This window comes from Pipistrellus kuhlii, unplaced genomic scaffold (genome assembly GCF_014108245.1).
Source record: "Pipistrellus kuhlii isolate mPipKuh1 unplaced genomic scaffold, mPipKuh1.p scaffold_m20_p_18, whole genome shotgun sequence".
In the NCBI taxonomy this organism is placed as follows: domain Eukaryota; kingdom Metazoa; phylum Chordata; class Mammalia; order Chiroptera; family Vespertilionidae; genus Pipistrellus; species Pipistrellus kuhlii.
The window spans coordinates 22014613-22086701 of record NW_023425493.1 but is presented as its reverse complement, the minus strand read 5'-3'; the positions used below and the strand labels follow the sequence as shown (position 1 = coordinate 22086701).

At 40.3% G+C, this 72089-nt stretch overlaps 1 protein-coding gene across 2 annotated transcripts; it reads right to left on the bottom strand.

Moving 5' to 3' along the window:
• Positions 1-33488: 33488 nt before the first annotated feature.
• TNFSF4 (TNF superfamily member 4) lies at positions 33489-71695 on the bottom strand. Of its 2 annotated transcripts, XM_045583222.1 has the most exons (5): positions 71652-71695; positions 70540-70643; positions 49987-50211; positions 36545-36593; positions 33489-34879 (listed from the first exon to the last, which is right to left on the bottom strand). In XM_045583222.1, exons 3-5 carry the CDS (start codon positions 50137-50139, stop codon positions 34527-34529), a joined length of 555 nt encoding a protein of 184 aa, XP_045439178.1. In that variant the 5' UTR covers positions 50140-50211; positions 70540-70643; positions 71652-71695; the 3' UTR covers positions 33489-34526. The 2 variants fall into 2 exon arrangements, with proteins under 2 accessions (XP_045439178.1, XP_036298339.1); XM_036442446.2 differs by lacking the exons at positions 70540-70643; positions 71652-71695 and having other exon boundaries at positions 49987-50532.
• Between the last annotated feature and the right edge of the window lie 394 nt (positions 71696-72089).

The window sequence follows — 72089 nt, the reverse complement described above, 5'->3', positions numbered from 1 at the left end:
GAATTTTTGGAGAGGTTGTTCTAGGTTTTTGAAATATGCTGTTGGTATTTTAATGGGAAGTACATTGAATCTATAGGTTGCTTTGGGTAGTAGGGACATTTTAATGATATTGATTCTACCAATCCATGAACATGGTATGTTTTTCCATCTGTTTATGTTTTCCTCTAACTCTTTTTTCAGTGTCGTGTAGTTTTCCATGTATAGGTGTTTTACCTCCTTAGTTAAGTTTATTCCTAGGTATCTTAATTTTTTGGTGCGATGGTAAATGGGATTTCTTTTTTAGTCTCTGTTTCTGTAAGTTCACTATTGGTGTATAGAAATGCCATAGATTTCTTTGTGTTAATTTTGTATCCTGCTACATTGCCAAATTCATTTTTTAAACCTAATAATTTTTTATGGAGTCTTTAGGGTTTTCTATGTACAGTACATGTCATCTGCAAATAAGGACAGTTTTACTTCTTCTTTTCCAATTTGGATGCCTTTTATTTCTGATAGCAATGGCTACTACTTCCAGAATTATGTTGAACAGTAGTGGTGAGAGTGGGCATCCTTGACTTGTTCCTGTTCTTGGGGGAAATGGTTTTAGTTTTTGCCCATTGAGTATGATGTTGGCTGTGGGTATGTCATATATGGCTTTTATTATGTTGAGATATGATCCTTCTATTCCCACCTTGCTGAGAGTTTTTACCAAAAATAGGAATTGGACTTTGTCAAATGCTTTTTCTGCATCCATTGATATGACCATATGTTTTTTATCTCTCAATTTGTTTATGTGATTTTATCTCGTTTATTGATTTGCAGATATTGTATCAGCCTTGCATCCCCAGAATAAATCCTACTTGGTCATGATGTATGATTTTTCTGATGTACTGCTGGATCCGATTTGCTATTATTTTGTTGAGGATTTTGGCATCTATGTTCATGATGTAATTCTCTTTCATTGTGTTGTCTTTATCTGGTTTTGGTATTAGGGTGATGCTAGCTTCATAGAAGGAACTTTGAAGTGTTCCTTCTTCATAAATTTTTTGGAATTGTCTAAGGAGGTTAGGTTTTAGTTCTTCCTTGAATGTTTAGTAAAACTCCCCTGTGAAGCTATCTGGCCCCTGGGTTTTTGTTTGCTGGAAGCTTTTTGATGACTGCTTCAATTTCTTCCATAGTTATCAACCTATTGAGATTTTTAGACTCTTTCTGAGTAAGCTTGGGAAGGTTGTATTTTTCTAGGAATATGTCCCTTTTCTCCGGGTTGTCTAGTTTGTTAGAATAGAGTTGTTCATAGTATTTGTTAACAATTCTTTGTATTTCAGTGGGGTCTGTTGTTATTTCTCCTCTTTAATTTCTGATTTTGTTTATTTGGATCCTCTCTCTTTGTTTCTTGGTGAGCCTGACTAGAGGTTCATCAATCTTGTTTATCCTTTCAAAAAACCAACTCTTGGTTTCATTGACCTATTGTATTATTTTGTTGTTGTTTTGGGGGGTGGTCTCTATGTCATTTATTTCTGCTCTGATCTTTATTATCTCCTTCCTTCTACTCACTCTAGGCTTTTCTTATTGCTCTCTTCCTAATTATTTGAGTTGTGGTGTTAAATGATTTATTACCATTTTTTCTTGGATTTTTTGAGGTACGCCTGTAACACTATAAACTTCCTTCATGGGACTGCTCTCATTTGTGTTTCATGGATTTTGGATTATTGTGTTTTTATTGTTATTAGTTTCCAGGATGTTTTTAATTTCTTCTTTGATCTCTTTGGTAACCCAATCACTATTTAATAGCAGGCCATTCATCTTCCGTGTGTTTTATTTTTGGGGGATGTTTTTATTGTAGTTTATTTTTAATATTATGCCATTATGGTCTGAGAAAATGCTTGTTATTAGTTCAATCTTCCCAAATTTGGGGAGACTTTGCTTGTGACCTAATATGTGGTCTTATTTCTGAAAATGTCCCATGTGTACTTGAGAAGAACATATATTCCATGGCTTTGGAATGAAATGTTTTGAAGATGTCAATTAAGTCCATCTGATCTAGTGAGTCATTCAGGATTGCTGTTTATTTGCTGATTTTTTTCTCAAGAGGATTTATCCAGTGATGTCAGTGGTATATTAAAATCTCTTACAATGATTGTATTATTGTCAATCTCTCCCTTGATATCTTCTAGGAGTTTGTTGTTGTTGTTTTGTTTCTTTGTTTGTTTGTTTTTATGTATTTGGATGTTCCTGCATTGGGTGCATATTTGTTTATCAGTATTATATCCTCTTGTTGTATCAATCCCTTTAGTATTATGAAATGGCCTTCCATATCTCTTGTTATTTCCTTCACTTTGAGGGCTATTTTGTCAAATATAAGTATTGCTACCCCAGCTTTTTTTTTTCATTTCCATTTGCCTGGAAGATACTTTTCCATCCCTTCACTTTCAATCTGTGTGAGTTACTTGTTCTGAGGTGGATCTCTTGTATGGGTCATTTTTTTTATCCATTCACCCACTTGATGTCTTTTTTTTTTTTTTTTTTTTTTTTTTAAAGAGATTTTTTTTTTTAAATATATTTTATTGATTTTGTACAGAGAGGAAGGGAGAGAGATAGAGAGTTAGAAACATCGATGAGAGAGAGTCATCGATCAGCTGCCTCTTGCACACCCCCCACTGGGGATGTGCCCGCAACCAAGGTACATGCCCTTGACCGGAATCGAACCCGGGACTCTCAGTCCCCAAGCCGACGCTCTATCCATTGAGCCAAACCGGTCCCGGCCACTTGATGTCTTTTGATTGAAGCATTTAGTCCATTTATGTTTAAAGTTATTATTGATAGGTAATTGTTTGTAGACATGTTTATTTTTTGTGCCTGTGTTCTTTCTTATCTTTTTTATTTTTTATTTTTTATTTTTTACACCAGCCCCTTTAGCATTTTTTGCATTGCTGGCTTGGTAGTGATAAATTCCCTTAGCCTTTTTTTGTCAGTGAAGCTCCTTATTTCCCCTTCAATTTTGAATGATAGCCTTCCTGGATAGAGTATTTTCAGATTCAGTCCCTTGCTTTGTATCACTTTGTAAAAGAATTCCATTCTTTTCTGGCCTAATATGTTATCTGTTAAGAAATCATTTGATAATATAATGGGAGCTCCCTTGTATATAACTTTCTGTCTCTCTCTTGAAGCCTTTAAGATTCTCTCTTTATCCTGAACATTTGCCATCATAATTATGATGTGTCTTGGTATGGGTCTTTTCAGGTTCATCTTGTTTGGGACTCTCTCTACCTGTGTGACTTTTTTCCTTCACATCAGGGAAGTTTTCTGACCTTATTTTTTCAAATAGGTTTTCTAACCCTGTTCCTCTTCCTATTGTTCTGGCACCCCTATTATTCATATCTTACTTCATTTCATGTTGTCCCAAAGCTCGCTTAGGCTCTCCTCTTGTCTTTTCATTTTTTTCTCCAATTGCAGTTCAGTTTGGGTATGTTTTGCTTTCCTGTCTTCTAGTTTGCTAATTCGATCCTCTGCTTCTTCTAGTCTACTGTTGAACTTTTCCATAGTGTTTTTTATTGCAAATTTATCATTCTTCATTTCTTCTTGATTCTTACATAAGTTATTGATTTTTTTCATCCATTTCTTCTAGATTCTTATATAAGTTGATTTTTTCCCTCCATCTGGTTTATTACCAGTATGACCCTTATTCTGAATTCTTTTTCTGACATATTGCTTGCCTCTGTTTCACTTAGCCACTTTTCTGGTGATTCCTCCTTTTCTTTCCTTTGGGGGTTTCTTTGTCTACCCATTTTTGGTCTCACTGACTGATCTAAATGTCAAGTCGTGCAGGAGCTGCTCCTTGGGTGACAGTGGCTCCTCAGGCTGCAATTGCCTGAACTGAAGTGGCTGCTCTTCAGTTGGCAGTGGCTCCTCTGGTGAGGGCTGTTCACAACAGTAGTGTCTCCTCTGGCTGGTGCGGGATGCTACTCGCAGAGCTGCTGTTCCTTGGACAGGACTACTATGTGGCTGCTGCTCCTCAGACAGGGGCAGACTGCGCATGTAGCTGCTGCTCCTAGGATCAGGGCTGTCTGCATGCTGCCGCTGTTCCTCAGATGGGGTGGGCTGGTCTTAAGGCTGCCGCTTCTTGGACAGGGGCAGGTTGCTTGCCAGGCTGGTGCTCCTTGTACAGGTGCAAGCTCCTCATGCAGCTGCTGCTCCTTGGATGGGGGATGGGCTGCTTGTGTGTCTGCTGCTCCTTAGGCAGGAGTGAGCTGCACATGTGGCTGCCGCTCCTCAGACAGGGGTGGGCCACTCAGCCAGCTTTTATTCATTGGACAGGTGCAAGCTGCATGTGACTGCTGCTCCTTGGTCGGGATTGGGGGTGCTGCTCAGGCAGCTGCTGCTCCTCGAATGTGGGCAGGCTGCTTGTGGAGCTGCTATTCCTCATACAGGAGCAGGCTGCTCACACAGCTGCTGCTCCTCTGATGGGGGCATACTGCTTGTGCAGCTGCTGCTCCTTGGACAGGTGCAGGTTGCAGACTGTGCACAGCTGCTACTCCTTGGATTGGGGCAGGCTGCATGGGGCTGCTGCTCCTCAGATGAAGCGAGCTGCTTGCATTGTTGCTGCTCCTCAGATGAGGGAGTGGGCCACTTATACAGCTACTGCTTCTTGGACAGGGGCAGGCCATGTGAGGCTGCTGCTCTTAGGCCTCAGGTGGTCTGCTCATGGGACTGCTGCTCCTTGGACAGGAGCAGGCTGCTCACTGTCTGCTGCTTGCATGGTTGCAGTGCCCTGGGCTCAGCCACGGGTAAGTGTCTGTATCTTTAAGGTCCTGTGAACAAGGCTCAGTGCAGAAAGGCTCAGGCTACAGAGAGGGGAAAGACTGGGTCTCTGTGTGCTCCTCTCCTGCCAGTGCTGCACGGTCTGGCCAACCCTTCAAGCTGCACCCTCTGTGTCCAGCCTTTTGTAACTGTGGACATAGTTCTAGAATCCCCTGCAGTCCAGCAGTCCTATGGCCCTTTTTTCCACAGTCAGACATTGTGCCTGTGCCCAGGGATGCGGCTTGGTGCTGTGCAGGTTCCTTCTGACCCTCTAGGCTCAGAGGTCTGGCAGACTCTTCTTCCCGGATCCTTGATTTTACCTTTATCCAGGGACCTCCTACCCTTTTCGGCTGCAAACTATCTCACTAGCTGAGTCTCCTTTGCCAATTCAGGTTGGATGTTATTCATTTCAGCTGTTCATTCTATCTGCTCAGAACAAGGCTCGGGACATATCTCTGCTTTAATTCTTTAATTCAAATAGAAAGAAGGAAACAAATACTAGTTGAATGATTAGACTAATAAATTATCTTTATGTCTTGGTCTTCCTAAAACCTGTTGAGTTGTGCCCAATTTTAATAGCATCACTATGTTAGCTACTAAAGTTTGTTAGGCTCCTAATAGCATTTTACCCTTTGACCTCCTTACCATACCAGGAAAATCTAAAGAGCTATTTATAGCAAATGAGCACTCTGTCAGTACATATCTCTATAAAAATATAATTGCTTGCCCTGACCAGGTGGCTCAGTTTTTCCACACACCAAAAGGTTGTGCCTGGTTAGGGCACATACCTAGGTTACAGTTCTATCCCAGGTTGGTGGTGCACAGGAGAAACAACAAACAGATGTTTTATTGCTCTCTTTCTCTCTCTCCTCCCTTCCTCTTTCCCTCTTCCTCTCTCTTTCTCCTTTCCCTTCCTCTCTATCTAAAATCAATAAACATATCCTTGGGTGAGGATAACATATACATATAATTACAAGGTGAAAAGAAGCCATAACTCTAAGATTCCTTGTAGGCTGTGGGTGCTTATTTGCAGGACTGTATTTGAGTCACTGCCCAGAAGCCAGGTTTGAGAAACATTGATGGGAAGGAATGGAAAAGGCAAAGAACCAGAAATCATGTTACTGGTGTCAGCAGTTCCTCACTTGATAACACTTGCATCATGTCTGTAGGGGAATTTGAGACTATGAGTTATTTTTATAATTTTCTTTTCCATATTCTGACAAGAACTCTTCCCTTTTCTTTTTTTCTCAGGGGTGTTTTTGTTGTTGTTTTCTTCTTCTTCTTTTAAGACGTCAATGGTTTTGAGTGGAAACTGCCCTAAAGCACGAAAAGGAGGAAGGAAGCTTCAAAAAAATGTCAGGAATTAAAATTGGAGTTCCAGTTTCTACAGGAACCATGTCTGGCTTTACACATGTGTGTCCATGTGTTTTTGAATTAGAGATAGAAAAAAAGAGTGGGTGGAATGCACCCTTTCCTAAAGAAAGACTTTATCCTTCTCTACTAATTCTTAACCCACTCAGGCTAGGGGAACACTTCAAAAAGGACCTAAGGAAAAATGCCAGATACAAGCTCAGGCCAGATTTGAAAAGCTACCCTGTTTCCCCGAAAATAAGACAGTGTCTTATATTAATTTTTTCTCCCAAAGTTGCGCTAGGTCTTATTTTCAGGGGATGTCTTATCTTTCCATGCACTAGGTCTTATTTTCGGAGAATGTCTTATTTTCGGGGAAACACTGTATATAAGACTACAACTCCCTTGCCTTAAACCAGAAAGAGAGTAAAGATTAGCTAGTAGTCAGGTTTGAAAGCTTTCTCTATCCACCTGGACTTCATAACAGAAACTTCATTAGACATTTATTCAGAAAGAAGATAAGCATTATATTGGAATGGAGTTGGGGGTGATGGTAGAATCCTCTCAGCATGTCTCCTCCTAACATTCTAAGGTCCAGGTGTAAAAAAAATAAGTAGAGACCCACATAACATATTCTAAATATTTGAAATATCTAAGAGGCTGATCTAAGAGGCTGCTAAATTAAATATATTCTGTCACCTTGCATAAATTATAATAGTTTGGAAGACCAAGTTCAATTTTAGAATTTGCTGGCTCTACTCAGAGTTCTCTGCTCAAATGTGATAGCATAGTGAGCTGATCCCAGCCCCTTGCCCAAAGTCTGTTTCCCCTTTCCATCTTTGCCTCTATCTCAGAGTGTTCTGAGCCATGCACATGTGTGGGGACACTCTAGCCTACCCACACCAAAGGTATGATCCAGGAAAGAGTTGATAAACTGGACTTCATTGAAAGATACTGTTAAGAGAATGGAAAGATAAGTTATAGACTGGGAGAAAATACTTGCAAAAGACACATTGAGAATGAAATGTTATCCAAAATATATAAGGAAGGTAGTTACACTCTTTAGTATTTACTCACTGGAGCTGAAAACATATATCCAACACAAAAACCTACAAATGGTTATTTATGGTAGCTTTACTTACAATTGCCAAAACTTGGAAGCACTAGTTGTCCTTCAGTAGGTGAATGGATAAAGTTGTTATACATCCAAACAATGGAATTTCATTCAGCATTAAAAAGGAATGAGCAATCAAGCCTTGGAGGGGCCTTAAATGCATATTTATAAGTGAAAGAAGCCAATCTGAAAAGACTACTTACTGTATGATTCCAAATAGTATATAAAAGTTTAGAAAAGGCAAAATTATAGAGACAGAAAACAGACCCATGGGTTACCAGGACTTTGAGGAAGGAGGGATAAATAGATGGAGCACAGAGCATATAAGGGCAATGAAAATACTCTTTGTTGTCCTGCCGGCATGACTCAGTGGTTGAACGTTGACCTGTTATATAAATCAGGAGATCAGGGTTTGACTCCCGGTCAGGGAGCATGCCCGGGTGAGGGTGTGAAGTAGGCAGCCAATCAATGATTCTCATCATTGATGTTTCTATCACTCTCTCTCTCTCTCCCTCTGCCTTCCTCTCTGAAATCAATAAAAAAAAAATTTTAAGAAAATAAGTGGGTGGGGGGGAAGAGGAGATAAGGACACATATGTAATACCTTAATCAATAAAGAAAAGTACTCTGTGATACTATAATGATGGATGCATGTCATTATACATTTGTCCATAAAATATACAATACCAGGAATAACTTTAATGTATACAGTGGTTTGGGATGATAATGATGTGTCAATGCAGACTCATTAATTGTGGCAAATGCACCACTCTGGTGAGGGATGATGATGAGGGCAGAGGCTATACATATCTGGGGGCAGGGAGTCTGTGGGAAATATCTGTATCTTCCTCTCAATTTTGTTATAAACCTAAAACTTCTCTAACAGTAAAATCTATTTTTATTTATATTGATCATAAAAAATGTGGGTTTATTTCTGTGCTCTCTATTTTGTTCCAATGACCTATATGCCTGTTTTTGTGCCAGTGGCTTTGTGGTGTAGTTTGATGTCAAGTAATGTGATACCTCCTACTTTGTTTTCTTTTTCAAGATTGCTGAGGCTATTTTAGTTTTTTTGTGGTTCCATATACATTTTTGGAGTATTTTGTTCTACATCTCTGAGATATGCCATTAGGCAGGCACATACAAAAAAAGAAAATGAAAATAGTCCACAAACTTACACCATAAACAAGAATAAGCTCAACATGAGTTAAAGACTTAAACATAAATCGTGAAACCATAAAAATCCAAGAAGACATAGGCAACAGAATTTCAGACCTTTTCGTAGCAATATTTTTGCCAATATATCTGACAAAGAAAGAATAAACAAATGGAACTACATCAAACTAAAAAGCTTTTGCACAGCAAAGGCAACCATCAACAATATGAAGAAGGGAACCCACTGAAAGGAAGAACAAAACAAAACACAGTTGTTACCCAACCCACTCCTACCAGTTTCTATATAAAAATTTTTAATCATTTTTAGCATTCACTATGTTACAAATACTTGCTTGATATAGATTGTTTTATGCAATCTTCTTTATTTCCATTTCAGAGATAGGGCCTGAAGAGTTGTGGCCAGTACTTGGTGGGCCCAGAACTTGAACCCAGGTATCTGGTTCTGTCGAACACACTCTTAAGTACTAGCCCTTACAATCTTCCCAGATCTTCACTAGGCATAGAAAGAAAAGGCTGCATCCTTATCCTAGCTACAAGTCCTGCAACTGCTGCTGATATATTTAACTTCTCTGTCCTTATTTGTAAAATAGAGAAAATGCTTTGTTCTCCCAAGAAGTGGACCAAGCCAAGGGCTAGAGGAAATAGCTACCGTATTTTTCGGACCATAAGACGCACTTTTTTTCCCCCAGAAGTGGGGGGAAAAAGTCCCTGCGTCTTATGGTCCAAATATAGCCTACACATATACTTTTAAAAAAAAGTTTTTTTACTTGCCCGGCTCTGTGTGGTCTCTGTGTGCTTGCCCGGCTCTAAAATGGTTCTAAATGCTGCTGTTTACTTTACAGGGTTGATTACATGTGTTTATGACTGTGATGTTGGGTTTTAATGCACATAAAATATTTTAGGACACTATTTGTTTCAGAATCTTTTTTTCTTCATTTCCCTTCTCTAAAAACTGGTGTGTCTTATGGTCCGGAGCGTCTTATGGTCCGAAAAATATGGTATGTAAAGTGCCTAAGCATAATGCTGGGTGTTCAGTAAGTGTTGGTTCCTCCTTCCCTTCTTCTTTTATTTTTTTTATTTTTTATTTTTTTTTATTAAGGTATTATATGTGTACAAATCTTACCAATGCTCCCGAACTCCCATAAATGCCCTCACCCCCCCAGTGTTTTGTGTCCTTTGGTTATGCTTATATGCATGCATACAAATCCTTCAATTGGTCTTTTATCTCCCCCACATCTCCCTAACCTCCCCATTGTAATTTGACAATCTGTTTGATGTTTTACTGCCTCTGTATCTATCTTTTTGTTCATTAGTTTATAATGTTCTTTATTATCCACAAATGAGTGAGATCATTTGGTATTTTTCTTTCATTGACTGGCTTATTTCACTTAGCATAATACTCTCTGGTTCCATCCAGGTGGCTGCAAATGGTAAGAATTCCTTCTTTTTTATGGCAGCATAATGTTTCATTGTGTAGATGTACAATAGTTTTATGATCTAATCATCTGCTGACAGGCACCTAAGCTGTTTCCAAATCTTAGCTATTGTAAATTGTGCTGCTATGAACATAGGGGTGCATATATCCTTTCAGTTGGTGTTTCTAGTTTCTTAGGATATATTCCTAGTGGGATTACTGAGTCAAATGGGAGTTCCATTTTCAGTTTTTTGAGGAAACTTCATACTGTTCTCCACAGTGGCTGCACCAGTCTGCATTCCGACCAGCAGTGCACAAGGTTTCCTTTTTCTCCACATCCTCGCCAACATTTCTCGTTTGTTGATTTGTTGATGATAGCTATTTTGACTGGTGTGAGATGGTACCGCATTGTCGTTTTAATTTGTATCTCTCAGATAATTAGTGACTTTGAGCATATTTTCATGTGTCTATTGGCCTTCCTTCTGTCTTCTTTCAAAAAGATTATATGTAGATCTGTTGCCCTTTTTTTTTTATTGGATCATTTATCTTCCTTTTATTAAGTTGGATAAGCTGCCTGTAGATGTTGGAGATTAAACCTTTATCAGTGATAACATTTGCAATGTGTTCTCCCATACAGTGGACTTTCCTGTTTTGTTGATGGTTTCTTTTGCTGTGAAAAAGCTTTTTATTTTGCTGTAGTCCCATTTGTTTATTTTCTCTTTAGTTTCCATTGCCCTAGGAGCAGTATCAGTGAAGTTCTTTTGGCATATGTCTGAGATTTTGCTGCATGTAGATTCCTCTCATATTTTTATGGTTTCCCGTCTTATGTTTAAGTCCTGTATCCATTTTAAGTTTAATTTTGTGTATGATGTAAGTTGGTGGTCTAGTTTCATTTTTTTGCATGTACCTGTCCAATTTTCCCAACACCATCTCCCTCCCTTCTTTCTTTGATACTTGGCTGTTTTCTTTGACTCACATTTTTGTTTGTTTTTTTGTGGTACTTGAATGTGCAATTCAGAGTAATGTTATGGAAAAGGGGACCTGGCCCCCAGGGGTCTGCCTATGGCCTGCAGGTGATTTCTTGACTTCCTGCAGGAAATATTTTCACAACAGGAGTCCATCTGAATTTTGGAGAATGTTTATTAAAGCTGGAGACTGTGAAACAAGGAAGGGCTCAGGAAATTAGCTTAGGCTGGGCTGCGTTGGCTTACTAAGAAGTCAGAGAAAAGGGAGCCTTGGAAATAAGTTCAGGGGTAAACGCCGGATGAACTACCACCACCCATTGTTGCCCTGGTTGCAAGCCTCATGGTGTCCTTTAGAGTTTAGGAGATGCATGCCTGTGGAGGAAGAAAGAAGAGGGAGTGGAGGGCTCCAGCATGTGCCTGAGAGGAAGAGTATGCACCTGGGAGGAAGAGCATGCAAGGACCTTCTTTTTGAGGAGTCTTAGGGGAGGATCTCAATAAACTATTCATCAGCTTCATGCTCATGTACCAAAATGAGGTTTATTCTCTTAACTTCATCTGTCCTTGAATGTGGTTGACAAATGGCACTAACTGAATTTCTTCTATCTGTCTCTCTGAGTTATAATATTTACCCTCTGGTTGAGGAGAAGTGCGAACCACTTAATTTTACTCGTCCTTGGTGTAGGGAAGATAGGATTTTCTAGATGGGTTGCAAACTGCTGTTTAACTATGTCAGTTTCCCTATGTTGCCTGTCCTGGCTTACTGGCCTGTCTCAGTAATAACAGGGATTTTCTTTCTGGCACATTTACTAACCAGAAATTTCCCTCTAACTGTCTTGAATCTTCCATTTCTATTATAACCACATGATTTCTCACTGAGTTGTTTTTTTAATAGCCACCACAAATCCTAGTTTTTATGGGAAGGAGAAGAAGGCAGGGTGTAACTTTCAAATGAAATACAAGGCTCTGTCAGCATGGAACTCTGTCATCACTTCTGGAAGTGGTCTTGTGAAGCATAAGCTGTTTTTTCCAAGTCATCAGTTCTGTTCTGACACAGAAGGACTAAGTAATGTCCCGAGGAACTCTGTCCAGTTCCTGCTCATGCCATGGAAGGGCTGGCATGCATTTATTCTGGGCTGCCACCTACTTTCTGTAACTGAGCCTCTTGTGACCTGGCAGCTTCCTGATTTTAGAGGTGCATCACGAACATGTTGTGAGAAATAAGGTGCTGAACTAGAGGATCCATTGCTTTTCCTAAGAACAAGCTATTTTATTCTTTGCTTAAAGTAGTCAAAAGCAAGACCCTTCCTTACAGGGAAGGGAGTGTAGATCTTAAATTCAGAGGAGCAGAGTGATTAGGAACAGAGAGTCCACCTCCTGAAGCTATGTCTCCATTCCAAGAGTGGACCAAGAAAGCAAAAAGTCTGAGCTGCTCCTCCCACAGGCCAGAAATGCCAATTTTAATCCTAACCCCGAAAGTCCCCTGTGACTGTTCCACCCGCCCACCAGAGATTCCTCCTGGGCTGGTCCCAGCCATTTACATCACCCTTCTGGCCTGGTTGCATCACAGAGGAGTGGAAGCCCTAGAGGGATCTGATCTCTGCCAGTTTCTCTGGGTTGTTGTTACTGTTCAAAGTGATCACTAGAGGGAAAGGGGTGGGAAGGAGGCAGAAAAGGATAAAGGGAGGATAAATTGCTGGGGTTCTTGTCCCAGCATTAAGAAGGGTTCAGCAATCTGGAGCAAGGCTGTGCATAGATTAATTAAGAGTCCAGAGACAAAAAATAATTTTGGAAGGCATTGGGGGTCAAAGGAACTTCAGCTAAAGGAACTAAATTTCCAAGTTCTTCATTTCCCTTGTCTCAGGACCCCAATTTGTCTTAAGGCACAGAGGAGATAATACACTTCAAAGGGAAGGATTTATAGAAGCATTGTCATTTTGGGGAATAGCCTACAGGTGTTTAACCAGAAGGAGGCAATAACATGTAATTTAAGATGCCCTTAGCTGTCTGGCAGCAAACATCCTATTCAGGTTTGGGGGGAGTGCCTTTTAGCTATTTCAACAGGTGATTACATATGTGACTCAGCCTTTGTTGAGCCCCCAAGTTTCATTAACCTTTTGATGAAACTCTTATAATTATGACATGTTGGAATTGGCTTCCGGCAATAAATGGTGATGGAGGGAGACTTAACTTTGGGTGGAAACACATAATGCAATATACAGAGGATGTGTTGTAGAATTGGGCATCTGAATCCCATATAATTTTATTAACTGATGTTAGTTATTCTAATAGATTTAATGAAATTATATATAGAGCGAGAAATATGAAATCAGCCATCTGCTTCCTTCACTAGGCACATTCCTGAGGACCTGCAACTACTTGCAGGATTAGCCAAGCAAAGGAGAGAGGCTTGGGCTCCGAAGTGATGATTGGCTTCTCATTTCTGGATTGAGAACCCAGACCCACCCTCAATGCTTTGTTAACCTGCTTTTAGTTCCCCAACTTCAGGCTGTTTAGTATCCCCATGAGGTCACACCTCTCTAATACCCAAATAAGGAGATGGGACTACTCTTGGAGAAACTGAGGGGCCCTGAGGTTCAATGTCAAGGTGACCTGAGCACTCAAGTGTAGGCAATTAGACATGAGCAGAGCAAGGACAATGGGCCAGGTACAGAAGGTCACCAGGACAGAAAGTCTCTGGTGCTGAGCAAAGGACAACTGTAGAGTGGGACCTCACAACAAAGTGACCTTTCCTCCCCTAACATATCACCTGCTGACCTTTCCTCCCTAGAGATAACATCTATGCCTCAGTTGCATTTCAGCTCCAGGCACAGAAAAGTAGCAAACCAGACAAGCAGCCCGATGGCTGCCCTCAGGACCAGCTGCATTGGATAATGAACCCCTTCCCTGACACCAATCAATCAATCAATCAATGAAGACCTAGACCCTGAAAAGACACAACTGGAAAGCTGATGAATATGCTATTGAGATCTTCCCCTGGGGCCTCCCCTAAAATCTCCACCCTTAAAACCATAGGATAGCCGAAACCGGTTTGGCTCAGTGGATAGAGCATCGGCCTGAGGACTGAAAGGTCCCAGGTTTGATTCCAATCAAGGGCATGTACCTTGGTTGCAGGCACATCCCCAGTAGGGAGTGTGCAGGAGGCAGCTGATCAATGTTTCTCTCTCTTTGATGTTTCTAACTCTCTATCCCTCTTTCTTCCTCTCTGTAAAAAAAAAAAAAAAAAAAAAAAAAAAAAATCAAAAAAATATATTTTTTTTTAAAAAAACAACGCTTAGGACAGGGGACCCAGTGCACTCTCCCTCCAGGAGCACTCGTGCATCTTTCTCTTACCTTCCTCTCTTCCCCTCCCCCCAGGCACATTATCATTAGCTTCATCACTTCCAAGCTCCAAGTGCCCTTCCTTTACCTCTACGGCTTGTTTTGTAAGCCCATTTCTTCTAAAATTACTCATTCTACCTCTGCAATTTTCCAAATAAATTTTCTCTTATAGTTGAGTTTTGGGTCTGAATTCTTTCCTGGCCAGAACTCAAATACCAAAGTTGCTGAACCCAGGTCCAGTCTGACCCCATGAGTCTAACACCTACCTGGTGCTGTTCCTACAACACAAAGATCTTAGGTTCTCCTTGAAATTGTGCAAATGGCAAGTGGAACACTGACTAGTGCCTCATCCAAGGAGGCTTTGCAGGTGCTAATATTTTACCCTCTTCCCTTTTCTTTGATCTCCTTGTTAATGTACAACCTGAGAATGTTGTGTATTTTGTTCTTGTTTTTTTATTAAAGCCTGGAAAGGACAATCCAAGGTGTTCTCCTTAATCCTCAGTATACCTGAGGGTTGAAGGGGATTCCAGAGTAAATGTTAGGGGCAAAAATAGAATATTGGGGTCTAGCTATGGTATAGGAAATATTAATCATGCTCTGTTAACCATGAATGCCTTGTGTTGGTTAAAGGATATTCTGACTTGGCTGGGAGTTGTGTGCCCCCAGGACTTGGGAGTCAACCTTTGAATGTGATCCATTCTCATTTAATAAATGCCTATTATCATGGAAAGATTAACAACCTTGTTGTCCAAACTATGGAGTCCCACCCCAGTCTCCTACTTCTACATGTCTGTAATCCCTACGTCCCCATGTAATCATTATCCTACTCAATATAAGCAGCTGGCTTATGGGGGGCTGCAGAGCAGATTTTTGTGGATGGCCTGCTACTCTCCCATACTGCCAGAAGTATTGAAGTAAACACTCATATGATTCAACCCTGTTTCTGCTTACTAAATGGCTCAACTAGTGACCGGCAGCATGGAACCATTGATTGTCCTGTTGCATAAAGACCTGGATATAAACATCCTATTACACTGATCCAACTCCAAGCTCCTCTCCCTTACCTCCACCCACAGCTCCCATCCACTTTGGTTCCCTGCTCAGCTGCAGTCTGCACCGTCATGGGCTTTCTACCTCCCTTCGCTGACTCTGTACAGACTCCTCATGAACCCTGAGGTGGAAAAAGCTGAGCCATGTTCTGATGAATGAAAAGGAAAGACTCATCACAGGACACACCCCATGGCACCTATTCCCAAGAGGCTTCCCAGGTATTGACTTGTGCTAACAGTGAAAGGGAAATTTCATAGCTGTAGGTTTCCACACCTCAACTTCAAACAACACAAACTTGCTCAATCCTGAAACCAAAAAGGTGCTTTTCAGGTAGTTAGTTTGTTCTAATTTAATTCCTTACATTCTTCCTTGCATTCCAAACATTGTTAACCAGGATTTGTAGCTTGGGCATGTTGTAGAAAGAAAATAAATATTTAACAAATGGTACTTTTTGACTTAATGCTCCAAATATAATACCTTTTTCAAATTAAAGTTATCAGATAGTTTCATAAAGCTCAGATCCTGTCTTAATTGCTTCACACACAAAAAATTAATTACAAAGGAAATAAAAGCCTCAAGGAGCGGGTGGTGGAAATCTTTGAAGACTTTCTGAGTAAAGGTCAAAGCTAAAAATCAACAGGATGTCTTCGGGATCACTAGAGATTGGAAACTCTTTTTCTTATTCTGTGCAGTGTCTCTCACACAACTCTGAGGATAAGCAGGAATTAACCAGGTCAACAATGTATAAAACTCAATTGGAACTCTCTCTCTCTTCCCTTTCTCAAACTCAAAGTGTTTGGGCCCAGAATTTATTGATTGGGCTTGGGAGATCCAGTGAGTGGTCTGCTATGCCCAGAAATTGGGAACAATGAGTTTTGTTCATAGAAAAACAAATGTTTTGAATAGTTGGAGTGGGGAAATAGCCAGTGGCTAGGATCATGCCTGAACTTCTATAACAATGTTGGGTTTTATCTTAAAGGTAGTAAAGGAGTCATAAATAAACTGCAATGGGGAAGAGAGGCTTCAGTCTGTAACGGGGAGGGGAGGTGGATTGAGTCCGTGTAGCCTTGCATCTGTGCCCATGGACCACTACGTCTTCCTCCAGCACATCTGTGCCCCATGCAGGATACAGGACAGAGTGGCAATGACCTGGCCTTAGCCAGATCAGCCAGGGTACCTTGCCCTTTTCATTGGGAGGGCAGAATCTATTGGAGCAAACTTACTCCTGATCTAGAGTAAAGGAAAGAATATTCCTGGGTTCTAATCCCATTGAGGCTTTTTTACCACACTCTCTGCCCCTGCCAACTGAGAGAGAATGCATGTTAGGGATTCAGTAATAGGGGCCAGCTTTCATTTCTTGCCCCAGAATCATTGTGGCCTTGGAGTGAGGGGAAAACAATTACTTTTAAATGCTTGTTTGGGAACAGCTACAGGAGTGTCTCTACTTAAGTGTTTGAGAAGGGGAAAGTTTTCCTTAACCGTCTTAGGGTCCATGGCTGGGCCTGAAAATTAAACTGACAAAGATAGATTAACAGAAGAAAAGCGTAAAATCTACTGGAGACAATGAAGCCTTTATAAGGAAATGAAAAACCATAGAAATAATTAAGCCTGAGTATTTCTATACTAGGTTTGATGAAGAGCAGAAAGTTAGGGCTAAACATGATGGAACAAAGGGTGTGAGCCCAGGATAGTGAACTGGGAAACTCAGCAAGACCTGTTTATCCAGATTCTTCTTAGAATCTCTCCCTCTTCAGAGATAAAAATGCTCCTTTCCTCCAGGTATAGGGAGGGCTGCTTCAGATGAGAAGAGAAGGTTATCTGCCAATACTTAATATGCTAAGGTGCCATTTTGGAGTTAACCTGTTCTGAACTCCAGCAAGTGATCAGTATCAGAATTAGTCTTGCCTAATTTGGCCTCTGGAAAAATAAAGTCTTGTTGTTTGGTATTATTTCAGTGCTGCAGAGCAGTTTGCTTACTGCTCCCTTTTCCAACGTGTTACTTGTTATTTATGATTAATGGTTCGTTCCTACCTGCTTTAGGAAGAGGACTGAATGGTCACTGCCACTGTTGAACCACACTGATAGGGTAGAAACTGGTGAATGTGCATTCTTTTTTCTCCTATCACTGAGAACTGACATTCCATATCTGCTTGCTACTTTCCTCCTTCATTAGCAATAAACTTTGACATGTGTCCTAGATTTGTCTAAGAATTTTTGTTTAAACGGCAGACTGTCCAAATGCAACCTTGCTGAACCCAATAGTTAATCACATACCAGCAAGTGTGTGTGAGACCACATTAGGCCTGTACCAAAATCATAAATTCAGTCACATAAACCCCATAGTTCCCAAGCTGCTGTTCTTTAGTAAATCCAAATTCTTAAGGGGGAGAAAATTAAGCGTGCAGTAAAACCCAGCTTCGACTTTTCCTCAGGACAGTCTCTTTTATAGTATTTTCTCCTTTCCTTTTTTTTTTTTTTTTCTTTCTTAATTAAAATCTGCAGTCTTTTAAGTGCAATTATAATGCACTAGAGACCTGATTCATGGATTCCTGCACATTGGAAGGAAATTAATTAGAAGGTGGCAGGGGGGTGGGAGGGTGGGACTGAGAGAGACAGGCTGGACATGCTCTGGAGCCAACCTCCCATGGGCCCTCTCTGGCCAGCTGCATGTGGGACAGTGCTGGGGCTCAAAGGGCATCTTCAGCGTGAGTGAGGTCTCTCCGGCAGGTGGGGTCCCTCAGCCTGGCCTGTAGGGATCAGGCCAAAACTGGCTCTCCCACATCTTCCAAGTGGTCCCAGATTGTGAGAGGGCAATTCTTAGGTGATCCACCCTGGAATCAGGCTCCCACCTCTCTGGTTCCAGATGCGCCATCTGGGAACCGCAGCTGCCAAGTCACCGCAACTCATCAGCTCCTGCATTGAGCATCTTCCCCTTGGTGGTCAGTGTGTGTCATAGCTACCAGTTGAAGCATCTGCCCCCCTAGTGGTCATTGCGCATCATAGCTACCAGTCAGACAGTCAGATAGTCACTCAGGCTTTTATATATATTGTATATATAGGTGGGTTTGTTAGTCCTGCTATAACATTTTTGCTTACAAATTTTTGTCTTATTTCATTTATGCCAATTTCCTTAGGACTTTTAATGTGTTGTTTTCCCTCCTACATAATTAAGTTCAATACTTTATTTGTTTATTTCTTCATTGTTATTTTTAATAGTAAAAGCATTGAAAACTATGAATTGACCTCTGAGTATTTCTGTGATTTAACCCCAGAGGTTTTCTGTGTTATGAAAAGTTCTAATTTTTCTTATTTTTTCCAAAGTTTGTTATTAAATCAATTGGCTTATATCTCATTTTTTAAAACACTTTTTATATGATCTTTGTTGTAATGTATCTAAATTCTTGCATCAATAATAGTAATAACATAAAGTATAATAATTTCTCATTTCATTACACTGTGACCAGAGGATATAACATGGAGAATTTCTTCTCTTGCTAATTTTTTAGATCCAAGGAAAATAATTCTATTCATTAAGTAATTCCTGGTGCTTGTCTTTTATTTTCCCTGAGGAAATTTTAAAGAAGCAAAAGTCTTGGTGATATTCACTGATGTTCACATGCAACTTATATAGGTTCCTAAAACCAAACCAAGTCCACAGATATTTGATGCCATGAGTCTCCCAATTGTCACTTGATCTATATCTGGAAGACAAGGGAACCTCCCTCTCAATAAGCCAAATTCTTAGCATCATCTTCTGTTGCAGTATAAAAATTTCCCATATTTTTATGTCCATCTCATACATTCAGACATTTTTCAATGAGTTTATAAGGTTTGCTCTCTTATAAAATTATCATTAATCATTGTTAAATTACCTATTCCTCTGGCAAAATCCTTCCAAAATGATTGATGCCACCATTTCTCTTTGACATCCTATTCTGCAATTACTTGTTTACACTTACTCATCTGCTGAATAGAAGATAATTACCATGTTTTATTCATTTCTGCAATCCCAGGGCCTCACTACTCATTGCAGAGATGTTAGTTGAATTCCACTTACTGAAATCTGAAAGGATTTTTTCTTCAACAAAACTCATACGTGCTTGCCATTTCTTTAACCGGATATTAAAAAGAGTTGCCTGCTCCCTCATCTCACTCATGGGAAAGGTATGGGCTTTCATGGGGGCTACTTAGAAAGCTTAATATGTGACCACTATAGGCCAGAGGGACTGAGGTCTGACATCCACTTAGAGAATCTCAACTCAGAATATGAACTAAGTGTTCTGGTGGCAAAAACAGGGAAACGGCTGTTATATTGAGACTGGCCAACACTCCCACAATTTGTTAGGGCAAGGGATGTTGATGGGAACCAGGTGTGAGAAGTCACCTTGGGGGTTTATCCTATGCATCCATCTAAAGCACATGTGTCAAACACAAGGCCCGCGGGCCAAATCCGTCCCGCCAGGCCTTGCAATGTGGCCCGCACCGCGCTGTCATCACTGCACTCCGCTGCGTTTCCATCACAATGACAATTTATGACTGTTCAGTAAACCATTCGGCCCGCGATTTAGGCTGGATTTTAGATTTTGGCCCCTTCTCTGATTGAGTTCGACACCCCTAATCTAAAGAGACAGCAGAACCCCAGTACCAAAAAGCTGGAGATGAATGCCATATTATCAGAAACTACGAAGGCACAAGTAATCATCTGACTTTAGGCCCTGTTCATTACTAAAAGTGACCATACCTCCTGGATAGAAAATCCTTGGGATCCACCAAAGTTTTCCTCCAGGAGTAAGAAGAGCTTATGTTGTCTGAATAAGCATTAAAGGGATGGGGGGAGACAATGAAACTGCCTGACTCTGTAGACTTTAGGCTTGGAGCCCCCACTCCTTGGTCAAGTTCTGCCTCGACCTCTCCTACCCCCACCACTATTTTCTCTTGTTTGCAATTTTGCAGGATTAATTACTCTGTGGATTAGCTCTAGTATGATTTTTATGCTTTCAATAGTCTTAAATTTTACCTCCACTATTATAATAATTATCTAGGTCTGTCTGGCCTAGCATTTATTACAAACCAGTAGTCCCTTAATCCTAGGTTTTCATAACACTTTATAATTTACAAACTCTTTGGGTTATCTCATCTACTTCTCACAACAACTTTGTCCTGAAATTGCACAAATGCCGATAGAGCAATTCAGAGAAGTTTGGTGGCCTGTGCAAAGTTGCATGGCCATTAGTGAAGGAGATAGAATGGCAATTCATGCCATTCAATAGGCAGGATGCTTAGCCTTTCTGTACAGGCTCAAAATCCCTCTCTACATCTTCTCTCCCCATTGGAACAATTATCTCACCTAAAAGACCTACATCCCAACTCAAGTATGTTGATTTTCACTAAGTTTTAAGTACCTCCATTTTGTACCTCTTTAATACTTTAGTTACCAAAAACTCTTTTTATTCTTACTAATGCAATAAATTTAAGCGTCTACCTGGACAGTGGGTAAACCAGCATCATAAAGCTAAATTGAGAATAGCATAAGAGAATGTCTAAATCGATTAGTGATGTCTGCTATGCAGGAAAGAAGACCAGTGACAGCCTCAGACACTGAAACTGATCATTTCTCCACACATTCTGCCTCCATCTCTCCTCTCCATTACCTCTTCTGCCAGCCAACTTTCCACTAGTGAGTGTACCACTGAAATGTATTAGTTATTTCTGATTTTTTAAAAGCCTTTTTTTTTTTCAGCATGGCATTTCAAGAGTATCTACCTTTTAGTTCACAATAACTTTTAAAAGATTTGGCTGACTGTGACCAAATTTGTTCCAGCTCCAAAAAGATCTCAGATACACTGTGGATTTTATTTTTATTTCAGTCTATCCTAGCATTAGATTGATTAGGAGGCAGGGGGAGGTGACAGGTGATTAAAAAGGTATCTCTATATATCTATATCTATATCTATATCTATATCTATATCTATATCTATATCTATATCTATATCTATATCTATATTAGATAGATGATAGATAGATAGATAGATAGATAGATAGATATTGTAGATAGATATAGAGAGAGATCTTAAGTAATTTAAAACAAAAGTTGATCTATAAGTCTCAGAAATGCAGCTTCTTGGATCCTCCTTTTATACACCACCTTTTATAATTTCAGAATTCCATCTGCCTTCCAAGAAGGAAGTTTAGAAAGGATTCCTTGTTTCCATGACAGAACATAAAGGCAGGGATTAAAAGAACTGGTTTTTCAAACCGTTGAAATATACCTACTTTATCAGTTTTTAAAGGTGGACATTTCATCCCTTGGCCACTCTGCAAGAATTATTGGCAATCCCAAACAAGTCCTCTATTTTTAAGTAACAATTTTGTGTTAGGTATCTTAGACTCATAAAGTAAACCATATGCAGTAGAATTTACTCCTGGCCAACAAGTAAACCCAGCTAGGTTTTAGATCTCCATATACACAGACCCCAAGATGGGTCAGCAAATTCATCCAAATGGGAACAAAGGACACGAAAGTGTGAGTAACAATAAAAACTGGGAAAACAAAGTCAAACTTGCGCAAAGAGTTGATGGTATCAGTGCATCATCTGGCACATGGAGAACTCTCCAAACTCATTACTCAACCTCCAAAGAGCCAAACTGATCCTTTGGCTGGTGTGTGGTTTAAATTAGAGACAATGTTTTCTCTGAAGAAATGTCATACTATTGATTTTCCCTTATCTAAGCCATGGTTTGTGGGAAGTGAGAGAATTGACCTCCCTGGTCAATTTAATTGTGTACAGATAAAGACAGATCATAGACAAAAGTGGAAAAGTTCCATCTTTTCTTGCTTCCTAGAATCAGGAGGTGTGATATCAGGAGAACCAAAGGACCTCTCTCATCTCTGGCCTCTTTTTATAGTGAAAATAGCCGTCAGAAGCAGTTCATTCAGATAAATGCATAATTTTCACCTTGTTATGTATTGAGTCACCCATTCATTCATTCATTCATTCATCAACACACATGCACTGACTCTAATCCTGGCTCTAAGGTACCAGGATTGTTATGAGATGTTAGTGATAAAAATTGTAGACATGACCCAGCTCTTGTTTTCACTGAACCTAAGGCCTAGTGAAGGAAGCACTAGTCAATTGATACCAAACAAGATAAAAAGAAGAGATTTAATAAGAGTACACAGGAAGGATAATTATCCAGACTTAGAATAAAAGAGAAGCCTACTGGGAAGAAGTGACAATTAAGACTAGAAAGAAGAACAGACATTAAACTAGTCAAAGGAAGGGAAGAAATATAGTTAAGGCCAAGATATCAGAGAAACAAGTGTAGGGAACTAAAAGTAACACATTCTGCTTGAGGTGTCAATTTTTGAGGATTGAGGATCAAAGTGGGTAGACATGGTAGAAGATGAGGCTGAAGAGATAGTGACACACCAGGCCTCAAAGCTGCAGGTATTATTTAGACATTGTATACAGGTCTGAGGAATGAAAGTCATCCCAACAAGGGTTTAAATAAGATAGATGGATTATTTTTCTCTCGTGTGAAACGAGCCTAGGAGTAGGTCAGTCTGAACTATCTCCATGATGGAGGAACCATCAAAGATCTCAGTCCATTCTTGCTTTCAGTTCTGCCATCTTTAATGTCGAACCTTTCTCCATAAGACCATTTTTAAGGTCTCAAGGTGGCACCTTCTGCATCAGCTACTCTGTCTTCCAGTCAAGGAGATGGAAGGAGAAAAAAAGAGCAACAGGTTATATCCCCCTGAGTCAGTTCCCTTTTTGATTGAACTTTTCTGGATGCCACCCTTGAAACTTTGGCTTGTATTTCATTGGCCCAAACTTAGACATACAACTATTCCTAGCTATAAGGAGTACTGGGAAATATAGTATCTTAGCTGAGTGCAACTGCTCTCCCTCACAAAATCAGATTTCTGTTAGTAAGAAAAAAAGAAAAAGCATGGAGTGGATGAGTATCTTGCCCACGGTCATGCAGCTCATGAATGGTAAAATTGTATTCCAACAGGTCATCTGGCTGCAGAGTCTGTTCCTAGCCACTACACTAGACAATTGCCTATAGAATCAAGATGATGGTGGTGGTAGTGGTGCTAGTTGTACCTTTTCCCCTTAAATATGGCTGCTTCTTTAGTGGAATGTTACATTCAAGAGAAGTTTTAGAGATTAAATGTATCCATTCCATACATTTAGAACTTCTTGACACTAAAAATTAGGTTGAAAAATTACAGATCTAAGACCCCGTAGTTGTGAGAGGTGTGGCAGACTTGATACTGGGACCCATTCTAGCATGCAGACTGGCTAGGTTTCAAAGAACACCCTAATTGTTGACTTACAGCTAAAGCATATGCAAAGAATTATATATAGCATGCAAGTCAGTGGCAAAGTTTTCATTTCTTTCTTTGAGCACTACCACATGGCTATTAGAGAGCCTTGTGTTTGTGAAAACTCCAATAAGTCATTTTAAAAATCTCTTTAGAATAGACATGTCAAGTGCCTGATCCATTTGAGGTCGTGGTGAATAAACACTCAAATTTAATAAAACTGTAGTGTAAATCTACATTCTTGAAGGACATTTAAATTGTTCCTTTCTTGGTTTCTTATCTCCGAGGTTACTTTATTTTGACTCCTCCATGTCTTACAGTTCCCCATTCCTTTTCCTAAGACTCCCGAGGGCCATCTCAGCTCCCCAAGAGGGAAGATTTATTTAGGACGTGATGGGAGTCCTTCGACTGCCACTTTAACCACGTAAGAATTTTGGCCAGAAGTCTAATGAAGAGCATGACTTATTGAGAAAGGAGTTCCTGTCTTATTTATTTTTATGGGAAAAGTTACTTCCAACCAGACCTTCTTGTGAAATGTGGATCTAGAACTGACTTTCTGCATGTCTAGACTTAGTTTGGGATACTATTATTTCTCCAGTTCCCCTAGCCCATTGGTTCTCAACCTTTCTAATGTCTTGACCTTTTAATACAGTTCCTTCATGTTGTGGTGACCCCCAACCATAAACTGTAATTTTGCTACTGTTATGAATGTAAATATCTGTGATTTCCGATGGTCTTAGGTGACCCTGCTAGTGACCCACAGGTTGAGAACCACTGCTGTGGAGCCTAAGACCATCGGAAAACACAGATAATTTACATTATGATTCATTAACATTAGCAAAATTACAGTTATGAAGTAGCAACGAAAATAATTTTATGGTTGGGGGTCACCACAACATGATGAACTGTATTAAAGGGTCGAGGCATTAGAAAGGTTGAGAACCACCTAAGCCAGATTTTATTCCTTTTTCCAGTAAGATTCCTGTTAGGTGGAATATAAGTTCTGTTTTCAATTAACACTGATTTAACAGGGCAGTCTGCCAAGCAAGAAGGAAGTCATGCCCCCCCCCTTTTTTTCTTTTTTGTTTTTCTTTTTTTTTTTTGTCTAAGACCAGCTAGCTGAAATCTCCTCTTACAAATGCCTCCTGCTTATTAAGTACATAGCTGGGTTATAAGCTCAGAGTGACTGCTACAGCTTCCTTACATCCTGTACAAAGCAACTTGTTTTGTATACAAAGAAGTTGTGGGCAGGTAATTAGTAATGGTGTAATTGCTTTTTTTGAGGGTAGCTAGTTATGGTTTCTGAGGCTTCTTTAAAAATTATATTCATTGACACCTGGCCAGCATGGCTTAGTGGTTGAGCATCAACCCATTAGCCAGGAGGTCAGGGTTCAATTCCCGATTGGAGCACATGCTCCAGTTGGGGGCTCAACCCCAGCGTGCAGGAAGCAGCTGATAGATGATTCTCTCTTACCATTGATGTTTCTGTCTCTCCCTTTCCTTTTCTCTCTGAAAACAATAAAAAATATATATTTTTTATAAAAGAAGATTAAAGAAAATTATATCCTTAGGCATTAACTACCTTCAGAAAACAGTAGGTGCTTGGGGAGCTATTTCCATACTACTAATCTGGACCAAAAAAAATCTATCCTTTAGCTATTGCATCACTTAGGAGGGTGAGAAATATGATCTAGTATGAGAATTTTATTAACAATATTAATGTTTTATCTCTGTACCTGTTATGTTTCTTCTAAATAAATCATTTATTCACAAAAAAAAATTCTGGCCAACTTTATACACTTAGTTAGCACTGTGCCAAGTATAGAAACTCATCATCATGGTGCTTGAGAAAAGTAGTTACATATAATCACTATAATAAAAAAATAGAAAAAAGTAAATGTCATGAAAGAATTATATAATGTATTAGTACTAGCATGGTAACTCCTAACACATATGTATGTATGTATGTAGATTGTTCACACACACACACACACACACACACATATTAGATGCCCTGTGCATGGATTCGTGAACTGGTGGGGGGCGTAACCTGTGGGGATTGGCCAGCTATGGGAGCACCGCTCATCCCCATCAGTCAAGCAGCTGTGGAACCACCCACTGTCGGAGCACAGTGAGCACCACAAGGCAGCTCCAGCATTGAGCATCTGTCCCCTAGTGGTCAGTGCACATCATAGCAATTGGTTGACTGGTTGTTCTAATCATTCTGCCATTCGGTCATTGGGCTTTTATTACGGTATATAGGATAATGGGAAGCCAAAGAAGGAAAAAATTCCTTCCTCTTAGTGAAATTAAAGAAGGGCTTATGGAGTTTTCTTTGAGCTGAGCCTTGAGTGATAATTATACATTTTATTATACATGATACACAACACACTCAGAATAGTGTGTTATTAATATAACTATCATTAATACAGTTAGAAAGAACAGTGTACCGCCGAAACCGGTTTGGTTCAGTGGATAGAGTGTCGGCCTGCGGACTGAAAGGTCCTGGGTTCGATTCCGGTCAAGGGCATGTACCTTGATTGTGGGCACATCCCCAGTAGAGGGTGTGCAAGAGGCAGCTGATCGATGACTCTCTCTCATCGATGTTTCTAACTCTCTATCCCTCTCTCTCCCTCTCTGTAAAAAATCAATAAAAATATATCTTTAAAAAAAAAAAAAAGAACAGTGTATCACACTTATGGGAGGATTATTTATACAAATTTACAATTTATATAAATGTCAACACTACGCTGTATACCTGAAACTAATATAATATTGAATGTCTACTGTAATTGAAAAGATTTTTAAATTTAAAAACATATTTTTAACATACTTGTCCTTTCTCTTCTACCCCTGATCTGTTTGAGGTTGAGGTGAATAAACCCTCAAATTTAATAAACTTCTAGTAGTATATTTTCATTTAAAGCCTTATTTCATCACAAGTTCTTAGGTAGTCTTTATCTTTGTTATCTCATTTTCTAAAAGAATCCTCAGGAAGGACTCATAGAAACAATATTCCCTCAGTTCCTAAAAGTTGAAAACAATTTATCCATGCCCATTATACTTGAATGTCACGTTTGCTAGATATAAAACCCTTGCCTCATATTTTCTTTTTCTTGAATATTTTAAATGTTTTCTATTTTCTTCTGGCTTAGTGGAAAGAAACTATTTGCTGTATATATTTATCTTTATATTTACAGTACCTAGCACAGTAGGCCAACAGTAACACACAGTAAGAGTGGATAAATGGATAAAATATCATTGGTTATATAAGAAATGTTAGATTAGAAATCTGCCAACTCTGTCCTAGCTGGTTTGGCTCAGTGGTTTAGTTTATAGGTTCAATTCCCCATGAAGGGCACATACCTGGGTTGATTCAATTTCTGGTCCCAAGCTTCAGCACATACAGGAGGCAACCAATTTATCTTGCTCTCTCTCTCTTCCTGTCTTCCCCCCTTTTCCCTTTCTCCCTTTCACCACTCTCTGAAAATCAATAGAAAAAAATATCCTCAGATGAGGATTAAAAAAAAAAAAGTCTGTCAACTCTGTCTCTGGTCTCCTTATCTTATGAATTCAATACTCTAAAAATTTTGGACTTTCAAATGTGGGCTTTATCCAAAACAAATGCCATGTATTTGACCAAGTAACAAAATGAAATTTAACTGTAAAATGAATGAGAATTGTTTATTGCTCACCTAAAGAGTTTAAAATAGTCTGAATGTGATTAAAAGAAGAGAAATAGTATTTATGAGAAATATTAAAATGTGGTATAATTTACCAATGCTTTTTATTGAATGACTAGGCTTTTGAAGTGCATCTGGGTAATGTATGCATCTACTTTTGGGGGCTTTGAATCCAAGAAGATCAAGAATAACAGCTCATTTTCATTTCTCACAAGGAAAAAAAATTATCACTAAGTTCCTAGCACAGTGCTTGGAATATAGTAAGAGCAGACCAAATTTATGTCAACTGTCTACTTGATTTACAATCATAAATGAAATTTTTTGTAAGTTGAAAGGTATAGAGTGTTACTTCTTGAAATTGATTATAAAGGGAGGACATAAATTGTCATATCCTAAAAGATTGTGCATCCTAAATAAAAGTAGAGGGCTAACCTGAAATGACCTTTAGAGATTACTTTCTGGTTACTTGCTGCTTATGTTTCTACAATATCGAGTCTTCCTGTTGATCACTTTTATTTCATTATCATTCTCTTTTTAGTCTCAAACCTCAAAAATCAAGGAAATTCAAGAGGATGAAATTGGGAGGAAAATGAAAGATCTTTTCTATCCATCAGCAATAAAGAGAATGTATATGTAAGTAAAAGTGCTCAGCCTTGGCATGACTCCAACTAAACCCAAATGCCAAAAATCTATGTTTCAGCTCCTAGCATCCCTCAGTCCCTCCCACAGACAGGCCAGAGGAAGCCAAACAAAGTCATCCAGTTCCATTAACCAAAATGCTGGCCAAGGCCATGTTTGGCCATGCCCCAGACACAGTGGCTCCAGATTCCTCAAGGACAGGGGTAAAATGGTAGAATACCCTGCCTGGACACTTAGCAACCTCTTCCTAAGGCAACTCCCTGACTGCTTCTTAACGCTACCCTAGTTGTCCCCCAGGCATCAGTCAACACTGAAAGCCCTTATATCCCATTCTCTCAAGATTGGAATGAACCATCTGGCCAGCTGTTTGGAGGGAAGGAGGGGGAGTCAGGAAAGGAGCAGGGAATGGTGGTGGTAAAACATTAACAGGCTTTATGTGTCAGTTCTCCAAAGTAATATTTTTGTTGAAATTTTAACAATATATTTCCATGGCTTGAGCCCATGGATCATGCATTGAATGAGTGGCTATAACAACCACCATGGCTGATTATTAGGGAGGACATTATTGTGGAAGGTTCCAGGTTCCCCACATACTCTGAGATAAAGGTTACTGCAGGGAAAAGAAGATAATAGGTAGGTAGGTAGGTAGGTAGGTAGGCGATTCCAAAGCATTGACAAAAACTTAATTTTAGAAACAGGACATATTTAAATCCTAAACAAATTAATAAATGTGCAGAGTGATTGAAATTCTCAGGGATTATTTTTTAGTAGTCATAACATCTCAGGTTGATATTTTTAAATATTACTTTTTAAACATATTTAATATTTTAAAAACCACCCAGTACAATCTTTATTAAACATTCATTCTAAATTTAATAAGAAGCTCTCCGTATATCATTTCCCAAAAGCATTAAAAACTTGGCTCTTCTGACATTCCTTTTTTTAATTTTCTTTTTATAAAAGTATTTTTAAGCTTTAGTTCAACTAGCAATAGGTAGGTATTCACATGAATTGAGTCGAAATGAAAAGTATATTGAACTTAGGCTTTTTCCCAAATCATAATAAATTATCCTTTTTCTGAAACCTATATCTTCCTTTGCAGGACATGATCCAACATTCTTAGCCATGTCACTAATGCCCCCAATATTTTATCCTCAAACTACCCATTAATCCTTATCTCCAACCATGAACAAACATAAATTTCTATCTTAAGAAATAGAATGTGCTCAAATAAAGGAAAGAGTGGGAGCTGTAACAGCCGTGGTAGCTCTTTGTCCACAGAAAACACCATGAGAATTCTTATTCCTCAGCCTTTGCATATACTGTTCTTCCCCTGTTATGTTCTCCTTCCTTTTTGTGGTCCAGTCTAAGTCCTGCAAAGTTCTCCATTATGCTTCAGTATCCTCTCCATCCCTGAATCTCCATAATTTTCGTATTCATTTGATACTTTCTGCCTTTTGGAGTAAATTACTTTTATAAATTAATATTTATTAGGTATTAAGACCAACTATGTTATAGGCAATGCACTAGGTACTCTTGTGTTCATAATAACCCAGAAAGTATACAGCGTGTCCCAAAAACTGTATACACAGTTACATAGTTAATAGCTGATAGCTCAATTGATGTTTCTTTCTTTTCATATTTAACCCATTGGAATTAATAATTATTCAATGTATGTATATATTTTGGGGACACAATATATTGATATCTCTCTTTACAGATAAGGAAAGTAAGATTTAGGATTTAAAGTGGTTAAGAAAAAAAAAAGGCAAACTTGCCAGGGTCACCCAGCTCATGTATGACAGTCAGGATATAAAACCAGGCTTCACAAACCACAGTCTTTCCACCATGGCACCCAGTGTCATTTTGTTTGTCCATTTACCTTATTCATTGATTAGGGTGCATCATCTTCTCAATCCAACCAGGACTCACTAAGGCATGTGGGCCTGGTGGGAAGTTACTATAATAGTCTAAAAAAAAGTTAATGGAGAGAAGGCAGAATCTACAAACTCATGGTCAGAGATGATGGGAGAGAAGGATGACCCTGATACTTCTGGCTTCTGGAATTATTTTACTTACTCTAACCAACATTATGAACCAGGAGCAGAGATGAGGAAGAGAATAGTCAATGTGAGTATCCTATGCAGAGATGTTTATTACATCCACCTAGAGCTTCCCAGAGACTGGGTATCCCGGTTAAGAGCATGGTCTTTGCTGTCAATTATCCCTGGTCTTGAACCTAAGCTCTACCATTTGTCAGCTGCATGCCTTTAGGGATGTTACTTCATCTCAAATTCTCTCATGCAAAATAAGAAGAATAATAATATCCACCTCAAAGAGTTTTAGGAAGATAATATTAAATAATACATATAAAATTCTAATATAATGCATGGCATGTCATAAGTACTCAATAAATGGCATGTTATTGCTAACTAGAGGCTTAGTGCAGGGATTCATGCATCAATGGAGTTCCTCAGCCTGGCCTTGGGGGATCCGTGGACCTCTGTGCTACTGCAGCCCAGGCTTACTCACCAGCTCCTCAATCCTGCACAGCAGGAAGTAGTGTGCGAAGTGGCAGGTGACTGGGGAGGATCCTGAGCCCAGCCTGGGTGCTGCACTGCTCCCACTCATCCGGGCCCCCACTGCACCTGCCAATGCTGTTACTTAGGTGCACAGTGGGGAGTGTCTGTGGGAGAGGCTCGCGCTTCCCCAGCCTGGGAGTCTGGTGCCCATCTCTTAGCTGAGTAGTGCTCCCATTGTGGGAGCACATTGACCACCTGGGCTCCTGTGTTGAGCATCTGCCCCCTGGTGGCCAGTGCACATTATAGCTACTGGCTGGTCATCCAGTCATCTGGTCACCCTGTTGTTTAGACTTTTTTATATATATAGATAACACAGATGATTGCAATAGTGTGACACCAGAGTAGGAGGCATCTGAGCTGAAGATGGTTTTAGATATCATTGGTGTATGCACAATGGCTGTTAGTGGAATACAGTTCCATTTGTTCCTAGCTCATCCTCAATGCCTCCTTCTTGCTTACAGAACAAAGTCTACTTTATCATAGGCTAACAGTTTCTGATTTCTGTGCTATTGTTCAGAAATTTATTTTTCTGAAAGTTTTCCGCAATAGGCTGCTTTGTATATTATATACACTACATACATCTATATACTTCATCTGCTAAAAATGAAACTATGCATTGTTTCTCTCTATATCTTTAACTTTCTAATCTCTATTTTCTTTATGTCTTACCTAAGCCTAGAATACTCCTCCAAATGCTATTCCATCCTTCAGGGATGTCACCTCTTCCATGAAGTTCTTTAAAGTCCTCATAAGCACTTAATATTTTTTCTGAAAGTTTATAGAAAATTTTCACATCTCTTTTATAGAACTTATTTTATACCTAAAATACATTTAGGTCACTGGTTATCCAGCTATTCTCCACAGCACCTTTGGGATTCCACATAGGTGGGAGTGGGAAATGGAGAGGCATTTTGGGGGAAAGAAAACAACCCGAACCCAAGCATTTACTCAAGCACAATAGAGCTCAGTTCACTGAGCCCATGTCCTCGCCTGGCTTGTCTCTGCTCCCCTGTTGGACTGACTGCAGCTGACAAGCCAAGAGAGAACTCCCGGGCTCCCCTCATCAGAAACTTGGTGGATCTAACAAGGAAAGGAAGAGCAGGATAAATAAAAACTCCAACGCTCTAACCAGTAGTGGATTCTGAAATCTTTTATTTGTTTCCACGTAAATATCAATAATATTACTTGGATATATTATTAATATCAATATTAATACTCTCTGAGAATCAGGAAAGCACTAAATACAAAATCAAAGCTTAAAATAGAGGACCTGCCCAGTATGCTTAAGAACAAAATATGACTTAGATCCCTTATGTCATTCCCTAAGTAGAAAGGCACTAGGTAACAGTTGATGAGGAAAGACTATTAGCATGTCCAAAATAAAATCCATATAGTAAAAGAAGTTACCTAACTCAGTGTTTTTCAACCTTTTTTGGGCAAAGGCACACTTGTTTCATGAAAAAAATCACGAGGCACACCACCATTAGAAAATGTTAAAAAATTTAACTCTGTGCCTATATTGACTATATATAAAGTAATTCTCTTGAATAGGAATCAAATAAACACAAAGAAAGTATTTTATAATTACTTTATTATGAAATATTAAGTAAACAAAATAGTGAAAAATTATAAAATTCTTGTCTTGTCTGCACCTACGGCACACCAGGCAACATCTCGCGGCACACTAGTGTGCCGCGGAACAACGGTTGAAAAACGCTGACCTAACTCATACCAACCAGTATATGGACATTTAGCATGTACTTTCACAGTTTAGCACTATGGGCATAAGATTCTAAGGGGAAACAGGATTGAAAAATGGGAAAGTATTTGTCCAAAGTCATTTAGCTAATTAGTGACTCAGACAAATTACAATTCCAGTTTCCTGACTTCCCATTCAGTTTTGTTTCCACAGAATTCTGTTATGTCCAGAGAAAACTGAATTATCCTTTTGAAGGAGTGACTTAAAGGGGATATGCATGTTTTGACGGGTGAAAGGTGGGGGAGTGAGGCTGCTGCATAGCAGAAATATCCCCATGTGGCTGATGGAGGGATGCCAGCGTGCGCATTTGCCAAGACAGGCCATGACACCAAAGACAAACAACCCACAGAACAGTTATGCTTAGGGCTGGAATGTGCACACCCAGGTGAGATATAGTCAGAAATTCCAAACTTAAAAGAGAAAACATACATTTTCTTAAATATTATCTGTAGTCATAAACATTTACTTATTAGATATCACTCATTGAGTAACATCAACTTGCAGACTGTAGTCAGCATACACACACACACACACACACACACACACACACACACAACCTCTGAGTGGTTGAGACAGATTTATAGAATATCTTGCTCAGAACAATTGGCATAAAGCATTTAGCCCCATGCCTAGTCCATAGTAGATCCTCCATAAATGTTCCCTATAGTTATGATTGGCCACCACTGGAGCTTGGTTACTCTTAACTTATATACAATTTCTCTTATTTAGCTTTTTATTATCACTTATTTATGTCTCCATAACAGATTAAAATAGAAGGGTGGGAATATAATTAGAGATAGACACTTAAGAGGAGATGGAAAACTATGTTAAAAAGACAGAAAAAAATTCAAATGTGATGAAAACCATCTAGTGCAGGACCATCTTTCTGGAGCCCAGCATGATTATTGTGATGACACAGAATCATCCAGAAAAGGTCTACATTTCGCATGCTCTACTTAAAATGGTAGGGAAACATTGGAAACTATTAAAACAAATTTTAGCCAAAATTTAAGAGCCTACAAATTATATCTGAAATTTTGACTTATGAAAAATTGGATGTGTTCACAATGTTATGAGCCTGATACATCAGAGGAGCATTTAAACTAAACATAAGGGATCTCATTGAAAAGCCTTGGTGTTGCCAAAACCAGTTTGGCTCAGTGGATAGAGCGTCGGCCTGCGGACTGAAAGGTCCCAGGTTCGATTCCGGTCAAGGGCATGTACTTTGGTTGCGGGCACATCCCCAGTAGGGGTGTGCAAGAGGCAGCTGATCGATGACTCTCTCTCATCGATGTTTCTAACTCTCTATCCCTCTCTCTTCCTCTCTGTAATAAATCAATAAAATATATTCTAAAAAAGAAAAAAGAAAAGCCTTGGTGTTAGCTGATTCTAGTCTCAATAATTGATATAGGATCATATGTGATATTAGGATCTTTCTAGATAGAGATCATTGTTTTTCATAAGATACAGTAGGCTCTTGGTGACTTTGACATAAAGTTGTATCTGATAATATGATAGAATTACTTCATTTCTGAAACCAGCAATGTGGTGTGCATGTACAAGGCATGGGGCTGAGTGTTACCAGCATAAGCTGAAGGGTGCATACGTGATCCATTGACTATCAGTAACAAAAATGTTTCCCTCCCCAGACTGTTTAAATTCTTACTGGATTTTTGAGGGGAGAATTGCTATTAAAAACATTTAGAAGGTGGAGAAAGCGATGTGGTAGAGGAAAAAAAGCCTGGACAGAGTAATCTTTATCTTAGCCAAATCCTGAAGCAGTTTACAAGCTGATTTTCCTTCTTAACTTCACCCAGTAAGAGGTATTTAGGCAACATGCAGACTGCAACACATTCCATCCTCGAGAGACAGCTGCGGCTGTCAGTGGGGTCCACGCCACTTCCGACTGATTCGTCGGCCCGCTCCTTGGTCTTCTTCATTTCAACAACACCAGATGCCAGATTTCCAGAAAATGCTCATCCAGTGTCTTTTTCAATAAAGCAAGTTTATTAGACCATTTCCTGACCAATAGAAACAATGTATCATGAGGAAGAGGCACCTAGTTTCTTTTTGGGCAGAAGTACCTGACAGGCTTGAGGCAATTGTGAAGGATGAGGGCTAGGTGCTTTAGAATATATGAGAATAAATAAAATTAAATGATATGTAAAATAAGTCTTAAATATCCCTGAGTGGGAGTGGGGGAATCTTCTGATCACATCCTGTGTAGCCAGAGGTGGGGGCTGATCTGGGACGACTCCTCCACTCCCAAGGAAGAACCAGTGTCCTGTCCACCTTGAGTATGGCATTCGAGCTTGGTGCCTGGCTTAGGTGTGGCCATCAGGTCCTCATTCATTAGCACAGTATCCACTAGGATTTTGACTAACGAGAATTAACTCCCCACCATTCACTTGGATGTCTGCACAAGAGGAATTGTGAGTAGTCACATTCAAGTAGACTTTGTCCTTGTAAAGCAGAAAGGCCACAGTGATGGAATTGACAGACGTGACCTTGTCATGGGAGAAGAGGGGTTCCGAGTTATTCCTGTAATGAAGGCTGAGGCTGAGCTTCTGGGAGAAGTAGCCCTTCACGGAGACGAGATAAAACCCATCGCATCTGATGGAGATTGAGTTGTCTTGTACCTTCATGGTTTTCTCTTCGTTTGAGGATTTGAGGATGAAACCTTTTTCATTGTCACACTCTAAGGAGGGTAGGAGAAGAAGAAATAAAGAGATTCCTTAGCACAACTTTTGGCAATAACATTCTTCTAGAAACATATTTAAAGACAGTGATAGGAAGAGATTTTGAGAAGAATGAGAGGAAGTGGGCATTGTGCTTCACCCATGGGATGGAAGAGGAGGTAGAGCTAGCCCTGGTACCCAAGACAGTCCCTGATGGGGCTGGAATTTAAGAGCTGAGAGATTAAAGCCATTGGCAGTTGTCACAACAGACCTGCGGCAGGATATGGAGCTTGGAGGTTTCCCCGATTTTCAGAATAGGGAAGGACTGGCAACCTCAGGGCTTCCTTGTTCAATAGTTCAATAGACACAAAGGGTGCCTGGAGGGCCATTGCTTTGAGCTCTCCCCTATTCTCTCTCCACCTGACTGTGAAATGCACATTTTCCATGCCCTGGGCACTGGACTCCCAGCAGCATTTACTACTGGCTTTTACCAGCAATTGCTGCAGCTTAATAATGCCGCTGTGCACAGAATGTCAGTGGGTTCAAACTCTGCCCAGAAAGAGGCAGGTGAAAGAGCTCCAGAACACAGACCTGCCTCTCCCTCCTACCTTATCACTAGCTTTACTGGGGAGGTGCCTTGGGAAGAGCTGCTCCACAAAAGAAGGAAGAGGAGGGGGAGGAGGAGGAGGAGGAAGAGGAGAAAGAGAAAGACAGGAACATAGCGTGATGGCTTTGGTACCTTCATGGGGAGCCATTCCAAGTTTAAGCCAAAAAGCCTAAATTTCTTTTTAATCAGCCCCAATATGGCCAAGCAACTACATCTCAGACTCCCCATTCTGGCCCATGTCCCTTGGTAATAGGGAAGAGTAGGTCCCCACTGCTGGGCAAAATTCGGTAATTCTTGCTTTGAGCCAGGCCCATGGGGCATGCTTGAACTGGAAATGAAGACCTCTTATGGAGAGCAAGATATATTTCCCTCAGGCTCAGGAGAACTTGATAGACAGTGAATAGTCTTAAACTGCTGGTGGATGTTTTAGTGTTAGTCATGGATCCAAGTCATTCTATCCTTCTGAAGTATCACCTGGCCTTCACATCTGGGACCTCCCCCATCTCTCATTAAGGTAAAATCTTGACATATACCAGAATTACTGGCAAAACTTAGGAAGTAAAGCATTAGTTACCTTACCTTGAAAATAAGAATAATTCCACCCTACCTGTTTTTTTTCTGAGTGGTTAGAGCGTCAGCCTGCAGACTAAAGGATTACAGGTTTGATTCAGGTCAAGGGCACATAATTCGGTTGGAGGCTCAATCCTTGGCCCCAGTTGGGGGCAGTGAAGAAGGCAACCGATTGGTGTGTCTCTCTCACATGGATTTTTCTCTGTCTCTCCCCCTCCCTTCTATTCTCTCTAAAAATCAATTGGGGAGAAGGGGATATCTTGGGATTAGGAGTAACAACAAAAAAAGAATAATTCCTACTCAGATTCCTGAAAGGATTAGTAAGGCATCTAAAGGCATGTAAATTAAACACAGATTTGATAACTAATGACTCCCCTTTTCTTCTTTATATGCCTTCTTTGTCTCAAATATAAACATGCAGGATTCAGCCATTCTAGGATTTGATGCTTCCCTAAGAGATTCGGAGGGAAGGTGCTTTTTAAAAAATCAAACTTTTGACAACACTTACCAGTAAATTGTGCTTTGATACTTTGAATTGGAGGATACTGAAGTGGCACCTGAAGGAGGAAAAGAGATAGTTTTAGGAAAATAAAGTAGTGAAAAAAATGGAATTGACTGTTAACTACTCCACTTCTGTTTCATATTCTATAGGAGTAGCCTAGAGACAGAGTGACTTGCCAAAGATGGGTTTTTCCATGGAGATCAGACCCAGACTGCCAACCTGCCCACTGGCCTTTCTGTAACACCTCTTAAGATAAGTTAGGAGTGTTCTGCCCTTTCATGTAGGCAATAAGGTCTGTGCTCAGCTCTGCCAAACTCTCCTTTGGTGTGTTGTTTTGGCTCACTGAGTCCCAATTTCACATTTTGGATAACAGAGCATTTAATAGTCATCTTGTCAAGAAACCTATTCGGTCGCAGAGATCCATTCCCTCCTGAAGAAGGCTGTGCCTGATCCATCTGCCATGGCCACAGACTCCCAGAATGCACTGGGAGTGAATTCTGGAAGCTTCCTAGCTCTAACGCAAGAGTAAAAGTGTTTTATTTTCAGGGCACACCAGCAACAAAAACTAGTGTAATCCCTCAGAGATGTGTAGATGTGAGTATAGCATATTTTTTACATTGGTTTTCTCCCTTCTCCAAAGCTTGAAAACCTAATTTGAACCCAGAGAATATTTAACAGCAAGAAAGAAGAGAGGAAGCCCAAGGGATAAAATGTCTGCTATAATTTGACGGGAAGAAAACAAAGAAGTTTAATAAGGAGTAAACTCTAAAATATATGAAGAGGAAAAAAAGCAAAAGGTGGAATCATGTATAAAGTATATGACTGTGTATTTAAAAAAATAAAAATAATGCTTGCATGGGCATTGACTCTATCTGAAAGGACACACAAAACACTGTTTGCAACTGTTACCTCTGGAGAAAGGAACTGGAAGCCTAAAATCAAGAATGGGAGCAACCCTCACTTTTCATGGTCAACTTTTTAAAAATTTTGTACCATCTGCTTACATCACCTATTAAAAAGGGAAAGCAAAAAAAGAGAGCTCACTGTCTCTTGTGCCTGCCAAGAACAACTCCTCTTTCCGCAGGATGCTTTTTGGCTGATGAGAGTTGTGGGGAGGAATTTGTTTTCATGCCCTGGGGTGTGGAATCCCTGCCTCCCACTCCCTGGCATACAAGTAGCCACAGTCAAGTGGATTCCTCTGGTGACTGCCCACACCAGAAGAGGAATCCCCTATTTCCTGCAGAAGTCCAAGCACAAGCCTAATGCAGCTGAAACCAACAGGCCAGGAAGGTAGAAGGGAGAGACTTTCCCAGCCCTGCCAATTCGTAATCCCCAAGGGTGAATAAATGCCCCACTGCTCTCTAAGCCAGCAAGTCAGTCCCAGCATGAACCTGGTTAAATTTAGAGAGTTCAGGGCTCAGCCAGCAGCAAACTGAGTTCTAATGTCAGCCAGGCAGGGATGGTGTCATCATGGGCAACTTTCACAACTTCTCTAGACCTCAGTTTTCTCATCTTTAAAATTACTAGATGAATTAATCAAAAGATCCCTTTCAGCACTAACCGTCCATGATCCAGGTTTCTGAAGTTGCAACCCTAAGTCAACTTTCATAAAAGCGGAAAAGACAAAGTTTCCTTATCCCCAAACTTACATCAAGCCATCGGATCTGAAAGCCCTCATGATTGGATTATTTGAGTGGCTATGCAAAAATCTCCACATGGTTTCTGCGGTTCAAAGAAATCTGCCATGGTTTTGAAGTGCCCTGATGACGTAAGGGTAGCAGTGTCCCAGAGGACATTCTCTGAGACCAGGAGGCTGAGAGGCAGCAAGGAAAGCTCACATGACTTCCTCTTGGTTAGAGCTACTGGAACTCCAGATTGAGGCTTTCTGTTCCTTGTCCTGATGGTTACTCAGTGTTAGTAATAGACATATTCTCAGAAGTCTCTAGCATCAGTACCATTAAGTTTAGACAATGTTGTGAAATAAAATAAATGGTCCTTCCTCTTGCTCCCTGTCCTGCCTTAACTCTTCCCCTCACCCTCCTGAATAATTCATGCTGACAACCCCGCTGCCCAGAAATACCCCCACAGGACCCCATTCAAAGTTCTCTATGGCCCAGCTCCAACCTCCTGGTCAAATTTTATTTCCACACATATTCTTTCTGTGTCTTATGTTCTAGCCAACCATTTTCTCTCTAATCTTTTTGCCCTTGAATAGAGAGTGGTAAGATGAGAGAGAGCATAGCCTTGAAGGTCAGATTCAGTTCAAATTGTGACTTCTCTAATTTTGCAAATTTGGAAACATTATATAGCATTTCTGAGCTTCAACTCTCATGCCTGTGGAAATAAGGCATATTGTTATTGGAATATTCCTAGGAGATGACTGTGAAGTATAAATAAGATAGCATATGTGAAAGCACCCAGCAGTTTGCCAGGAGCATGGTAAGCTTTAGAAAATACTTGCTTTCTTTGTTCTATCCAACAAGAATATCCCTCCATCTCTGGCAACTCTGTCATTCCTGTTTTCTTGGCTTCAGTTATGACAGCCCTCACACCCAGGAGGGAAGGAAGCCTGAACTCAGTTCTCCCTTTGTGCTCTTGTGATGAGGTCATGGTGAGACTATCACCCTGCCAATCTGCTGTGTGTGCCAGCTTCTCTCTCCTCTGAGCTTGACACTGAAGTGGACACAAGAATGGGATGTTAATAACATCTACCTAAGAGTTCCTCCTCGCTCCAAATTTGAATTGCCGGGGGAGGGGAGGTCTACTTGGTAGTATGATGGAAATCATATGGGAATAGAGGGGTGGAGTTGAAATCTTCCCTTTCTTGGCCTCAATTTCCTTATCTATAAAATACAAGTTCAACTAGAACAGTGGTCAGCAAACTCATTAGTCAACAGAGCCAAATATCAACAGTACAATGATTGAAATTTCTTTTGAGAGCCAAATTTTTTAAACTTAAACTTCTTCTAATGCCACTTCTTCAAAATAGACTCGCCTGGGCTGTAGTATTTTGTGGAAGAGCCACACTTAAGGGGCCAAAAAGCCGCATGTGGTTCCAGTATATAGCAGTTTGCCGACTACAGAACTAGAAGATGACTTCTTGTGCACTCATGCTTCTGAGATTGCCTCGTTCAAACATCAGGGCTGTACTTTGATTGTGGTGTGTAGACTGTACTACACAGACAACCATGTAGAGTTGGCTAAGGATATCTTCTCTGGAGAACTTCTGTCAATGTAAACTAACAGGAGTTTGGGGACGGTGTAGAGTCTTCAGACTTTTCCAGATTGAAGCAGCTTTATTGTGTAGCTTGTCCTTAGATGGAACTCCTCTGGCAACTTTGATATTTTCCATTTTATTAGTATCTGGAGAAGATCTGAGGATTTTTCATATATATATATATATATATATATATATATATATATATATATTTTTTTTTTTTTTTAATGTTTGTGCATGAGTAAAAAAAAAAATCTTCTGATATTTAACCTAATGAAAGTATTTGTCTGAGGGTCTAAAATTAATTTGAAGTATTTTCATCATCTGAGCAAGATTAAAATATTGGGTTTTAGATAGTTGTCAAAATATTCAGATGTATTTCAAAATTCTCCAGAAGTTCTCCAGAGAAGATTTCCTCAGCCAAGGCTACTTAGTTGTCTGTGTAGTACAATTTGGCTTAACCTTTAGCTCTGAAGAGGTGCAATTGACCTGACTGTGGGCAGCGGCCCATGGACAAGTACAAAGTAGACAGGTGCTGCAAGAAGAGGCAGAAGTAGGTTCTTTTCTGGCCTCTCATAGTACCTTGAGCACTGAACTGTTGGAAAACAAAACAGGCAAATGTCTGATGTCCAGCCTTTACCCAGCAGCCTGTGCCATGTTCCCAAGAGCTCATCTTTGAAGAGAGTTTCTAATTCTAACTTACTGGGATGTTGGCAAATCTTTTACTCACTTGGCATTTGTGTTGGAAGAGGGTATCTTATACAGGAAGGAATAAGCCTCAGGAAGGTTTGAAACCAGAGCTCTACCTTCACTCTGTGGGCCTTGCCTTTTCTCATTAGATACCCAGCCACAATGTCAAGATGTTAGGTGGGAGAGGGGTTAGTGTGGGAATCAGTGGAGCATGGTGGGGAAACAGATCTGTGATGGGGATGCCCCAGTTCACTATGCCACCACCAATGGGGTGTGAACATCCCCTCCCCATGCCTTGGGCTTCATGTCAGAGGAGACCTGAGAGATCATGGAAGCATACCCTCACAGCCTCTCAGGGTACATCTCAAGGAGCCTCGCAGGAGAAGATGGAATTTTCCATACTGAGCATACAGTAGGGTGGGAAGCTAGACTCTCATCCTGAGGCATTCGGTGGTACTCAGCAGAAACAGCCTCCTTACCAAGGGCAAGGCCTTACCTTCTGATCAGGGAAGTTCAGAACCCCATGCAATGAGAGGACTAGGAAGAATGGGCAAAATTGGTTGCCCATATTTAGAAAAATCTTATCCTGAAAGTTACATTTCTTAGAGATGAAGATGTGTGGCTCTGAAATCCTTGTTGAATAAAGAGTCTATTGGGATCTAATAACACAAAGAACAGCCATTTTAATTGTTATCCCAAACTTTCTTTCTCCTTCACCATGGCTGTCAGCACCTTTCTGATATAAGCTCTCTTAATTTTCATTCTCTTCTCTACTAGGCAATCCATGCGATACCCTAACATAGCCCCCTCTCTAAACACTTACCTTTTTCTTGTCTAAATTACTTAGTAATGGCTACCCCACAGAGAGAACCCTGTCCTCTCTATCTCAGAGAACAAGAATTGTGGTTTTGTTGTCCCAGAAGCTTAGCAATTAATAGATTCCTAAGAAGGATCTCAAGAATGAACCAAAAGCATCCATGTGACATGAACATGCCTTAAAATTATGTGATTGACCAAATGCAACCAACTTTTGCTACCCTCAAGGGGAAGATTTTCTGATATCTGGGTTTCCCTTTCCACATGAACTGGGGAAGTCCTCCAAGTATACCGACAGAGGCACCAGCCAAAACATTTCTAAGAACTCTCTTCTTCACCTTGGTGATTGGGTGAGTCTGCAGCATAACATTCTGTAGCAGCTTTGTTTCTAAGCAATTGGAAGGGTCGGTTACAGTGTAACCACTGTACTATCATAAATCTTACCCTGCCTCAATCATAATGGAGTTCAATTAAGTAAATGTTTGCTGAGCTAAGAGAAAACTTAGCCCCTAAGACTATGCCTGGACCTAAGCTAGGGACTTCATTATCACATAATATTTGCTATTGGCTCTAACCAATACTTTGCTTCTTTAAGTGTCTGCTTTAAACTCGGGGTTGGAAACTCTGGGAAGGCAAAAAAGACCATGTCTTGCTCACCATGTTTCCTCTGTGTCTGACAGGTAAATGACACTCTACAAATACTATTGGGATAAGTAAATGAATCAATGGTTTATAGTGAGCTGAATAGTGTCTCCCACAAAATTAAGATCCACCTGAATCCTGTCTGTGGCTTTATTTGGAAATAGGGTCTTTGAAGATGTAACATGAGGTCCACTAAATTAGGGTTGACCCTAAATCCGAAATGACTTATATTCTTAAAGAAGAGAAGGCAGCATGCACTGTGGGCCAAGGACAGTGCAGGACACAGGGAAGTCAGCATCAGTGCTCACAGTAGCCACAGATTTCCAATTACTTGCTAGGAGTGTCACCTTCCTGCTGCCCAAGCCACCATGGCAGCTCACTTGGTGAAGCGATGCCAGTGGCTCCTGAGAGAGGCCACTCACCTAGCCCCTGCTGAGCCTCCAGCTGGCTGACTGAGACTGACCAGAGTAGCCTTACTCCGGCTGAATAAGACTAACTTCCTCAGCTACCTCACCCAGTTCCCTTCCCACATTCCTTGTCACAGCACCTGGAGAAGGAAGAGATATTTACCCCACTCACCCACCCACAATTCCAGGAGGTGGACAAGCTCATCGAGAAGGCCACTTGGCCAGAGGGCCCCTAGAACTGCTTGGTGGTAGCCACTGCCTGCACCAGAACCACTCAGCCCTCATGTTCGTCAAACTCTCTTGCCTGCTACCTGAGAAGCCAGAAGACAAAGCTTTGCTAGTTGCCCACAGAAGTTGCCCACAGCAGTTGCCCCCTTTCAGCAACTTCTCCATCTTGTCAACATTTGGGAGGGTTCCAGACTACCCAGCAGCTGGAAAACAGCAGGGGCACTGGAGTCCAGAACAGCCAGGCTAAAGTACTTTCATGAACTTTCTGTTAATCCTCACAGCAGCCCTGTTGGGAGGAGATTGTCATCCTCTTGTAAACAGCTCAGGACACCAGCCTGGTTCTGGTTCTGATTCTGGTTCTGGTCTGGTTCTGGTTCTGGTTCTTCTGTTCATCAGTGTGCCATTCCTCCTCCCCAGGTCTGGCTGATGGCAGTACACTCTTAAAGCTTGAAGTGGTGGGGGGCCACTGATAGGGGAGCTTAGAAACTTGAGAAGGGCATGGGCGTTTTTCAGCCAACCAGATCCTCAAAGGGAATAAGATGAGTTAGGTTCCCTTTCTCTTCTCTGAACATATCACACATGCTGTGCTCTGTTTTGTAAAAATAACCCTATAAGGCTTTATGTGACTGTTAAATCATGGATCATGTTATCTACATTTATGTAAGTAGATTTTAAATTCCTTTTTTTTTTAAAGAATCTTCCCTCTATATCAGGTCATAAATCTTTTCCTCAGCTTTCTTCAAATACAGTGACCATCTGAAAAGAAAACCAATTTTATAATAGCCAACTGAAATTCTTAGAGCTTAGAGTCAGAAAGTCATGGCCAAAAGGAATGGAAGGTACACATGACTAGAATATAGACCTGGTCTTTTTTTTTTTTTTTTTTTTTTTTTTTTTTTTTTTTTTTAGAAATGGGCTTTGTGATTTTTTAAAATATATTTTTATTGATTTCAGAGAGGGAGGGAGAGGGAGAGAGAAATAGAAACATCAACAGCAAGAGAGAGAATCATTGATTGGCTGCCTCCTGCTCACCCCGTACTGGGGATGTGCCTGCAACCAAGGTATGTGCCCTTGACCAGAATTGAACCCAGGATCCTTCAGTCCATAGGCTGACATTCTAACCACTGAGCAAAACTGGCGAGGGCTAGATCTAATCTAAATGTCTTAACGCTGCATGACCTTTTTTTTTTTTTTTGGTAAGTTTTTTATTGATTTCAGAGAGGAATATAGAAGATAGAGAGAGAAACATCAATGATGACAGAGAATCACTGATTGGCTGCCTCCTGCATGGTCCCACTAGAGACCCAGCCCACAATCCAGACATGCGCCCTTGTCCAGAAATGAACCTGGGACCCTTCAGTCCTCAACCCAACACTCCAATCACTGAGCCAAACCAGCTAGGGCCCTGCATGACCTTTTAATTCATAGATATAAACCCATTCAAGTCTGTAGTGCCCCCCATTTCCTCATTGTAAAACTGCACATAAATATCTACCTTCCTCCAAAGTCATGGTGAAGAAGTAGAAACAAAAGTGTGGAAAAGGTCTGTAAAAATGAAAGACTGTTATTATAGGTGACACCCCTCAAAAAGGCTTTAAGTTCGTAGTCTTCATCGTACCATGTACAGGATCAAATTAAGATCTTTAGGGGTCTTGGAAGCTAAAAACATTAAGCAGTTAACACAAATAATTCAAAATATATTTTATATTATTGACCTATAAAGTAGGTATTTTACAACTTATTTTATAACCCCAAAGGGCTTTTGTGTTTTCCCTTAATGACTATTTGGATGCTTGTTTATCATTTTTTGTCTTATTTATTGTCATTTTCCTCCTGATCTTTATTGGAGAGTTTCTCTGGTTCTCTAGGCTTATGCCCTGGCTACCTACAGGGAAGCCCACCCATAAGGGTCCATTGAAACTCACTGGACTACTCCATTCCCTATATACGCAATGCGGCACTTAGGGAATGAGATTTTCTAAACACAAGCTCTTACTAAATTAATATTAGAACTAAAGTGTGGATCTCTTTGTCAATTTTTCTATCAGAATATGTTCTTAAATAGCAGTTACATATTCTCAAAGTAGAAAAATCTATATAAGTTAAAAACCCATCTATGTTGTATTTCAGAATAAAAGTCCACTGAAAAGAAAATAATTACATTCCCCCTTTACCCATTGGGGATATGTTCCAAACCGCCAGGGAATGCCTGAAACCACAGATAGTACCAAACCCCATATATACTATGTTTATCCTATACAAACATACCTTTTCATTTAAAGGAAGCACTTTTTACTTCTCTTAGGCATAGCTAAAGTGCCAGCATCACTACTCTTGCACTTTGGGGCCATAATTAAGTAAAATAAGAGTGACTTGAACATAAGCACTGCAATATCGCAACAGTAGATCCGAAATCCAAGGTAGCAACTGAGTTATTAATAGGCCAGAAGTGTCTGCAGCTGTGGAGATACTGGACAAAGGGATGATTCACATACCAGCTGGTTTTTGTAATCCTAAAAACTATAGTAAGGAAGCAAAGTCCATGAAGTTAAGGTTAACCCTATGATACGCTTTCTGAGATTTGAGTTATAGGATGTGTGTGTGTGTGTGTGTGTGTGTGTGTACATGCTACAAAGAAAACACTTCAGTGGTGCAGTGCTTAGGAAGCATGTCCTTGAATAATAATCATCATTAGAACTAAATTTCCAAAGCTCTGTAACACAATTGCTCTTCACAACTATCAAATTCCAATAGTGAAAATGATTAAACTGATGCTCAGGGAATTTCAGGAAATTTATTCAGGGTCACAACATTAAAGATTGAATTGAACCAGAGCCTTCTAATTTCTGGTCCAACATGCTCTCCTCTATACCTCAATGACTTGCTCAAACTTAGAGATGTTTTGTATTTTTTGGAAGGAAGTGTGTTGATTCCTTCATTTAAAAAGACATGGATATTGAAAGAATGAGTGGCTACAAACAAAATACACAAGCCATAGGATGTCATGGAATTCTATTTCATCTTAATACCACCATATGTTCTACCTGTGAACGTATGTGAAATTACCTTTTGAAAGTCAGTTATTTTCACTCTTAACAACACTGTATATGGCTCTTCTCACCTACATTATTCCAGAAGGTTAATGTTAATTTTCCATGAATGCAGAATCCCTGAGGGGTAGAGTACAGGTTCTCTGAGAGTAGACACAGAAGTAATTTCTATTAAAAGAAATAGGACTGGAAGGGCAGGTGATTAGCCCGAGGCAGGACTGGGTCTACTCTGTGCCTATAACGAGGGGTTGAAGTAAGAGAAGTGGAATATCCCTAAATCATCTATATCCCCCAGTCAGTGTGTGTGTGTGTGTGTGTGTGTGTGTGTGTGTGTGTGTGTGTTTCCATACTCAGACACATGTGACATTTCCAGTATGATCCCAGTACAAATTTTTCTGTCCTATTTTCAACTTGTACTAAATCAAAATTTTTCATTTATGAAATATCAGATGAGGCTTCTCTTGTTCTTCCTCTTACACCTGTTGAGTACTTGGCCTCCCTCCCAAAAAAGGTTTTCTTATCTTGACTCCTTAAGAAAAGAGAGTAGGCTTTAAGCCATCTGAGAGTGGTTAGTTTTACTGTAGCGCCCCCTAGTGCTGCATGAGATCAGATTCACTTTCTATCTGTAGAAATATGTAAACCACAGAACAAATGTAATTTAGAGACGCAGCAATTTGGGTAATTTTTCCTATATTTTCTTTTGCATGGAATGGAAGGAAGTGTGTTCCCTAGCATGAGTCACAAGACCTTTCAAGCTTTACCTTCCACAATTTTGCCCTAAAAACAGTCTACTTCAACCATTTTGAACAATCAATTGAACAATTACCTAGAAAATCTTCTACCCCTTCCCCACCACAACCATCCTTCTTGTCTACTTAAAGACGTTTTACTCTTCCTTCTAATATTAGCTGTAGCATTACCTCTTTCCCAGCTCTTATCCTCTCTGGTTTTCTTATCTGTAAGTAGACTATGTGTAATGCCCGCTCAATGCAATGATTCTATACATTATTATTAGTACCCCCTTTAGAGCCTCCAAATACTTAGTGACAAATTAGCTCAATACTTCAGATGTTTCTTTGTTATTACCATAGAATCGCTTATGAAATGTAAATTCATTTGCATTGAAAATCATTTATTAGCGTGTCTGGCTCCCCCCCCCCCCTTCCCCCCCAAAAAATGAATTTCTGCAACTCTTGTTAGGTTACATGGGGATACATTTAAACTGAACTAATCTGAAACAAGATTTTTCAGGCAAAAAAAAGCTTATTTTTCTCTCTAAACCAGTGATTCTCAACCTTTCTAATGCCACCAAAATACAGTTTCTAGTGTTGTGGTGACCCCAACCATAAAATTATTTTCATTGCTACTTTATAACTATAATTTTGCTACTGTTATTAATCATAATATAAATATCTGTGTTTTCCAATGGTCTTAGGCGACCCCGCTAGCGGTTAAGAACCACAGGTTGAGATAAAAGTAAATTGAGCTACTTTTCTCCCATTGTTCCAAGCTAAATAACAGGTAAAACTAAAAGCCTACTATTTTAAATAAATATCCAAATAGCATTTATTGTTTTTGGTGACAGAAGCACTCAGTTTTATAATTTGTACCATAGATATTCTTCTAGCATCCATTTCTTTCCTCCTTCTCAATAGGGCATTTTGCTAACACATAACAGGTTATTGAGATATGTACAACTATAGGTGCAAATTTTATTTTCTCCCATCCCTTCTTAAGGACCAGGAAATTCATCTCGGGCACAAAAATCTACTAACTTATATTTTGTATTTATCAAAACCTCATTCCATTCTCTGAATATATAAAGTACATATTCATAGAATATTGAGCTGGAAGAGATCTTTCTGATCATTTGATCCAATTACTTAAACATGAGGAAATCAAAGCCCAAAGAGGGTAGTGACTTATATGAGAGGGAAAGGTCTATCTTTTATTTTTCTGACATTCTAAAATGAGAACGTCTGCTTTGCAAGAAATCAACCTAATGTCATGGAATGATTAGGGGAAAGTTAGTTGCTCAGTGAGTTTAATAGTTACATCTGTGTTTTACAGAGCCTTTCATATAATCAATTATTTTATAAAGCTAAAAATTAGATCTAAAATATGAGGGAAATTCTTATTCTCCAAATATATTTTTCCTACAATAAAAAAATCCAACTTAACTGGGTGAATGATGAGTAGTTTAGCTCACTTGGGATAACACCCAAAAGGAAATTCATTGCAACATTACATCCCATTCCTTGGGATAACACCCAAAAGGAAATTCATTGCAACATTACAACATTACAATACATTGTAGTATTGTTTTCTAAAAATAGAGGGTTTTTTTTTTTTACATCATCATCTAACCAATACTTCAACCAAAATTATGTGTGTGTGCGCGCGCGTGCGCGCGCGCGCACACGCACGCACACACACACACACACACACACACACACACACTGCCATCACTACCATTTCATCAAGTTCCAGGGAGAATATACATGATCTATTTGTGCTATTTCTCTCCTCCTCCCCTCCCCCCATTTAAAAAATATATGAGATTAAATGTAAGGACCCATTGTGCTGCATCCTAAAACAGTATGAGATATTTATGTTAGCTAAAACAGTCTAGCTAGAAATAAGAAAAATTAAAATTCATGTCAAGTCTGTGCCAAAAATGTACCTCCTATGTCCTTGCTTCTATTTCTGCACCAGGATAAAAGAATACTCCCCATGAATTCTAGTGTCCTGGAAACCAGCACTCAGCTTTCCTTCCAGGCTCAATGAAGAGCTGCTGGGTGACTTAGCAGAAAGGGCCCCTCTCCTTCTCAGCATCCCCTGGGTATTTCTAGTCCAGTGCCACTCTGCCACCAGCGGGCTATATACATCTATTTCACCTTTGGCTCTCTCCTACTCACAGCCCTAGTTGAGTCTTGACTGGAGCCATCTGTCCTGTCTTTTCATCGTCGCAGCGTAAGGATGTCTGTGACACTGTGGTTATTTGAAAAAGCACTCTCAGGGCTCCCAGATCTGGTGCATGCACTCAGCTGTTCTATTTTTGGTTACGCTCTTTGTTTTCTTCTCGGAAGAGCCTAATTCCGGTCTGCGTTTTAGGCACCCTGCCATGGATACATTGCACCGCCCCTGCACTCGCTACCCAAATTGCCTATTCTAATTGCACCCAAAGGGTTCGGCAGTGAGAAAGAAACGCATGCACGATGAGGAGAGGGTGAGTGTGGTAATGTGCTTGCCAGTCTGCAGACTTGAGCATAACACCTGCTACACTTCTGGAATTGGGGAATATAAGCCCTTTTTGCAGTACAGTGATCACAACCACACTCCCACCAGCCTCTCTGCACTGAAAACCCCTGTTTCCGGTGGGCAGAGGCAAGCCCAGGCATCTGCCAGGCGTCTTAATCTGGTTTTCTTTGAGATACCCAGACTCTGACCTGTCCATCAGAAATAAAAGTTTTTATTGTCTAATCTTAATCAAGGACAGACTTTTCTAACCCCAAGCAACCCACCAGGGAAACAAGTATGATCAGACTGGCCTCAACAAGGGAACACGGGCAGACTGTACATTTATTTTCAGTGGAGTTGTCAGCAGTCAAGAACATCCTTAAAGACCAAATAATGTTTGCAGGTCTGAACAAATACATAAGAAAAAAATATATAAAGGGAATCAGAAGAAAGAGAAGGGGGGTTGCAAGGAATATCTTCATTCAGTGGGGGAAATACTAGAAAGGTGCAGCCCCCTCATAATATAGTGGATAAAGTGTAAAATAGACTAAGTGATGTCTGTACGTTGTGATTGGTAGAGAAAAGCTGTGAGAATCAATATCGGGGTAAGTTGTTGGAGTAAATGTTTGGCCATGTGCGCGAACGCACGGAACACATACATCTCTACCTTTAAAAGAACTTACTATTGATACCTTCAGCATTTTGCAAGCAGTAGCAAATGTTCACGAGTGTCAGTGGATTTTATGAATACAATGGCAAAGTGGAACTGAGCTCATACTTATTTCCTTTTTGTATTAATTCCCTGGTCAAACACTAAAGAAAATGGGTAAGCCAGGTATTATCAATGACTCGAAGCTTCAAAGTGACGGCTCATAAAAGAATACCAGGATTCCTGCATTACAAAGAAAAAGAGAATAACCCAGCAGCAGCGCCCCTGTCCTACCTCCACTGTGCCCCACCATGCCACTACTGAGAAAAGGGAAGGAAAGGAAGACCAGAGGGTCTTTAACCACACTTGAAAATTGCTGAAGGGGGAAGAAGAACAACCAACACCTGGACAATTTGGTTATCAGATTCTTTCCAAATGACCCTTTGCAGCTCTTGGAGCTGCCATCAGTGTGAGCTGGTAAGCAACAGGGTGCCGGATGTGCATCTTACCTGAGGAGCATAGAAGTGCAAGCAGATGTAGGTGAGACACAGGAGCAGCCCCAGCCCCTGGACCACAAAGGCCACCAGCATGAGCTTGTGCGTCTGGAATCTCAGACCTGGCGCGTTTCTCACATTCTCATCCAGGGATTGGACCCCTTCCATCTTCACAGTCTGGATGCAGCAAAGATGAAAACTGAGCCAAAGGGGGAGTCTGAGAGAGAACGGATGTCTCTCCTGCCAAGAAGGAGATGAAGACAAAACCAAGCGTATCAATCAGCAAATCCACAGAGGTACCAGGACCAGAGATAAGAGGCAATTGAAAGAGCAGAGCGGACTCTCTCAGTTTTAACACTGCCGCTTTGCAGCAGGCGGGGAACTTCTTTGTGACTAATCTGAATTTCCCCTTTACTTTCTTTCTTTCTTTTTTTTTTTTTTTTTTTTTTTTTTTTTTTCTTCTCTGGGCTAACAGGGAGTTGTTTTTGTGGCATTCCAGTTCTGATTTGAGTATTGTGAAATGGTAGTCTTTGAAATGTGCACTTTTCTTAATTTCTCATTGCACCAGTAACCAAATTGTGGGTCACTTAAAAAGATAAAAAATCATCATCCGTTGGTGTGGAAGCTCATCTATCCCTCTTCCCAGGTGCCTTAAATCACAGAAGATACTTAAGGAAAATGCTGGAAACTAAGCATTGAAACCCTTCTACAGATTTTAGGGAGAAGCACACGTGAATCATTCTCAAAGAGGAAAGAAAATAGGATGGTGGATCACATAGAAATAAAGAAGTGAGGTCCTCTAATTGTATTCCATTGCAGTGTAATAAATAAACTAGCATGCAGTAAGCTTCTACGGTCTTGTTCTCATTTGATCCTTTCGGGTGAAGTTAGCAAACACTTAGATGGTTAATGTTAAGCAAGGCAGAAAAGAAGCAGAGAGTATTCTGACTTTTCCCCTTTCTGTCCACTTTACTTTCTCCCCAAATGTGCACAAATGAATGAATGGACTCCAAAAAAACTTTGAATTTTGCTCCTTTCTTTGAAGTTAAGGTTGGACTAGGAGCTTAGAAAATAAGAGTATTCTATCATTAAGGACAAATATGTGATACCTTAATCAATAAAGAAATTTTTAAAAAGAGTATTCTATAAATTGACAGATACTGCTTACTTACCCTATACCACTGAAATAAATGACAAAATCATTTATAATGTCAAGTTCAAACTGACAAATATTTACTGAGTACATAGTAATAAGCCCAGTGCTGTTCAGGGTGAAAAAGGATGATGGAGAGGGCTGTTTAAGACAGAATCCTATCTCTTCTGGGAAAAGTGTGTCCCTCTGAGCTCCCCATTAGTCACTCAACATCCTGTTTAAAGAAAGGAGGGAGGGAGAAATATTTTTATATCAACAATAGGAGATGTTATATGCATTTATTCTTACAGAAAATGGATAGGAGACATATTCCAAAGAGAGCTTGTGCATTTTTATTATTTACCATTATAGTACTAGAAGCCCAATGCAATGAAATTCATGCAAGGGGCTTGGCCCTCGCAGCTTCAGCTGGCCCTCGCAGCCCTGGCTTCATCCAGAAGGTCATCCGGACAGTTGTTTAACTAATGTGTCTAATTAGCATATTCGCTCTTTATTATATAGGATGAATTAGAATATTCATACCATGGCACTCCCATGATAATCACTATGCCTTGCAATTGAAGGACGTGCTGGTTTTAAGAAATCCAAGTCTTTGCCTGAAAGATAAAGGGACTGAGACGCTGAGTCACAGATGCCAAGCCAAAACTAAAAATCAAACTTTCCTCAAACATGACCATTCCCATGAGCAAAGGATGTATAATACGCAGGGTGTGGGGGGGGGGATGAAATAAAAATCAGTGTGTAGAGCTTAATTCTTGTGTAATTATTAATAGTGATAGTTGATAAGTACTTATGAATTTATTGTAAAAACTAAGAGTCACAGCAATAAAAAATTTTCTGTAAAGCTTAAGATGCTATTGGAAACTGATGAAAATAGCTGAAAAAGGAAGAATGAAAACTATTAGTGCTGAAAGTCAAAGAAAATATTTTTGAATGATAGTCAAAGGATGAAAAAAATAAATAAAAACACATTTAAAAAGTACAGACTCATGCCTTGAGCAGCATCTCTTCTCACTGTTAACATAGCTTCTATGAAGAAAATTTGGTTAACTACCACATCTCCTTACAGACAATGAGAATCGTGCTACAGAATGAATTTCCATTGGGTGTTATCCTAAGGAAGCACAGCGTCAACTATATCAACATTTGGACACGTCTAAGACACAGCTCTTGTCTCCCATGTCTCAGTCTCTAACTGTCATATTTTGCCTCCTTGCAATTTTTTGTTGAAGCTTAAATGATACTTTACATTTAATTGTTTCTTTCTTCATTGAACACATTCTCACAGCCTCTTCACATTCTTTGTGGTAAGATGGGGAATGCACACAGAAAAATAAATTGGCTTGAAAGTTCCTGGAACCTTTGGCTAGACTAGGGAAGTGTTTCAAAATTCATCATTGGGCTGGTCTAGCAGCTGGAACATCATCAGAATCATAAACTGATAGCATTTCCATCTTAGAGCGACGGCAGAGTCCTCCATCTTCAAAGCTGACATGTTTTGAAAGAGATCGAGTATGTTCTCTGAATCTATGGGCAATATTTTAAAGCATCTCACAAAGGTCAAATGCACAGACACACCTGAGCAAACCAGCCTTGGAATGGAAGCCTCAGGCTTCATTCAAGCAATTACCTTTCCAAAGATCATTATCCTCTAAATGTACACCCCTTTCAAAACTACAGAAAAGTAGGGAAAATAAAATAGCTTCGACAACTGACAGAATATCTTATGTTTAGAAAGTAGCAAAAACTTTTTTTGATTTTTTTGGTTTTGGGTTTTTGTTTTATTTTGTTTGGGTTAGGGTGGTATTAAAATCTGTACTTTTCATTTGTTTCTAAATCAACAAATTTGTCCGTTTCAACAAGGATGAGCCAGGTGCCTACATAACGGTGCTGAGGGAAAAGACAGGAGCAGACCATATTCTCAGCCTTCCAGGAGGTTAGAGCCAGGGAAGTGTTGGCTCCAGGTGGCTGTACAGGAAGAAGGGCACCCGGGGGCGGATCCCATACAGACTGGTATTAGGACTAGGGCGGCTTCTTTGAGATTAGTCAAGTAAACCTCAGAAAAGCCAAAAGCCATCTGACCTTCACATGAGTGGGAGGGACAGCACTTTCCCAGCAGGGAGTGAGAAAACGTAGCCTGGGCCAGCAAGCATTTCTCATTCAGATGGCTATGAGTGGAAAGGAGGAAGGTGAGGAGAGTGACCCAGTAAAAGGTTGGGAAACTGTCAAGAATGGACTTAAGCCAGGGCAGCCATCTGTCTTCTTAACCTGTTCTTGATCCTGCAGTTCCCATTCTTCTTCATGTCTTCAGCACTCTAGGACCTCAGAACCCCAAAATCAGCTTTGACCGTTCCTTGTCCCCAATCAGTCAAGCTTTGTAGGGCTGAACTGCAGTACAGCTTAGACTTCCCTCCACATTGCTGTTCCTGCTGCTTCTGACCTAAAGTCCTATTTGGGTCACTTGAACTCCTGGATTAAACTTGCATTCTCTTTGTACTCCAACCTGATCTGCTTCAACAGGCCTTTAAACCCAGTGATGACCAAGATCCTATCAAGGGCCCCCATCTCAGAGAGGATAAAGTTGAAATTCTTCAGTATGATATTCAGCTCACTCCATCATGAAACCTCAAGTCCCCTCTCCAAACTTACCTCCCTCTATTTCCTAATTATTTCTGACATAACCTTACCCTTCATTTCTGATTATCAAAACCCTACACACTCACACTTCCTAGGAAGGGCTGGATGCCTTGAAAGGTCGTGAGCTTGCATTGTTCCCTGAAGAAACACTGTTCAGGGGACTCTAGCATTGGGTAGGGAATTTGTAGAATCAGTAGTTCCCAAAGCCTAGCTGATCATCATAATCACTGGGAGTTTTGAAAGATCCAGGTTTCCAAACCCTTTACTCTAGAAATTCTGATTCAATTGTAAGGTTGGAATAATGCCTTATGAATCTGTATTTCTACAAATTTTCATAAAAGCCAGGTGTGAATCTCCCTCACCCACACATGACCACTTAAGTTCTTTTTCACTGTTACATTCCTATGATAAGAAGCCTTCCCTGGCCTCCAGCAAGAATGCAACTGTTTCCACCCATTTTGAGTGCACTGATCATGCTACATCTTGTCTTACAACTATTTAAAATTATTTTGGTCCTCCCCATTATGTTGCATGGTCCTGAGGTCAGAAGTCCAATACCACGCTCACTCACATGGCTGGGATAGTTTTTCTATAAAGATTATTTGTCAAATTAAATTGAATTTGCTTGCTGCCAATCTTCGGCATGCTACTTTCAGGACTAGAACAGAATGAGAGTCTTAACAAAAGACTCTATTAAACACAGAAATGGCTCTATTAAACACAGAAATCTCCTGATAGCTAGACTTTGATCTTAGACGTGAAGAATGAGCAAACCTGAAATGTGTACTTTTCATTGAAACCGGATGTACAGCATTGGTTCAAATGCAAATGTGAGCCCACATGATGACATTCCTTTTGGGTTTCAGACTCTTGAGACCCTCCCTTGTAAACCCCTTTTCTCCCAGAGCTGACTTTCCCTTTCATTCTTCATGTTTACTGCTTTTCTTTATCTTGAATTTACCACTGGCAGTTATTTTAGGGCATGATGATAGATTCTAAAACTTAGTGGCACAAAACAGCAACAGAAATGTTCCTGCCTGTGGAGACATGACCATGAAGTAGCACAACATTGCGGAAAGCAAAAATCTGGACAGATTATTGGCACTCACAAAATTACACTTTAAATTGTACACTTAACACACATGTGCAATGCCAAGAACGTGGAAATTTGTAAGTATATATTTTAATTCATAATAGAATATAGTCAATTTTCTCTTTAAAAAATCAACTTGATTAAAATATAATTACAGACAATAAGCTGTGTGTACTTAAAGTGAACAATTAGGTGTGTTTTGACCGTTGTATATACTCATGAAGCCACAATCACATACAGAACCTTTATTCATCCCAAAAGCCCATTTTCTTTAAATGGTAATCATTCTAAAAACAAATCTAAATTGAATACATAAAACATTCCCTCTTCCTTCCAAAATACATTTATTGGGTATAAATTGGAATCAGTGTAAATCAATGATTGTCAACGGAGTGCAATTTTTGTCCCCCAGGAATCATTTAGCAATGTCTGGAGACATTTTTGGTTGTCTGGATTTGGGGTGGGTGTTGCTGCTACCTAGCAGGTAGAGTCTAGGGACACTGCTAAACATCCTATAGGGTGCAGGACAGCCTCCACTACAACAAAGGATTATTTGCCTAAAATGTCAATAATGCTGATGTTGGAAACTCTGGTGTAGATGTCCATGTCCTTCGCTGACCATGAAAGAGGCAATACAGTCTTTGCCTTTGCTTATTGTCCTGTCTGAAATGCCTCTCCACCTCCCAACAACAAATCTATGTGGAGGCTTTTCTCTCCATTGTATCATTGAGAGAAGCTGAGGCTTAGCAAGATGAAGTAAGTTGGCCATATTTAGTTTGTGGAAAAGCTGGGAGCTCAATGCAGGTCCTTTGACTGTGGAGCCTGTTCTTAAAACCTGTGTGATAAATATTGATTTTTAAATGAAAATATAATCCCTATGTCTTGGCTGGGTTCTTAGTAAATAATACATCTGAGTAGATATTAACCTGCCAATTGCACAGAGCTACAAGTTTAATAAGAAAAAAGTTTCCTATTGATTAGATCTTTTCCCCCCTCAAGTTATTGGTGAATGGGAATACATGTTTCTTGGATGCCTTCAGTATCCCAGACACGAAATCCTCCCTTCATTTAAACCTGCAGGCATATCCTGGTTGGTTATTAGTAACCACATCTTCAACATGAGGAACCAGACACTCAGAGTAACTTAACCACAACAGTGTTGGGATTTGAGCCAAGATCATCTGGGTTTGTCTGTTTGTTTAACTGTACCAAATTCTCAGTAGATGGTGTTATAAACTGAACGTTTATGTCCTTCCAAGATTCATATGGTGATCCCCCAATATGATGGTATTTGGAGATGGGACCTTCAGGAGGTAATTAAGACATAAGGGTGAGGCCCTGGTCTGATGGAATAAGTGCTCATAAAAGAAGCACCAGAGAGCTAGCACGTGTGCGCATGCTCTTTCTCTCTCTGTCTCTGTCTCTGTCTCTCTCTCTTTCTTTCTCTCTTTCTCTCTCACCTCTCCCCACTCCCCAAGTGAAGGTAGCTAAGAAGGCAGCTCCCTGCAAGCCAGGAAGTGAGCCCTCATTAGCATCTGACCATGCTGGCTCCTTGCTCCATTCAGGTCTGTCCACATATTTTATCCTGTCATCATCAAGTTCTTCTAAGGAACTCTTTTCTGAATGTACTTCCAGCCTCCAAACTGTGAAAAAATACATTTTTGTTGTTTAAGCCATCCTACAGTGTTTTGTTATAGCAGCCTGAGCAGACTAAAACAGCTGGAAATAACAAATACTGTACCAAAAGAGCATTGTTTTTTTAACTCCGTTCAGGTCTGTCCACATATTTCATCTTGTCATCATCAAGTTCTTCTAAGGAACTCTTTTCTGAATGTACTTTCTATTTTGGAGCTACAGTGAAATAAGCTATATAGCACATAGAACGATACATCCAGACAGAATAGACCTTAACCAGATGTTATTGTGTTGTGTTTTCTTAAACCTATAAGTGCATTTCAGTGTTTATCCTTTCACTGACAGATGTTACATTAACCACCTCCACCTCTCACAGTTTTATGCAAATCCAATTAGCAGTCTCTCTCTTTTTAAAGATAGAATTCCCTAATCTCCCAACCCCCAGTTCTATTGTATATGGTTTCTTCACTCATTTCCACCTCTTTAGGCTGTGCTGATAAGTCAGTGGAGTATGTCCTTTCTTCAGAAAATCATATACAAAAAAAAAAAAAAAAAAAAAAACCTTCAGCTTTACACAAATTGGCTTAGGGGATTCTTTCAAGCCTCTCCTTTCTAGTTTATGCTGTGTTTCTTGGGTAGCATTGCCCAATCACACCCCACAGTGTGGTCCATATATTTCTGAGCATCCTAGGGAGAGTTCAGCTGCTCCTCACATCAGTCCTGGTTAATGTTTATCACCTTTGTCAGCAGTTCTCTCTTGGGACCATTATTCTTCCTGAGTCTTCTGGCCCCTTGCATAGTCTTATCACTTTGACATCCCAGACAGATGTCTCTATAGCACTGTTCCTATTTTCTGTGGATTAGGTCCCCTTTACAGCTACTAGAAATATCTATTCCAGCACTCGAGAGCCCAATGTCTCTACCACAAGGGTCCCTATCCACTTCATCACAAGTTTTCAGATGGCAAGGGAAGGGCCAACTTAATATCCACCAATGAAAGAATCCTAAAACTCCTTATATGCGGAGCCCCTTGTTTTATGGTCTCTAATTACTAACCCAGGGATAGAAGGGCAAAATTTATGAGAGACAGAATTCCTCTAACATACAAAGAAAACCACATTACCTGTTTCCTATTTGCCCCCAACTCTAACTTTTACCTGATAGTAAAGTTCCTTCATAATTCATTATATGTATGATTCCATTGTTACAAGGTCTTTTCCTTACTGCTTAGAAAAATAAAAGGGATGAAATTTTGTTGATTTGTTTATTTGTTTGCTTGATTCATGCTAACAATTTACATAAGCAGTTAGATACAGGAATCCAGACAAAATGGGAAATTCCTGGACTATTAGACTTGTATGAATAAAGAAGATAATTGATCAGATTTGGACTATGCTTTGCAGATAGAACGATGAGACTTACTGGATTACATATGGTAACTGAAGGAAATCAGGGAATCAAAGATGACTTCAAGATTATCTGACTGAATAAACTGTGCAGTGGTGTCATCAACTGAGTTAATAGAAAGACTGAGGAGGAACCCATGCGGGGAGGTAGTTTGCCAATCAAGAGCTCTGTTTTGAACAGCTCATTATTTAAGCACCATAAAGGTGCTTAAAATGACTTCAAGGGTCATTTCCTTTTCCTCATTTTACAGATGAGGAAACTAAAACACAGAGATGTTATGTAATTTGACCAAGATCCTTTGGCTAACTCACTAGTGATATTTCTCTTTACACAGCTGTGGAAATTCAAATCCCAGGACCACTGTTTACTAGTTGTACAACCTTTTGACAGGTTAATTTTTCTAAGCCTTAACTTTTCTCCTCTTGAAAATGAAAATTTCTCTGTTCAGAGTTTGTGTGTCAGGCGAGACAATATTGGCCATGGGCATGACCTAACATATAATAAATGGGTAGTAAATGTTAGCTAATGATATAATCAGTCACTTCCAAAGCCAGAAATATAGTAGTATTATCATCCTGGATTTACTTCAACTAAAAGGACCCATCTTGGAGGTATATCTTGTCCTTCCAAATGGCCTTCAGCCTTGGTATTAGTTTTATTTCTCCTTGTTAAGACTGCAGAGCAGAATGAGAACCTTGTGGCCTGTGGTAAATACTCTCTGATACCTACATCTAAAAATTAAGGTGGCCCTGGCTTGGTTTGGCTCAGTGGGTAGACCTGCAGACTGAAGGGTCTTGGGTTTGATTCCAGTCAAGGGCACATACCTGAGTTACGGGCTTGATCCCCAGTGGGAGTGTGCAGGAGGCAGCCAATCAATGATTCTCTCTCAACATTGATATTTCTATCTCTCCCTGTCCCTTCCTCTCTGAAATTAATAAAAATATATTAAAAAACAAAAATTAGGGTGGAGCAGGGGCAGGGGGATTACTAAGTGAAACCTGAAATAAAGCCTAAGTAAAGAAAACATCAGAGGGAAAGACAAGATGTGAAAACTCCACCAAAAGGGTCTAAGATGACCTTAGAGAAAAAATCCCAATCTTGATCAGGGAAAGTTAGTTGCATCAGTGAAAAAAACACACACAAAACCACACATGATACAATCAGACAATAGAGATCTTGACACTGGGAAGCCAAAGGTGAGCATTCAGAAGCATTCCCCCCCTTTGGCTGACTTCACAGGAAGAACTGATCCAAAATGAGCAAGTCTATGCAGTTTGCACTTCAATACCTAGAAAATTCCTTCCCTAAGCCCACCCCATCATCCCCCTGTACACCCAACATCAGAATTCCTTTGGGGATTCTATTCTTTCTCTATCATGATATGCCCTAGTGCACAGCAGTGAAAAATCAGTACCAACAGGAGTGGGGTGACAATTCTGAAGACACCAAAATGATGCCTTTTAAACAGCTTTGAAAGCTGTAGTGAGGATGTGACCTTAAGTCTCAAATGAAAAACTATCAGAGTAAGCAAGGCAAATGCAAAACCATGGAGAGACAAGTAGAAATGTAATGGCTTTTCTCAGAAGCATGGATGCACACCCCACCACAAATTCAGCCCCATCCCAGGCAAGCATTCTCCAGGTTCCATCCTGGCTACACCTCTGGGGTGGGGGTCTCTGAAGTCTGAGGACCCTAATAAAATCATTAGGAGCAAGAGTTCGGGAGACTGGCTGTCCCAGTCTGGTCCCCAACTTGGCCTCAGCTTTTCAGTCAAAATGGAGGAATCATTGGAGTAATTGGACAAATTGCTTAGCCTTTCTATGACCTTGGTTGCCTCATTAACAAGAGTGGGAAAGAGTATGGTGATTGTGTCTCGTAGCCAACTTCCCAGGGTAGCTGTGAGATAATACTTGGAAAGGATCTGGCACATAGCTCTAAGCTTATTGTATCATTTTGTGAAGTTTCATTCTGTTTAGACCAGGATTCCTCATGGGAATGTGTCCTATGAAAGTGAGGATCTGGTCTGAGTAGGGCTATGATTTTTGTACACTATTTTGATCCTCCTTCTTTCTTCTGCCAAACATATCAGAAAAACTGTGTTAACAGGAAGCAAATAGAAAGGGAAGGGGAGAAACTCTGTGGGATCCATGTCTTATTTCAGCAAAAGCTCCATAAGGAGAGAAACCCCAGGGGAAGGAATATGTGTAGAAAGCATAGAGCCAGCTAGATCATGCTGGGGTCCCCCAGTCAGTGACAAAAATAAAAATTAGGGGGTTCTCTGGGGGGATGCCTGTCAACTCCACAGCCACTTTGGAGAGATATACTCCAGCCCAAAGTTCCCTGGTGATTTCCTCCTCAGAGAAGGCAACCTGGGATCATGGCTAGAATGCTAGACTGGAGGGCAGAGAGCCAAAGGTCATACTAGGATGATTTATTCTCAAACCAGGACATTTTGTGAGTGAAAAAGAAGACTATTCAAAAGGTTGAGTCAAAGCACTGTCTGGGAAGCCAAGACATGACCACCTTGGTCAGTATTCACTACTGTTCCACATTACACACAAACACAGAAGTAGAAAATTAGAAGATACATGCTGGGGGGGGGGGGGAAATAAAAAGGGCAGGTAAGTGATGGAGGAGGAAACAAACGTTTTTTAAAAGCACTACTGGTCTACCAGGACTATGTAAAGCCCATTGTATTCATCATCTCATTTAACCCCTGCAGAGTGGGAATCACAGGGGAAGTAATGTAGGAATGTGAACTCAGGATTGTATGAAGCCAAATCACTTCATCCTGTGCTTCCCCATGCTATCACCCTGGTCCCAGCACTCATGACCCCACTGGTAGGCCACAATGGTAGGCTGAGCTGGTCAGCATGAGCAGATGGACAGAGCACATGGTCATGGAAACAAGCCTTCCCACCCAAAAATTCACTCCAGCTGGGCCTGTCCTGCCTGTCACCTGGACCCTCTTGCTCACCATGTTCCTTGCCACTACTTTACAATTCATGACGCCACTGCTCTCTAATCTTCTTCTCATCACTCGCCTGTCTACAAACCAGCCTGGTTCATGATTCTGCTTTATTGCCACCACAAGTACAGTTCTGTTTCCTGCCTGTCCTGGCTGCCAATTTTCTATACGTAAAGACTTTAAGCAACTTTTAGAACTGTGGCTCTTTCTCTCTTTGTTATCCCAACTAGGAAGTTCCATTCATTGTGGCAAGAGGTGGGTTCAACACTACTATATTAGGTTGAGTGTTTATAAAGATCTTCCTTCCTGAACCCAACATCAAAAGAGGAATTCCCGGGAGAAGCATATGCATTCATATACACATCTTCTCTAAGCTTTTTCTGACTTCCAGCTCTCAGTTTTAATAGACCATGGTGGAATGAAAAATTCACTGAAAATGGAAACTCATAAGTAATCCCCAGATTTCCATCTGATATTAATTTTCTTCCTCCTCACTTAAAGAAAAAGAGGCAATCTTTTTTTAATAATATGTTTTTATTTACTTGAGAGGGGACTGAGGGGGAAAGAAAAACATTGATCACCTGCCTCCTGCATACTCCCTTCTGGGGATGGAGCCTGCATCCCAGGCATGAGCCCTGACCATAATCAAATCAACAACCTTTTTGGTGCAAGGGATGATGCTCAACCAACTGGTCCGGGCTTGAGGCAGTCTTTTAAATCCACTTCTCTAACATGTGTTAGATCTTGCTCGTAGGCCAGGATTTTTATCAATGCACCAAAATTTACTAAACAATCTATAATAAAAGTGTAATATGCTAATTAGACCAGACGTCCTTCCTTCTGGACAAAACTCAGCAGGCGGGGGCTGCGGCACAGGGGGCAGAACCCCCAACCCCCTACGGCTGCAGCAGTGGGGGAATCCAAGGCTTTGCATGAATTTCATGCATTGGGCCTCTAGCATGTTTCATAAAAAAGAGGAACCAAAGTATTTCTCATTACCTGGCACATTTAGGTGTTTTAAGTAATGTTATTTTTTAATCAATGCGGCCCAGATGGATATGACTTCCCAGCAAATGCCAGGTTAGACAGCCCGCATAATTTATGGCGCCATGTAAGCCCTGAAAACTTTGCTGCTATTTGAGTTTACAGAGGAACCATGAATTGAAATTAAATTGCCATTTCTTGGAACAAAATATTTGGAGATTAAAAATATAAAAATTAAAATTAGATTGGTTACAATTCTTGAAAACAGAAATTATGGATGGAGAATCATACCAAATACAGATGTAGAAGAGAAATAAGAATTTCCTAGTCATTTTACTAGAAAACCTAAAGACTAGTAAGCATCTAGTAATCCATAACCCCTCATTTGCTTATTTCTTAAATAAATTGATTTTATCCAGTTGACAAATTGCTTTTGCATTTAAGTTCAGGGAGTGGTGCTAATTAAAGTTAAAAGATTCTAAGACCCATGTCATGTTTAAGAAGAAGGCAGAAATATAAAATTTAGTTTCTTAAATATGCATGTTAAAAAACCTAGATTAATCACTAAAAGAATAGACATCATAAGCTCTCCCTTTCCTGAACACGCTTTGAAATTCTTCTCAGGGAAGGAGATTTGGTCCTTATGTAGCATTATCCAAGTCCTTGTAATTAAGTTATAAGGAAAAGCAGATTCATTTTGAGTTTAACCTTAAACTGAGGTCATAGCCAGCTTTATGTCTGAGTCTCCTATGAGATCTCTACCTTAGGCCTCCCTTGTCTTCCAAGTCCTGTGCATCCATCAAAACACAACTTCAAGATCACCAAGGTGTGTCATGTAATCTCAAATGAAATCTGCTTTGATGTTCACTTTTCTCCAAGGTTCCCACTTTCACTTTTTAACCTCTATGGATGCTTTCATTTCTTGATGGCTCAAAAATGATTTTTAAAAAATATTCTTTAAAAAATAAAATATTCTTTATATTCTATCCATTTCTTTTAGTTGTTTTCAACTCACGGGTAATTCAGGATATCTAGGCCCCTTGCTGCTGCAGCTGGAAGTCTGCAACTCCTCATCTCAAACAATATTTTCCCAAATAAGGGCTCAGCCACAGTGTAACAATAATAATAATAATAGCTAATATTCACTGAGCATTACTATAAGCTGGGTACTGTTAAATGTGTTTTACTTATATTAAGTCATCTAATCCTCACAAAACCACCAAAAGGTCAAACCCAGATAATCTGACTCCAGAGCCTGTTATTAACTACTATACATTCTATGTCTATAAGGCCTGGATGACAAAAGAGTGTTCAGTCTTTCCTAATTAGTGCAGCCAGTGAACACTACACAGGCACGCTAGGAGTTGCTTTTCCAATACTGGGAATGAGTCCACATACTGTGGATGACTCCACAGCTTCTTGATGGGCTCCAGGTTTGAGAGAGTCATACCTGCAACCTCAGATGGGTTACAGGTACAACACAAAGCAAGGATGGTAGTAAGGTTTCAACATATATGCCACATCCTTAATGTGGAATGACTCAATGGGACTAGCCTTGAGAAAGAGACTGAGGCTGTCTCTAAGCTCAATGGAAAAGAGGGTTTTGTCAGTTCACCATGGGCCAGGATATGGAAGTGCCATCCCTAGGATATTCCTGAACAAAGGACATGGGACAGGGAAAATTCCAGTCCTGGATAGGATCTTCCTGCCGCATACCCTGGCCAACTGGGGCACCGTTCCCCAGACTCTCTTACATTTGGCCTTCTCTCTATTTCCTGCTTCGCAGTAAGAGAAAAGCCTTTCCCAGATGGGTTCAAAGTCATCCTCTCGCAGCACTTCCTTTTTCTAGGCTGTGTTTTATCTAACTTTATTCAATACATTTGCAGATAAACTGGTCCCTGTCTTCAGAACTTAGAAGAAACTAGGGTAAATACAATTTAAAAAGAGCACTAAAAATTCTGTTCTAATTGGGGAGATAGAGAAGTTGAGTTTTCTGAGCTTTCTGCATTTTTAGTGGTGACAAGTGTAAGTTCTGGAGTCATTCTGCTGGAGTTTGAGTCTTAGTTCCATAATCCACAGCTATTTGACTTTAGACAGTTACTTTATGTCTCTAAGCCTTGGTTTCATCATCTGAAAAGTAGGGATAATAATTATACCTATGTCAGACTAAATGTAGCCCACCAATTTTCAAACATTATTCTAATCTCAGGACTGCTTCATACTCCTATAAATTATTGAGAATGCTTAAGAGCTTTTATTTATATGCCTTGTATCTATTGATTTTACCACAGCAAAAATTAAAACATAATTTTAAAACTATTTATTCATTTAAAATTAATCCTAGTACCATAAATAACAAATTTTATGAGAAAACTATATTTTTGAAACAATTAGTGAGAAGAGTTTTACATTTTTTATAACTATTTAAATGTCTGGCTTAATGTAAGGTAACTGGAATCAAATATCTGCTGTTTTGATTGAAGTAGATGAAGATAATCTAACCAATCACAAAATGTGTAATTGGAAAAGAGGGTGGTTCAATAGTCTTTTCAGATATTGTGAATATTTGGATACACAACAAAACTCAACAAGTGGTAGTTTCTTAAAGGTTAGTTGACACAAGGACTCAAAAACCATACCAATGAACTTTTTATACTATTACTTTAAGACTTATTGGAATGTGTTGCATTTTTAAAGACCCATGAGTGAATTTGCAACATAATCCATTGGTCATTTAAAAATATTGGTTCACACAAATGTCAACACAGTGAAAAAGGCAAGAATATTTTATTATTGCCATGAAAATAATTTTGATCTCACCAACCTCTTAAGGAACCCCAGATCCCACAGACCACACTTGAAAACTACTGTTGTAAGATGAGATATTAGCAAGCTTTTTTGGTAAAGGGACAGATAGTAAATATTTTTTTTTTACTTTGCAGACCATACAGACTTTGCCACAAGTACTCAACTTCGCCATTGTATCACTAAAGTAGCACAGACTGTACATAAACAAATGAACATGACTGTGTTACATAAAACTTAATTTAAAAAAACAGGCAGCAGATAGGAGTTGGCCCCAGGCTATGTTAATTCTGATATAAACCATATGATATAATGAATAAAAAGTACTTATCAGAATACTTGGCATATAATTTAATTACAATAATTAGTAGATAAGATTTCTTAGCTCTCCACCACACACACACACACACTGACACACACACGCACATCACAGCAGGATTGACAAGCCCTAATGATACAATACTGCTTTCTATTTCCTGCTTTTCATTGTCAGTTGAATAATCAAGGTAACCCAACTGATTGCTGAAGTGATAGATTCAAATTAAAGAAATCCTATCTAATAAAGACAGAATATGCAAATTGACCATCACACTATCACAAAAAATGGCGGTGCCCATAGCCGCAAGATGGCAGCGCTTAGTCCCCTCAGCCCCGCCAGAGTCTCCTTTCAGCCCCACGGGCAGGGGTGTGAGGAGAGTGGCCAAAGTCCCCCAGTTCTTTTAGCCCAAACTGATTACTATGGTAAGTGGACCGAGAAGGTTTTCAGAAAGTGTGAGAAGCAATCCTTGGTGGGATCGAGGGAGAGCCAGCAGGCTCAGGGCCACTGCCGCCCAGGGAAGCTCTCAGAATTCGGTTCTGAAACCACAGGGACCCACTCCAGTGCGGGCTGGGGAGGAAGCGACACTGCTGCCCGCCCAGCGCCAGGTCCTGGGTTAAGAAAGCGGGTCCAAGTTGCAGCCACGGTGTCTGGTGGGGCTGTCTCACCCTGGACCATCGTGGCTAAGCTCTGGCGGGGGCAGCAAGCGCCTCTGGAATCACTGTCTGTCCCCGGGCCACCTGCGGACACCGGTGGAGCAGGCAATGAACATTTTAATGAAAATGGGATGCCTGTGCCCCATGCCATTGCACCCTGGTCCCCGGTGAGGAGAGGGCAGGGGGGTCACAGCCTGGGGACCCCATTAGGAGGCACCGGGGCTCAAGAGGGGCTGGGAGCAGAGGGCCCCAGTTGCCGGGCAGACAGTAGAATAGACCTGAAGTGCCTCCAGCCACTGTCACTCACCAAGCGCTGGGCTGCAGGCCCCACTCCAGAGCTCAGCTATAGGAAGCGCCAGTCTGGGATGTTTTTCCTGTTATCTGGCTGGAAGTATAATTAGAGTCATGATTGTAATTTAATTTCTCCAAACTCAGAGCTATTTTCTTTCCAAATACATCAGGGGCCAGAAAATGTTCAAAGAACTGGGAACCATTCCCAAATCAGGAAGTGAAGTCACAGGGTGTATACTGTTGCTACGAATACAGTATTTCCTGCTACTTACAACATATACAGTGTAATGTATTACTTGCCTTCCTATCGCATGAAGTATATATTCTCATAGAGTAATACTGGTAGATATGTTATAATTATGGCGGTATGTCACTTCCTATCTATACTAATAAAAGGGTAATATGCTAATTAGACCAGGATACCTTCCAGAAGACCTTCCAGATGTCCTTCTGGACAACGCCATGGTGGCAGGGCTAAGGCAGAGGCAGCTAAGGGTGATCAGGCCAGGATGGGAAGGCAGTTGGGGGCGAGCAGGCCGGTGGGGTCGGAGGGGAGGGGGACAGACAGAAGTTGAGGGCAGTCAGGCTATGGGGGGGGGGCCAATTGGGGACGAGCAGGCTGGCAGGGGGAGCAGTTGGGGTGAGCAGGTTGGCGAGAGGGCACTTGGGGGTTTAGGCCCCACAGGGATCAAGCCTAAACCAGCAGTCAAACCCAAGAGGTCCCAGATTGGAGAGGGTGCAGGTTAGGCTAAGGGACACCTCCCCAAATGCACAAATTTAATGCACCAGGTCACTAGTAAATTATAAGAAGGTATTAATAGAAGTTAAGCAAAAATATATTGACTTTTAGGAGTTTGCAAATTCACTTGACATTGGACAAAGATAAAGCCAGCTATCTGGAGCTCTTATTAACTAATTTGTAACCTACAATTCTCTGGGCCTCATTCTTCATATGTTCCAAGTGGAAGACATTGTATTATCAGCTTCCTATTGCTACAATAGCATTGTGTAACACCAACTATAAATGATACATAACAATCACATACATTTAGCTCATGAATTCATGTATCAGCTGGGGCTCAACTGACGGAGGCTTGACTAGGTTGAGTGGTTTTGGCTCCATGTGTCTCTCATTTTCTTTCTGGGATCAGCACAGGAGTCTGGGCATTTTCTTCTGATGGCAACGGAGACAGGTGCAAGATGGTAAAACAGAAAGACTTGAGGCCTCTTGGGCCCCAGGCTTGGAATTGTCATCCCATCACCTAAGCCTCATTCTATTGGCCAAAGCAAGTCACATGTCCAAAACAAAATCAAAGCGTGGGAAAATATGTCCCCTTTTTAGGAAATAGAAAGTAACAGTAACAAGGCAAAGACTGTTGTTCTAGAGAAGAACTGGGGCCATTATGGCATATATTACAATTTGTATCTAAGATCACTTTCATCTCTAATAAAAACTATATTTTCAATTAAAAGGCTATGTGGTTTGTTTAAGACATTAAGACCCTAGTTTATTTATATAGTTTCTTCAAATTCACTTGTACCAGTAAAAGGAAAGAAAGGACAGGGATGGGCAATGAAAAAAATATGGAAATGGGGAAGAAGAATGGCATAGGTGTGGGATGTGAAGAAATAGAGAGGAGGAGGAAGGAGAAAAGGAGAGAGGGACAAGGAAAGAAGAGAGATGGGATAGAGAAGGGAGAAAGTAAGAGGATGAGGAAGCAATGTAAAAGGGAAAAAAATAATGATTAAATTTGTTCTTGGAGAATTCCATCAAAATATAAATGGAACTAGCAAAATTATTAGAAGCTTATTTAGTAAAACAATTAGCTTATTCTTAGGAACTGGGTTTTAAAAATATCTCTATTATGATTCTACCCAGAATGAGTTGCATGGAAAATGTGGCTAATATACACTTTATTTTTAATCATTATGTAAAGCTGGTTTAGCATAAAACCGATCTAATTACTTTAAACTTGCAAAGCTTTTATTATAAAACAAATTTCATAGAAAATTATCTATATTTAAAAACTGAAAGTGACATTTCAAATCATACTTCTTTTAATTAAGCTAATTTGCTACCAGTTTCAGATCATATTCATAGCTTTACCCCATCTTTTCACAACATTTACTGATTGGTGTTGGCAGTTTCAGACTTGACGTCTCTGATTTAAAATCTGAGTTTGATTTTAAAGAGTTTCCAGCATATGTTCTGTTATTTTCATCTTGCATGTAATTCCATTTTTATATGTCTTCTTTATTAACTACTTTCTACAATAGAATTTTAGTCCCATAAGCAAAAATAAAATTTTTGAAGAAAGAAAAAAGTCTCAAAATTTTTGTTTTACAGTGCTATCGTGACAAAAGGTTAACATGTTTATAACTAATGACTTAGAAAGCTGGATTCAGCCAAGAATCTGAAACTGTGATGATTAACATTTTCCACCCGTGCAGCCTCTAAACTCTGAAACTGGTTTGAACCAATTCATATTCGGAAGCAAGTGATATGTAGGAGGCAAGAGCACAAACCAAAACTGAAGCATATAAATTCCAGCCCCAGCTATCCTACTAATTAGAGGACAAATGGCCAACATAGGTCTTGTTAGAGGGCCTCTATAATCTAAATTGCTTTTAATGAGCTACTTTTAGAATCAGAGAATCACATCAGTTGAGGTTTAGAAAGAATTTCTTGCCATTGGAACCCATCCACCATCCACCAACCATACCACTACCCCTCACAAAGGGCCATTCCAATTCACCATATCATTCAGTCATTTCAGAATCAGTCTACTCAACTTTCCTACATATTACAGATTTAACAGTGGTAGGGGCTGCAGCCTACTAACCAGCTCCCAGATGCAGAGGCATAACACTGGTCACCTCCTCTCTTTCTGTAAGTCGCCCTTCCTGAAGGTATTGTATATGGCTGCCTCTGTGGTAGGCAGTTAGACATAAGCAGAGCAAAGACAATGGGCTAGGGACATAAGGTCAGCGGAGTAGAAACCCCAGGGGTCAGGCAAAGGACAATTGTAGGATGGTTGACCTTTCCTTCCCTAGCATATCTCTGATCCCCCTGACCTTTCCTCCCTAGAGATAACCTCTAGGACTCAGTTGTATTTCAATACCCCAAAAAAGCAGCAAAGCAAACAAGTGACAACAAGGCTGTCCTCAGGACCAACTACACTGAATAATGACACTCCTGCCCTGGAACTGACCAATCAATCAATGGAGACCTAAACCCTGAAAGGACACATCCTTAAAGCTGTTGGTTATTCTATTGAGATCTTCCCCCTGGGACCTCCCCTAAAATCTCCAGCCTTAAAATCCTTTGGATGGGGGAGAGGGGGTCAGGGACATTGACCCAGTGAGCTCTCCCTCCTGGGAGCATCTTGGCACCTTTCCATTCCCCTCTCCTTTCCCCTCCTCCAGACACTTACCATTATTTTCCTCACTCCCAAGCACCAAGAGCCCTGCCTTTATCTCTATAACTTGTTTTCTAAACCCATTTCTTCTACAAATTACTTACGCTCCTGTACCTACCTCCACCCCTTGCCCTCCCCCCTCATAGCAAGTGTCCTGCCCCACCCAGCTGCTCAACACCTGTTCGTGTAAATTAACTTGCCATCTTTGTTAGGATAATTTGCATACTCCTGATTGGTTGGTGGGCATTGCAGAGATATGGTCAATTTGCATATTTCTCTTTTATTAGTGTAGTTGTTATCTTATAGTTTGGGTCTTGGCTCTGAATTCTTTCCCAGCCAGAACTCAAGTACTGAGGTTGCTAAACCCAGGTCCTATCTAACCCCACCAGGCTAACACTCAGTGCTGTTCCCACCACACCCGTCCCAGGTCCACTACAATACCCCCATCCCAGGTCCACACCCCCCATACACTCTCCCTCAGGGCCTAGTCATGGAACTTTTTTTAAATATATATTTTATTGATATTTCACAGAGAGGAAGGGAGAGGGATAGAGTCAGAAACATCAATGAGAGAAAAACAATCAGCTGCTTCCTGCATGTCCCCCACTGGGAATGTGCCTGCAACCAAGGTAAATGCCCTTGACCAGAATCAAACCTGGAACCCCTAGGTCCACAGGCCGACGCTCTATCCAGAGCCTAACCGGTGAGGGAATTATGGAACTTTTTATATTGATCCAGTTTACCTTGTTCTGCGATGACCTGTCTCACACCTTCTTTCCCAGCCCATCCTCACAGTCCTCTCGGTCCAAGAGCAACTTCCTCTGGCCAGGAACTTGCCCTGATTCTGATCTGCAGAACTGTAACCGATTTGTGATTGCATAGTAACCAGATTTTTACATAGTAACTAGGATCTATAGTGTCCTGGAATAAGAGCTTGGATCAGGAGGAAAGGACTTGGAGGCTAAGCCTTGGAGCAAGAGGCATAGAACAATAGTTCACAGCCTGATGGCTCTTTCAACCCCTTTAAAGGAAACAGGGTTTATATAAAATGAAGGGTGGCTTGTAGGGACTTCATTTTTTCATGGGGAGCCATTCAAGGTTAGATTAGAATGAATTATAGTCATGCACAATTTAACAATAGGATACATGCAGTAAATTCATGATTAGGCAATTGTCTCCTGCAAACATCACAGAGTGCACTTACCCAAATCTAGAAGGTATGGTCTACTGCGCCACTCAGCTATGGCTTAGCCTATTGCTCCTGGGCTGTGGCTTAGCCTATTGCAGCAGGTCACTGTACAAAACCACCTGTGATGGAGATTTTTTTTAATATATATTTATTGGTTTCAGAGAGGAAAGGAGATGGGGAGAAAGATAAAAACATCAATGATAGAGTGGTAAGAACATTCATTCTCTTTTTGGAATCATCTGGTTATGCTCCTGTTTTTGTAATCCACCCTCCAAACACTAAGAAACTCAGCCAGTCCTGGGTTCCTGGACCATTCAGACATTTAGACCCCCATCTTTAGACAGGGCAGAAGAAACATAGATGTTGCTTAACAGTGAATTTTCTGGGAAATAGAGGATAGAATTATTTTGCCTACTGTTAGTTTCCTCATTTCATTTTGAGTAGAGCAACTAGAGTAGCCCAGAGAAGGAATTCTCCTGGGTAGGCAGAAAAAATAGCCTGTGAGAATGTTAATTTACATGGGAAAAGATTTTGCCAGTGTGATGGAAGTTAAGGATTTTTGGGAGATTATAATGGGTTATCTGGGTAGGCCCAATTTAATCACAAGTGTCTTTGAAAGCAGAGGATCTTCCCAAGAGGAGATGTGACCATGGAAAAAAGGTCCAAGAGAGATGCAGTATTGCCAGCTTTGAAGATGGAAGAAGGGGTCAAGAGCCTAGGAATGTGGGCAACCAAGAGAAGCTGGAAAAGACAAGGAAACAGAAGGACCACTGTCCTGATGACACCTCGATTTTAGCCTAGTGAGACACATGGCAGACGTTTGACCTACAGAACTGCCACCAATCTGTGTGGCTTTAAACCACTAAGTTTGTGGCTTACTTTGTCACAACAGCAGTAGAAGCTAATATTCATTTCTAATTTTGGCAAGTCTGAAAATAAAAGGCATTCCCAGAACAGAATATGAAAAGTAAAAGATAAAAATCTTTCCATTTCCTATGACTTCCCCTTTGATATCACCAGCCTCCCTCTGTCGTCCTCTACCACTGCCTTCTCACACCTCACTCAGCCGCTCATGTGAGGTGGTGGCTTCTCCGCCCGTCTCCTTTGATCCCAGGCCCCAGACCTACCAGCCCTTGCTTTCTGTTTCCCTGTCTTCACTCCTTGCCCGGTGTGTGGTAATACTATTTCACAGTCCCCTCTTTTATATCTCTGCCCTCATATTGGTCCCCTGCCATACCACAACAATTTTAATCACTGCTCTCTCCTTAGTAGACTGCGTAAAGTTTGTCCTGATTAGTCATTGGGAGAAGTTTTCCAGAACTGGGAGTGGTCACTTGCAATTTCAAAATTATATCAATGCACTAACTTTGGGCCTGCCTGTCAAAGCCTTTTCTTCTTGCCCTGATCTTATAAATATTTCATTTATTAAGAAATAAATATTAAACATTCAAATTATAAGCCCAAACTATAAAAAGAATACATTCGGCAGAATAAAATGAAGTCTGTCGTTTCAGGAGTTATAATACTAGAATCAAATAAGTACATTCCAAAACGTGGATTATTTG

What these genes read in the sequence shown, in the direction of transcription:
- TNFSF4 (XM_045583222.1), bottom strand. Translation starts at nt 50,139, where the DNA reads ATGGAAGGGGTCCAATCCCTGGATGAGAATGTGAGAAACGCGCCAGGT. An exon ending in TGCACTTCTATGCTCCTCAG is followed by an intron (nt 36,594 to 49,986) that starts GTAAGATGCACA and finishes TTCCTCCTTCAG; the next exon opens with GTGCCACTTCAGTATCCTCC. An exon ending in TATCAAAGCACAATTTACTG is followed by an intron (nt 34,880 to 36,544) that starts GTAAGTGTTGTC and finishes TACCCTCCTTAG; the next exon opens with AGTGTGACAATGAAAAAGGT.